Source organism: Lolium perenne, chromosome 5, assembly GCF_019359855.2.
Source record: "Lolium perenne isolate Kyuss_39 chromosome 5, Kyuss_2.0, whole genome shotgun sequence".
Lineage (NCBI taxonomy): Eukaryota > Viridiplantae > Streptophyta > Magnoliopsida > Poales > Poaceae > Lolium > Lolium perenne.
The window spans coordinates 20285435-20357523 of NC_067248.2; the positions used below are offsets into that span (position 1 = coordinate 20285435).

General features: G+C 42.4%; 5 protein-coding genes, 1 long non-coding RNA gene and 1 pseudogene across 8 annotated transcripts; 4 read left to right on the forward strand and 3 right to left on the reverse strand.

The window, feature by feature from the left end:
- The first annotated feature begins 7228 nt into the window (after positions 1 to 7228).
- Positions 7229 to 23466, forward strand: LOC127303186 (uncharacterized). The gene is made up of 2 exons (XM_071820693.1): positions 7229 to 7513; positions 23209 to 23466. Exons 1-2 carry the CDS (start codon positions 7229 to 7231, stop codon positions 23464 to 23466), a joined length of 543 nt encoding a protein of 180 aa, XP_071676794.1.
- Positions 23467 to 24252: 786 nt separating this feature from the next.
- LOC127298831 (uncharacterized) lies at positions 24253 to 27975 on the reverse strand. The gene is made up of 2 exons (XM_071820566.1): positions 25042 to 27975; positions 24253 to 24947 (listed from the first exon to the last, which is right to left on the reverse strand). The coding sequence occupies exons 1-2, from the start codon at positions 27953 to 27955 to the stop codon at positions 24523 to 24525; spliced, it is 3339 nt and encodes a 1112-aa protein (XP_071676667.1). The 5' UTR covers positions 27956 to 27975; the 3' UTR covers positions 24253 to 24522.
- A 1793-nt stretch (positions 27976 to 29768) lies between these two features.
- Positions 29769 to 30647, reverse strand: LOC127298830 (uncharacterized). Its single transcript, XM_051328690.2, has one exon. It carries the CDS (start codon positions 30483 to 30485, stop codon positions 29925 to 29927), a length of 561 nt encoding a protein of 186 aa, XP_051184650.1. The 5' UTR covers positions 30486 to 30647; the 3' UTR covers positions 29769 to 29924.
- Positions 30648 to 30952: 305 nt separating this feature from the next.
- On the forward strand, positions 30953 to 31926 carry LOC127298829 (uncharacterized). The gene has a single exon (XM_051328689.2). It carries the CDS (start codon positions 31129 to 31131, stop codon positions 31705 to 31707), a length of 579 nt encoding a protein of 192 aa, XP_051184649.1. The 5' UTR covers positions 30953 to 31128; the 3' UTR covers positions 31708 to 31926.
- A 1280-nt stretch (positions 31927 to 33206) lies between these two features.
- On the forward strand, positions 33207 to 37527 carry LOC127298823 (uncharacterized; annotated as a pseudogene).
- A 1580-nt stretch (positions 37528 to 39107) lies between these two features.
- Positions 39108 to 46874, reverse strand: LOC127298825 (ethylene-responsive transcription factor-like protein At4g13040). 3 transcript variants are annotated; one of them, XM_051328685.2, is made up of 7 exons: positions 46631 to 46874; positions 44639 to 44695; positions 41926 to 42032; positions 41620 to 41698; positions 40118 to 40298; positions 39639 to 39760; positions 39108 to 39547 (listed from the first exon to the last, which is right to left on the reverse strand). In XM_051328685.2, the coding sequence occupies exons 2-7, from the start codon at positions 44679 to 44681 to the stop codon at positions 39423 to 39425; spliced, it is 657 nt and encodes a 218-aa protein (XP_051184645.1). In that variant the 5' UTR covers positions 44682 to 44695; positions 46631 to 46874; the 3' UTR covers positions 39108 to 39422. The 3 variants fall into 3 exon arrangements, with proteins under 3 accessions (XP_051184645.1, XP_071675852.1, XP_051184644.1); XM_071819751.1 differs by lacking the exon at positions 46631 to 46874 and adding an exon at positions 46216 to 46406; XM_051328684.2 differs by lacking the exon at positions 46631 to 46874 and adding an exon at positions 46220 to 46405.
- A 2052-nt stretch (positions 46875 to 48926) lies between these two features.
- LOC127298828 (uncharacterized) lies at positions 48927 to 49504 on the forward strand. Its single transcript, XR_007850153.1, has 2 exons — positions 48927 to 49000; positions 49155 to 49504. It is a non-coding gene; the product is annotated as an uncharacterized lncRNA (long non-coding RNA).
- The last annotated feature ends 22585 nt before the right edge of the window (positions 49505 to 72089 follow it).

Sequence of the window (72089 nt, forward strand, 5' to 3'; positions counted from 1 at the left end):
GGGCCGCGCCGGCCTATGGTCTGGGGCCCGATGCCCCCTCTGGTCCTTCCCGGGTGTTCTGGATGCTTCCGGTGAAAATAGGAACTTGGGCGTTGATTTCGTCCAATTCCGAGAATATTTCGTTACTAGGATTTCTGAAACCAAAAACAGCGGAAAACAGGAACTGGCACTTCGGCATCTTGTTAATAGGTTAGTTCCAGAAAATGCACGAATATGACATAAAGTGTGCATAAAACATGTAGATAACGTCAATAATGTGGCATGGAACATAAGAAATTATCGATACGTTGGAGACGTATCAGCATCCCCAAGCTTAGTTCTGCTCGTCCCGAGCAGGTAAAACGATAACAAAGATAATTTCTGGAGTGACATGCCATCATAACCTTGATCATACTATTTGTAAAGCATATGTAGTGAATGCAGCGATCAAAACAATATATATGACATGAGTAAACAAGTGAATCATAAAGCAAAGACTTTTCATGAATAGTACTTAAAGACAAGCATCAATTAAGTTTTGCATAAGAGTTAACTCATAAAGCAATAATTCAAAGTAAAAGCATTGAAGCAACACAAAGGAAGATTAAGTTTCAGCGGTTGCTTTCAACTTATAACATGTATATCTCATGGATAGTTGTCAATGCAAAGCAATATAACAAATGCAATAAGCAAGTATGTAAGAATCAATGCACAGTTCACACAAGTGTTTGCTTCTTGAGGTGGAGAGAAATAGGTGAACTGACTCAACATTAAAAGTAAAAGAATGGTCCTTCAAAGAGGAAAGCATCGATTGCTATATTTGTGCTAGAGCTTTGATTTTGAAAACATGAAACAATTTTGTCAACGGTAGTAATAAAGCATATGTATCATGTAAATTATATCTTACAAGTTGCAAGCCTCATGCATAGTATACTAATAGTGCCCGCACCTTGTCCTAATTAGCTTGGACTACCGGATCATCACAATGCACATGTTTTAACCAAGTGTCACAAAGGGGTACCTCTATGCCGCCTGTACAAAGGTCTAAGGAGAAAGCTCGCATTGGATTTCTCGCTATTGATTATTCTTCAACTTAGACATCCATACCGGGACAACATAGACAACAGATAATGGACTCCTCTTTTATGCATAAGCATGTAACAACGATTAATAATTTTCTCATATGAGATTGAGGATATATGTCCAAAACTGAAACTTCCACCATGGATCATGGCTTTAGTTAGCGGCCCAATGTTCTTCTCTAACAATATGCATGCTTAACCATAAGGTGGTAGATCTCTCTTACTTCAGACAAGACGAACATGCATAGCAACTCACATGAAATTCAACAAAGAGTAGTTGATGGCGTCCCAAGTAAACATGGTTATCGCACAACAAGCAACTTAATAAGAGATAAAGTGCATAATTACATATTCAATACCACAATAGTTTTTAAGCTATTTGTCCCATGAGCTATATATTGCAAAGGTGAATGATGGAATTTTAAAGGTAGCACTCAAGCAATTTACTTTGGAATGGCGGAAAATACCATGTAGTAGGTAGGTATGGTGGACACAAATGGCATAGTGGTTGGCTCAAGTATTTTGGATGCATGAGAAGTATTCCCTCTCGATACAAGGTTTAGGCTAGCAAGGCTTATTTGAAACAAACACAAGGATGAACCGGTGCAGCAAAACTCACATAAAAGACATATTGAAAACATTATAAGACTCTACACCGTCTTCCTTGTTGTTCAAACTCAATACTAGAAATTATCTAGACCTTAGAGAAATCAAATATGCAAACCAAATTATAGCATGCTCTATGTATTTCTTCATTAATGGGTGCAAAGCATATGATGCAAGAGCTTAAACATGAGCACAACAATTGCCAAGTATCACATTACCCAAGACATTTATAGCAATTACTACATGTATCATTTTCCAATTCCAACCATATAACAATTTAACGAAGAAGAAACTTCGCCATGAATACTAAAAGCTAAGAACACATGTGTTCATATGCAACAGCGGAGCGTGTCTCTCTCCCACACAAGCATGATGTAATCCAATTTATTCAAACAAAAACAAAAACAAAAGCACACAGACGCTCCAAGCAAAGCACATAAGATGTGACCGAATAAAAATATAGTTTCAAGAGAAGGAACCTGATAATTTGTCGATGAAGAAGGGGATGCCTTGGGCATCCCCAAGCTTAGATGCTTGAGTCTTCTTGAAATATGCAGGGATGAACCACCGGGGCATCCCCAAGCTTAGAGCTTTCACTCTTCTTGATCATAGTATATCATCCTCCTCTCTTGACCCTTGAAAACTTCCTTCACACCAAACTTCTCATAAACTTCATTAGAGGGGTTAGTACATAATCAAAAACTCACATGTTCAGAGGTGACACAATCATTCTTAACACTTCTGGACATTGCTCAAAGCTACTGGAATTTAATGGAACAAAGGAATCCATCCCACATAGCAAAAGAGGCAATGCGAAATAAAAGGCAGAATCTGTCAAAACAGAACAGTCCGTAAAGACGAATTTCTAATAAATACTTCCGTTGCTCAGATCAGAAAACTCAAAACTAATGAAAGTTGCGTACATATCTGAGGAACACGCACGTAAATTGGCATATTTTTCTGATTTATCTACAGAGAAAACAGCCCAGATTCGTGACAGATAGAAATCTGTTTCTGCGCAGAAATCCAAATCTAGTATCAACCTTCGATTAGAGGCTTCACTTGGCACAACAAAACACAAAACTAAGATAAGGAGAGGTTGCTACAGTAGTAAACAACTTCCAAGACACAAATATAAAACAAAAACTGTAGCAAAATTAACACATGGGTTATCTCCCAAGAAGTTCTTTCTTTATAGCCATTAAGATGGGCTCAGCAGTTTTAATGATCCACTTGCAGGAAATAGTATTCGAAGCAAAAGAGTGCTTCAAGAGGCAAATTCAAAACAAATTTAAGTCTAACATGCTTCCTATGAAGAGGAATCTTGTATACGAATGAATTCATGAAGAACAAAGTGACAAGCATAAGAGGATAAAACACGAGTAACTTCAAGATTCTCAACATAAAGAGGGGAAACTTAATATTATTAAGATGCATATAACCATATTTCCCTCTCTCATAATAACTTTCAGTAGCATCATTGATGAAATCCACAATATACCCATCACTTAAAACATTCTTATCATGGTTCATATGCATAGAAGTATCATTAATTTTGGCATGAGAAGAGTTATTCTCATTAATAGTAATTGGAGCAAGATTATTATCAAGAATTTGAACATGGTAAACAAGTTGCATATGAAAAGAATTGTTTTTGGTAATCCAATCATGACTATGACAAGTTTCATAAGGATAATTATAACCTATATCATAGCATTCTTTATAATAATCATCAAAGATCAGAGGCACAGTGTTATCATAAGAAATAGAATAGTTATCTTTCACAGTCGGTTTATCTATGACCATACCATCATTGTTATTAGAAGGAGATGTATCAAACACATAATGATCAGTAGCAAAAGGATTTTCAAACACCTCTTCCCCAAGCTTACAGCTTTTTATATTATTATGGGAGGAAGCATGGATAGCACTGACACTATGGCAATTATTATCATCATTTCCAGAATTAGTTTCCCAGAGATTTGCAATATCAAAAGTAGTGTGCTCATTCAAATCATGATCGCTAATGTATGTAAAGGGCATAGGAAGATCATCATATTTAGATTCATTATCACAATAATCATTAGGAGCAACATACTTACGGTTACTTAGTGTTATCTCATTCACGCGGGGATACGCCGTTACCTCTTTCTTCTTATTCTCCTTCTTCTTCTTCTTCTTCTTCGTTCCCTTCTTCTTCTTCTTCTTCTTCTCTTCCTTCTCCTCGTTCCCTTCTTTAGGAGGAAGAGGCTTGAAGGGTAGCTTGTCCGCATAACCTGATTTACTTTCAGAAACAATAGAAGAAACTTGGGAGGATCCCTCCTTTTCATTAATTAGTTGAAAACACACAGCGGTCCTATCATATTTTGGCAAGGTGTCATCTTCTAAAATATTTTGTATGTAAGTATTTGTATAGCTATTATCAATGCAATAAGAAAAACACCCATGCAGGACATCATCAATATCAAGATCACTCATATGTAACAAAGAGATTTTTCTCGACAATTCTTCACACCCCAAAAATAAAGTAAGTTCATCATGCTGATTAGGAGTAATTTCATCATCACAATACAAATTTGCAGCACTCATTGGGTTCAAATTATCATTGGAGGAGCATTGAAAATTAAAATGACCCACTTCATGGCAAACTTCACAAATAAAAGGATAGAGGGCACAAACTTTTTTACCAAGATCATCTAGAGCCCTAAACCACTTTCTAGTTTTTTCATTAATATGATGGATGCAATATTCATCTTTGACTTGATTAATTCCACAAGGTCTATGCATTCCACAAAAATTAACATGCTTATAGGAAATAGCACTCTTAGGAGTTTGAGCATGCTTATGGCAATAATTAACAACAATTTCATTCTTCATGCAAGCCTCTTTAAAAGGTTCATGATACTTATCAAAATTATTTTTAGGCAATTCAAAATGAGAAGCAAAGGCTTTATAAAGATTTGCAGCAACTTGAGAGTCAAGACCATAAGTAGCACTCATATTTCAAAATTTATCGGTATCCATAAAAGCTTCAATGCATTCATAATCATAATTTATACCTGACTCTTTACCTTTGTCGTTCTCCCATCCTTCAGCGTTGTCCTCAATCCGATCAAGAAGGTCCCACTTAGCTTCAACCTCCTTGCTTGTGAAAGATCCCTCCGAACACGCGTCCAGATAGTCCTTGTGTTGTCCTGAAAGCCTCGCATAAAAATTGTTAACGATAACATTACGGGGGAGCTCATGAATGGGACATTTGAGCATTAGTGACTTCAATCTCCCCCACGCTTGAGAAATACTCTCTCCATCACGAGGATAAAAGTTATAAATATAATTCCTATCAATATGCACTTCATGAGGAGGATAAAATTTAGAATAAAAGAGAGATGCAATTTCCTCTCAACCAAGAGAATGACTATTCTCCAACAATTTATACCAATGCGCCGCTTTACTGCACAAATAAAGCAGAGAATAGCTTCTTCCTCACTTCATCCATAGAGATACCTGCACACTTGAATAACCCGCATAATTCGTGCAAAAACAGTAAATGATCTCTAGGATGGACAGTTCCATCCCCTTTATAGTGGTTGTCCATAACATGTTCGATAATTTTCATAGGTATTTTATACGGAATACTTTCAGCAGGTGGATTTAAAATATCAGAAGCATCATTAGAGTTATCGCATATGGGAGATAAAGCATTATCAGAGCAAAATATTTCTTCCAAAGCTGAGGAGCAAAAAAGATTATTTTTATATAAACTAGCTTCCCCAAGCTTAGACTTATCCATAGTATTAGCAGTAATTGCATTCATACTAATAACATCACTACTAGCATGCAAATAAGGTTCCATAGGTTTTTTAATTTTCGCATTAAACAATTCTAAATCAGGAAATAGATTAAAAAGCTCACCAATTTTTTTGTTGTTTTCCATTATGCCTAACTAGTGAAAATAAAAACAAGAAACAAAAAGATGCAATTGCAGAATCTAAAGGAAATAGCTTCGAGTACTTACGACGGCGGAAAATAGCTTAGTAGCCGGGATCCGGAGTGTGAGTACCTTTTACCCTTTCCTCCCCGGCAACGGCGCCAGAAAAGTGCTTGATGTCTACGTTCCCCCTCCTTTCCTGTAGATAGTGTTGGGCCTCCAAGAGCAGAGGTTTGTAGAACAGCAGCAAGTTTTCCCTTAAGTGGATCACCCAAGGTTTATCGAACTCAGGGAGGAAGAGGTCAAAGATATCCCTCTCATGCAACCCTGCAACCATAAAGCAAAAAGTCTCTTGTGTCCCCAACACACCTAATAGGTGCACTAGTTCGGCGAAGAGATAGTGAAATACAGGTGGTATGAATATATATGAGCAGTAGCAACGGTGCCAGAAAATAGCTTGCTGGCGTGTAGTTGATGGTGGTAGTATTGCAGCAGTAGTAACGCAGTAAAACGGTAAACAAGCAGCGATAGCAGTATTTAGGAACAAGGCCTAGGGATTACACTTTCACTAGTGGACACTCTCAACATTGATCACATAACAGAACAGATAAATGCATACTCTACACTTTTGTTGGATGATGAACACATTGCGTAGGATTACACGAACCCTCAATGCCGGAGTTAACAAGCTCCACAATAATGCTCATATTTTAGTAACCTTTAGTGTAAGATAGATCAACAGACTAAACCAAGTACTAACATAGCATGCACACTGTCACCTTCATGCATATGTAGGAGGAATAGATCACATCAATATATCATAGCAATAGTTAACTTCGCAATCTACAAGAGATCATGATCATAGCATAAACCAAGTACTAACACGGTGCACACACTGTCACCTTTACACACGTGCAGGAAGAATAGAACTACTTTAATAACATTGCTAGAGTAGCACATAGATAAATTGTGATACAAAACTCATATGAATCTCAATCATGTAAAGCAGCTCATGAGATTATTGTATTGAGGTACATGGGAGAGAGATGAACCACATAGCTACAGCGGAGCCCTCAGCCTCGGGGGTGGATTACTCCCTCCTCATCATGGAGGCAGCGATGGCGGTGAAGATGGCGGTGAAGACGGCGGTGGAGATGGCTCCGGGGGCAATTCCCCGTCCCGGCAGGATGCCGAAACAGAGTTCCGTCCCCCGAATTGGAGTTTCACGATGGCGGCGGCGCCCCTGGAGTCTTTCTGGAGTTTCGTCAATTGTATCAGGGTTTTCGATCCAGGGGCATTATATAGGCGAAGAGGCGGCGTCAGAGGGTCGAAGGGGCGATGACACCATAGGGCGGCGCGGCCAGGGCCTGGGCCGCGCCGGCCTATGGTCTGGGGGCCCAGTGCCCCCCCTCTGGTCCTTCCCGGGTGTTCTGGATGCTTCCGGTGAAAATAGGAACTTGGGCGTTGATTTCGTCCGATTCCGAGAATATTTCGTTACTAGGATTTCTGAAACCAAAAACAGCAGAAAACAGGAACTGGCACTTCGGCATCTTGTTAATAGGTTAGTTCCAGAAAATGCACGAATATGACATAAAGTGTGCATAAAACATGTAGATAACATCAATAATGTGGCATGGAACATAAGAAATTATCGATACGTTGGAGACGTATCAGTCCAGTGCTCCGGCACCGGGGGGGCTCGCCCCTGGACCTGCTGTGCGGGAACCTGGGAGGCTACTACGTCTCGCCGGAGCTATGTGTCTCGGCACTCTGCGGCGCCGACCCCTCCGCCTGCCGCAACGCGCGCAGCAAGCTGGATCTCGCCGCTCTCGCCACCAGGCTGGCGGCGGCCAACGCCACGGCGACCAAGGCCAGCATCGAGTCGGCGCTCGGCCATGGCGCCGGAAGGGATGCCGAGGTGTAATATCCCAGGTAATGGGGTTACAAAAATAGAGGAAACAGATGTGTGCATTGCATTCATGCATAGAAAATCTGGGGAATTTTCGCGCTTTAAAGTAAAACAGTCACAGTAACTGAAGTTTCACTTGACCTTGGTCGAATTGAAGTAGCTCATCAAGTCAAGCGCTATAAACCTCAATGTGACTTTGTTAAAACCTTGTTTTGGGTAGAGAGGATTTGATCTAAGGGGTTAGATCAAATGGAATTGATATTCAACACAACAACACTTTACTCAATGATCAATTGCTTGATCATACAAAAGATCACAACATGGTAATCCTTGCCATAACATATGAACATCCATTTAATTGGAAATCAAGTAACAATAATTGGAGAAACCATTCTTGACTTATCTTTTCCATGTCTTAAACTAATCCATGATCCTACCATGAACCTCATGGTATTCATTTTATTTCATTCTTGGAAACATGACATGGAGATCAACTCTAGAAATATGTATTCTTCTCTATTCCCCATTATTAAGCATCAAACCTAGAGAGGTGAGAGTTCTATTATAATTATTAGAAAAGCAATGACAAACCTTAAGCTAAACCTTGGTTATGCATCCAAGTATTCAAATCATCATCTTTAAGAGGAATCCTAGGATAGGTTCCAAGACATTTCCTAGAGAGAGAACCCATTTATTTTAACCATAGATATTGGTGACCACATAATTATCTTTGGAGAATAACCTTAGGTTAGTAGTGAAGTCCTTCCCAAGTGAGAGAGCCCATTCATATCAATTCTAGCTTTACCTATTAATGAATAAAGGACAATCTCTGAACTAAAGTATTGGGTTGTAAACCATTTCATCTTGGAGTGGTGAGATAGCCAAATACCAAGTGGAATAAGACTATATCCATGAATTAGTGAAATAAGGAGTGGATTAATCCAACTAAGTTAGACAATTGAATCTTTAGCTCAGCAACCTAAATAAATATTAGGAGTACACCATAAACCCTAAGAACTTGAGGTAGAGATATTAAGAACAAGTGGATCATGCCTAATCAATGACCATGCTATGAAGAAATAGGAGAATAATTCAAATGCTAACACTTATATGGTTAATAGATATTATTCCCCACATGAAATCATAGGGAGGTAACTAGCAAGCAAACCTAGGCTTGTATCCCAACCCTAACTTGTGAACCATTTGGTGATAATAATTAGAATCCTACCATATCTACATTTCATAAATTAATGAACCTAAGAAAACCTTAGAGTTAAACACTATACTTTATTTGGTGAGAAACCATACATCCATATGACCAAAGTTAACTATAAAAATAACTATAACTAGTATAGTTACTTTAATGATAAATTAGGGATAATAATATAAGTTAATTGGTAGAAGATAAAACCAATTCTCAAATCCTCAGTAATTAGAGAAGCACATAAGAAATAAATGTTAAGTAAGCCACCACCTTATCCTGGTTAGGGGAGATTAAACCCTAGCCAATGCACTATGGTGTCATTCTATATCTACCACCTATAATTATGTCTTAACCCTAGCTGATACATCATTTGGGTGATCACAAATATAAACCTAGTGCACATTTGAGTTCCAACCCACATGCCATTAGGTGAACCTCATGAAAACCCTAGAATTGATCACAAGCTAAATCTTATTCTTCAAATATTGAACCAAGATTCACATGATGCTAAGTACTATAATTCAAACCATATGTGTGATCAACCACTTATTCTTATAATTAGAACCAAACCATAATGAGAATAGTATCTACTCTATGTATTTCAAGGTGTTAGTACTAAACCTGAAAAGGGAGTTACAATAGAACTTACAAGACTTTTAATATTAATGAAGCATCTTATCAACCCTAACAAAATACTCTTAGAGCCAAGAGAGGGATAAATTGAATTATCATCATTAAGAACCTTACTTAAAAAGGTTAACCATATTCAAATGCAAGTGTACAAACAATTTGGTTAAACACATAATAAAGATCCACCCATAATTCTACCATGAAAAATAAGGCAGGTTAGAATTAATCCTATAGGAAAAAGGGAATTAAAGTGAGAATCTAAAATCATATGTAATTAAAAATTGCAACAAAGCTCACATATGTGAAATGATTATTCAAAAACAATACTGTAATACAATGGCCCTGGTATTAGACCTCATGAAAGTCAAATTGTCAAACACCTGCAAAATGAAATGAAATCAAATTAGATTCAAACCAGAAAATTATATAAAAAAACAGAAAAAGAAAAAACAGAAATAAAAAGAAAAGGAGAGAAAGGAACCTTACATGGCCATGAAGCAGCGCAGCAGCCCAACCACCGCAGGCCGAGCAGCCCAGCAGAAGCCCACCAGCATGGCCCAGTCCATCACCAGAACCAGCCCAACCCCAGTTCTCGTACCTCTTCGCGAGGATAAACACGATGAAGACGTCCTCGTCTTCGTCTTCGTCCTGGACGCCCAGGAGCTCGCCACCGCGACGCCCAGGGCCACGTCCCGCGTCGCCGCCGTATTTGTTGACCGCCAGCACTCGCCGGGGAGCTATAAAACGCGTCGATAATCTCCTTTTCCCCTCTTTTCGTCTAATTCCTCACCAATGCCGAAACCCTAGCCACAGACCTCCGCTCGCCGCCGGCGATAGAGGCATCCCCGTGCCTCGCCATGACCACCAGCAGCACCGCCATCCTCGACATGTTCATAGTGCAAAAGGAATCGTGCGGGGAAGCATCGTGTACCGCGAATCGGCCTCATCTCTGTCGCCGGGTATCGCCGGGAATGGCGGAACTGAGCTCACCTCAGCCCCTAATCAACACCGTCGACCCTCAGAAAAGCATCAGGGTAAGATTTCCCGTCGATTGATACTATTATCGTGTCCCAATTCATTCCGTAGCGTTGCATCGACGTTAGCCGTCGTCCGCCGCCGTTGTTTGAGCTCGCCGGAGCTACTCCGACGACCATTAGGGCGTGGCGCCGCCACCTTTAGGTCCAGTAGGGGGCCGCGCACCCAACCAGACCATCCACGCGCTCGCGGGAGTAGCCCAGCGCCGGCGAGCCTAGCTACTGCCATCGGCCACCATGCTCCTGGCCACGTTGGCGAATTTTGACCCAGTCCACGCCTAGGTGGCGTCAGACGTGGACATAGGCCCACTCGTCAGTGACTCTGGGTAGCACTAGGCCCAGTACAGTTAGCAGTTCCTTCCGTTTTATTTCAAATTCAATAATATCTGCAACTTCAAGTAAATTTTGAAAATTCATTACAATTCAGAAAAATACAAATTAGATATCAAAATGTTCCTAAAAAGAAAATCTATCCAATAAAAATATAATATAGAATTTTTATTTTTAATAAAAATTTAATTATTTTAAACTCATTAATTAAGTCTTTTCTTTTATACTTGATTGAATTAAAATTCAATAAATAAGGAAAACTTTAAAAATTAAATAGAAACAAGTAAAGAAATAAAGAAAACTTTAAAACTAATTTCTTTATTTATTATTTTGTTAAATCCTTATTAGAGGGATTTAAACCCTATTAATAATTTTCTTATTTAATAATTCATTAAAAATAATAAAATGTCAAATCCAATATTATTTTTTTTCAAAGTTATTAATAATTTCAACTTGATAATAAAGTTCTTAATCTAAGAACTAAATAGTAATTATGAAACCTAGTTCCATTTTAAATAACCTTATGGTTTCATAATTCCATGTGAACACTAAAACCCTAATTCTATTATGAAACCCTAGTTCCACCATTTTATGTGTAAACCCTAAATGGTTTCCAAAATCTAAACACTAGATATAACATGAGATCATGTACTTCCTCTTGAATTCATAGAACCATAATTAGCAAATTAATACTTGCTATGTTCACATAAAATCTAGGAGTCCTATTATCAATAATTTAATGTATGCATACGTACTCAACCTAGTTGATCAAGTAGGATCAACCAAATCTAAACCCTAGCTTCCATTACCAAAACCCTCATCTTTAATTATCCATGCCTAGCATCACACCATTGTGATGAACCCAAATAGCAACCATGCTTATTATCTTGCATTAACTAACCACACTTCACTAAACCCTACTAGTGTGAAATACTTAGGAACCATTCCATCTAAGAACCAACCATTCTTTACTCAGGGAATTAAATAGAAAACCTAAACAATCTCAACCTAATTGATATACTTCTTATTATTTAAGAAGTATGTTCTTCAAAAGTTATTCTTTTGAAGTAAACCGAGAACCATCATCAACCCTGCTTATAAGAACCTATCAACCCTAGCTAGCTATCACCAACAAGATGAAACCACCATGATAACAACCATGTATAATTAATTACTTAAGTTGCTTATGCTTAAATAAAACCAATCAAGCCTAGATGCTGATGAATCCAACCATGTTGTGATCCATCTACTACTTACTCCAGAAACCAATTAGAACCATAGAAAACCATAGAACCCCACAAACCTAATTATCATATTTGTTCTTTATCAAAGTACATGTTCTTCAAAAGTTATTCTTTTAAAGTATATGATAATCAATCATTAACCATACCATATAGTACTAAAACTGACCACTGTTATTTACTTGATAACATTATGCCAATTGTCATTCTTTGTGTGCTCAATTGATTATTATGCTTTATTATCTACCTGTTTATGATACCATGTAACCACACCTGAATAAGAACCTTGTATGAGAATCACTCTAAAAGTGCAACACACCCTAAACCAGTCATTACCACTCACTAATCCTAAATCATCGGGGTTAGGTCACGCCTAGAGCGATTGCATCTCATTCTTATGCATTATTGCATCCTTGCCAATCTTTTAAACATCATCCTTACCGAACGATGATGCTATTTCAGAATTTTGAGTTATTGCGTATCGAAGACCTTGTCTGCATAATCTTGCAGTCAAGAAAGCCAAGTTCATCGCTTGCTCATGTCATTTGAGTATCTTTATCAAATTACTTGCAAAGTACTATGATTATCACTATTTCATAAAAACCAAAACCAATATTTTCATAACTATGAATATGACTTTGTGGTGGGCAATGGAACCATGGATTGTGTTGATATGGTGGAGGTTCCATTGCAAGGGTTTATATCCATCTAGGATTAAACAACAAATGTCGCCAGTGATTCTTGTGCCGTAATACCCGTGTTAACCATAAGATCTGGAATGGGACGGACTAGTCAATCGTATTTCCACCTCTTGTACATCAACGGATGCGCTTACCGTAGCAGTTGTATCTGGCGGAACAACCGGAGGGTGGGGATCCCACTCTAATTCCCCACGGTAAAGCATTGCTTGCCGTAGCAGTTGTGTCTTGCGGAACAACCGGAGGGTGGGGATCCCACTCTAATTCCCCACGGTAATGCGGTCTATGATGGGTTGCAGCTACCGGCGTAGGAGTGTATGGTAGAGCCCAGCACTGTCGTCATGGTCGGGGTCCACCCTGAAATCTACGGGAATAATGGGACCGGTGTGGACCCAGGGTCGGGGCATGCAACAAAGGGTGGGTGTGCGAGGTAGCGGAGGAATATGATTGACTATGACCTTACTCCTGACCTCACACCAAAGGAAGTGTGGACGAGCCTGCAACTCGGTTGGCAACAAGGATAAGATCTCTTATGGGTAAAGCAACACACCTCTGCAGAGTGTAATGAACCGTGACCTGTCACTCCCTGTTCCGGGATATGGAACTGCGAACGCAGCCGGAAAGGAGCTCCATGAAGTTCTAGTAAACCGGTGAAGGCTGACGGACATAGTTCTTCTGAATAAAAGCAACCTTTTGAAGAAATGATTATGAAAACCTGCATTGGTATTAGACTTTCTGGTCTAATGTCGTAGCTAGTGCATTAAACACCTCTTTCCTATAATGAACTTGTTGAGTACGCTCGTACTCATCCCACTCTTAAATCCCCTGCTTAGATATGGAGGCATCAAAGGAGGATCTACAGTGCAACTCAAAGGACGAGGAGTCAGCAACTACTTCAAGATCCAGGACCCTGTCAGAGGAGTCGGATACCACATCCAACAAGGAGAAAACCTAGTTTAGCCATAGAAGGGAACTAGCTTCCTAAACCTAGCTCCTACTTAGCTAGAATCTATTCATAGCCTCTATAGCTAGTGAAATACTCTACAAATAGAGTTCGTGATAAGACTAGACTACGAGTCGTTCTTCTGGAGTTTATTTACAGTTTTACCTCATTGTAAAGTAGGAGGCTGTGATGATCTTATGTAACAGAGTCGATGTTGTAATTCTATAGACATACCTTGGACCCGCATATGTTTCTGTTGTACCACTCTGAGCGATATAATACTAGTGGAACGGTGTTTCATTGGTGTTATATCAGACTTGCATACTACACCATGCAGTGGTATGCCGGGTCACCACAGTTGGTATCAGAGCAAATGCTTTGACCTTAGGTTTAAAACCCTTTAAAGGAGACCTATAGGATTGGTAGTGTCTATAGGAAGTTGTATTAGTTAAACCAAATCTTCTTATGACTTGAGATGGATATTCACTAGTGAATAATCCTGACACACTTGAGTCAACATTTCTTACCTAACTTACCAAGATAAAGTGAAGTTAGTTAGAGAATTCCACACATGTAGCACATCATTAAGTACTTAAAACAATAGATGAGTAGATCACAGTTGGTATACAATACATGGTAGTCCAAAGAGAGGATACAACCATAAGGAAGATATCCTATTGGAAGATGTGTACCAACACATGTTATAGTTAAATAAGAATTACTCAGACATGCACTAGGAGTAATATCAAGTGGTGAAGATAATTAAGATATCCTAATAGAAGATGTAGACCAAGTTAAGTAATAGGGTAAGTAAAATTTATCTAAACTTGTGAAACAACTGATAGTAAGGGATGAATATAAGTTATACGAGGTAGTATAAACCATGATGAGTCAATCATAGGAAGTAAGGAAGAGTGATAGGAATAAAAACTTGTCTACTTACATGGTAGAGTTGCTAGTCATATATGATTCACTTGAGAATCATTATGTGATGAAGTAGAACCTCTAAAGTATTTAGGAGGAGTACAATAAGAAGCCAAGTGCTAAACAAGTAGTGCAAGAATTGTATTCCAAAACCATGGAAAGTGTGCCAAGCACATCAGAACCATAGCCTTATGGTACAATAACTTGGAATTATAGGAGCTATATTCCAATAGTTATGTGTCTAGAATAATGATGTTAGAAACAGACATATCATGTGTAGTAGTCCTCAACAAAATGGAAGTTAAGTAGTACTTCCAGATAAAATTAGGTTAACCTTAACCATCCCCAAACCACTTTGTGTCAAGTTTATCTCATTGCAATTGTGCAATTAAGGTAAATGTTGAGACAAATAGTAGAATCCCATATATTCGTGCTAAATATCACGATATAATCCTATATTATGTGGTGTTATATACTACACATCTCAGCCTGATATTTAGAGATGTCTTACTCAACTATCATATTCAGGCTTATGATGGTGTGTATTATAAGCACAAAGCTGAATCTTCTTGAATTTTATTGGATTTTCATTGTTTGACTAGATCCATACATGAAGTTTGACTTTGATATGCAAATGCATGTTGCAATATCAAGTCCTTACTTGATGTTAAAGATCTAGAGGGTAATGGTATTCGTGTGAGGAAGTGACGAATTCTATAGATTCTGAAGACAAGATGAAGGTTCATCAGGAAAAGGAAGTAAAGTTGTGGGAAGAAACCACAATATTCAGAAGGAAGTACCAATCAAAACTCATGCTTTACCTCAACAGAGGAGTACTTTAGTACGGAAGAAGCATGAAGGTGAGAAATATGATGATTATGGTGAAGCTCAAGCAGATCCATAGTTAATATAGAAGGGGGAATGCATGGGAAATCACTTGGGATACTATAATCATAGTATCAGCTAATGGTTTTCTTGCAAAATAAACCCTGAATGAAGGAAGATGATATATGAAACCATAGCAAATATAAGCAGACCATAGTTGATATCAGAAGACCACAGTTGTGGTATAAGATCAACACTGCGAGATAAAGTAGAAGGTGTCTCGTCCAGTTGATCAGAACCTATAATAGAACCCATTTTTAGATAACAAATAGCTACAATTGATATCAAGTAGTCCACCATTGGATTATTTGTACCAAGAAGTTGTAAATAAATAAAATTTTGCCAGCCAAATAACAATAACTTATAATCATTTAGTGAAGGATTCACATTGGATGTCCACAATTGAGTGGATACACCACAAGGATTCTTCACAAGACCTTAGAAGAATATAAACCATAAACTACACCAAGACCCATATTCTAACCATCAATTCAATGGTTGGAATAAAATGAGTTGAAGACCATAAGAAAACTCTTAGGGGTAGAGTAAAAATTGAGTTGGATATACAATTACTCAATACTTTAAGCTAGATCGAAGCAGAAGGTCTGAACTGAGAGGAAGTTCGATCTTATTTTCATAAGATTAATGAACCCTACTTTCAGAAAGATGTCAGATAGAAGTCGAGGTTTATACCTCGAGGAAGTAAGAAGTGGACTATAACTTGAGAAAGTGAGTAATATTTACTCAGAAGTATGGAAGCTCAAGTAAGTTAAGCATAAAGAAGTTGGACGAAGAAAATACCATATACCAAATACAGCTCAAGAAGGCCAAAGACCGAAGGAAATTGAACATACGAATACCAAGGACTAAAAGAATGATTCCTTTCATGGAACCTAAATAACCCAAAATAGTTATAGGTATCAACTATAAACCATGATTGGATGGACTAAATGAGTCTAATCCATTCTTAAGGAAATAAACCATCATGATCATTTCCATGTTAAATACCTTACTTAGTACCATTATTGCAGTTTTGGTAGTAAGGGAAAACAAAGACCTATGTACCAATTAGGAGTATGTTATCAAACTAGTCTTCAGTTGAGACTAGTAGCATCAGAATAAGTCCCAATCATTGAATCTTCAATGGGAAAGGAAACAAGCTTATAGAGTTGGAAGAGATCAATGAATCAAAGTAAGAACCATGGTTCGGAGACAAACCCTAATGGATTCCAGGAAGAATCTGGACAAGGGATATATTCAATTATATCCAGTGAGATCACTGTGGAGTTCTAGAAAAGTTTAAGTCTGCATAAGTCAGAACCACACTTCGGAAACGTGAGAGAGTTCAAACTTCGAGGACGAAGTTTAGTTTAAGGGGTAGAGACTGTAATATCCCAGGTAATGGGGTTACAAAAATAGAGGAAACAGATGTGTGTATTTCATTCATGCATAGAAAATCTGGGGAATTTTCGCGCTTTAAAGTAAAACAGTCACAGTAACTGAAGTTTCACTTGACCTTGGTCGAATTGAAGTAGCTCATCAAGTCAAGCGCTATAAACCTCAATGTGACTTTGTTAAAACCTTGTTTTGGGTAGAGAGGATTTGATCTAAGGGGTTAGATCAAATGGAATTGATATTCAACACAACAACACTTTACTCAATGATCAATTGCTTGATCATACAAAAGATCACAACATGGTAATCCTTGCCATAACATATGAACATCCATTTAATTGGAAATCAAGTAACAATAATTGGAGAAACCATTCTTGACTTATCTTTTCCATGTCTTAAACTAATCCATGATCCTACCATGAACCTCATGGTATTCATTTTATTTCATTCTTGGAAACATGACATGGAGATCAACTCTAGAAATATGTATTCTTCTCTATTCCCCATTATTAAGCATCAAACCTAGAGAGGTGAGAGTTCTATTATAATTATTAGAAAAGCAATGACAAACCTTAAGCTAAACCTTGGTTATGCATCCAAGTATTCAAATCATCATCTTTAAGAGGAATCCTAGGATAGGTTCCAAGACATTTCCTAGAGAGAGAACCCATTTATTTTAACCATAGATATTGGTGACCACATAATTATCTTTGGAGAATAACCTTAGGTTAGTAGTGAAGTCCTTCCCAAGTGAGAAAGCCCATTCATATCAATTCTAGCTTTACCTATTAATGAATAAAGGACAATCTCTGAACTAAAGTATTGGGTTGTAAACCATTTCATCTTGGAGTGGTGAGATAGCCAAATACCAAGTGGAATAAGACTATATCCATGAATTAGTGAAATAAGGAGTGGATTAATCCAACTAAGTTAGACAATTGAATCTTTAGCTCAGCAACCTAAATAAATATTAGGAGTACACCATAAACCCTAAGAACTTGAGGTAGAGATATTAAGAACAAGTGGATCATGCCTAATCAATGACCATGCTATGAAGAAATAGGAGAATAATTCAAATGCTAACACTTATATGATTAATAGATATTATTCCCCACATGAAATCATAGGGAGGTAACTAGCAAGCAAACCTAGGCTTGTATCCCAACCCTAACTTGTGAACCATTTGGTGATAATAATTAGAATCCTACCATATCTACATTTCATAAATTAATGAACCTAAGAAAACCTTAGAGTTAAACACTATACTTTATTTGGTGAGAAACCATACATCCATATGACCAAAGTTAACTATAAAAATAACTATAACTAGTATAGTTACTTTAATGATAAATTAGGGATAATAATATAAGTTAATTGGTAGAAGATAAAACCAATTCTCAAATCCTCAGTAATTAGAGAAGCACATAATAAATAAATGTTAAGTAAGCCACCACCTTATCCTGGTTAGGGGAGATTAAACCCTAGCCAATGCACTATGGTGTCATTCTATATCTACCACCTATAATTATGTCTTAACCCTAGCTGATACATCATTTGGGTGATCACAAATATAAACCTAGTGCACATTTGAGTTCCAACCCACATGCCATTAGGTGAACCTCATGAAAACCCTAGAATTGATCACAAGCTAAATCTTATTCTTCAAATATTGAACCAAGATTCACATGATGCTAAGTACTATAATTCAAACCATATGTGTGATCAACCACTTATTCTTATAATTAGAACCAAACCATAATGAGAATAGTATCTACTCTATGTATTTCAAGGTGTTAGTACTAAACCTGAAAAGGGAGTTACAATAGAACTTACAAGACTTTTAATATTAATGAAGCATCTTATCAACCCTAACAAAATACTCTTAGAGCCAAGAGAGGGATAAATTGAATTATCATCATTAAGAACCTTACTTAAAAAGGTTAACCATATTCAAATGCAAGTGTACAAACAATATGGTTAAACACATAATAAAGATCCACCCATAATTCTACCATGAAAAATAAGGCAGGTTAGAATTAATCCTATAGGAAAAAGGGAATTAAAGTGAGAATCTAAAATCATATGTAATCAAAAATTGCAACAAAGCTCACATATGTGAAATGATTATTCAAAAACAATACTGTAATACAATGGCCCTGGTATTAGACCTCATGAAAGTCAAATTGTCAAACACCTGCAAAATGAAATGAAATCAAATTAGATTCAAACCAGAAAATTATATTAAAAAAAACAGAAAAAGAAAAAATAGAAATAAAAAGAAAAGGAGAGAAAGGAACCTTACCTGGCCATGAAGCAGCGCAGCAGCCCAACCACCGCAGGCCGAGCAGCCCAGCAGAAGCCCACCAGCATGGCCCAGTCCATCACCAGAACCAGCCCAACCCCAGTTCTCGTACCTCTTCGCGAGGATAAACACGATGAAGACGTCCTCGTCTTCGTCTTCGTCCTGGACGCCCAGGAGCTCGCCACCGCGACGCCCAGGGCCACGTCCCGCGTCGCCGCCGTATTTGTTGACCGCCAGCACTCGCCGGGGAGCTATAAAATGCGTCGATAATCTCCTTTTCCCCTCTTTTCGTCTAATTCCTCACCAATGCCCGAAACCCTAGCCGCAGACCTCCGCTCGCCGCTGGTGATAGAGGCATCCCCGTGCCTCGCCATGACCACCAGCAGCACCGCCGTCCTCGACATGTACATAGTGCAAAAGGAATCGTGCGGGGAAGCATCGTGTACCGCGAATCGGCCTCATCTCTGTCGCCGGGTATTGCCGGCAATGGCGGAACTGAGCTCACCTCAGCCCCTAATCAACACCGTCGACCCTCAGAAAAGCATCAGGGTAAGATTTCCCGTCGATTGATACTATTATCGCGTCCCAATTCATTCCGTAGCGTTGCATCGACGTTAGTCGTCGTCCGCCGCCGTTGTTTGAGCTCGCCGGAGCTACTCCGGCGACCATTAGGGCGCGGCGCCGCCACCTTTAGGTCCAGTAGGGGGCCGCGCACCCAACCAGACCATCCACGCGCTCGCGGGAGTAGCCCAGCGCCGGCGAGCCTAGCTACTGCCACCGGCCACCATGCTCCTGGCCACGTTGGCGAATTTTGACCCAGTCCACGCCTAGGTGGCGCCAGACGTGGACATAGGCCCACTCGTCAGTGACTCTGGGTAGCTCTAGGCCCGGTCTGATTAGCGATTCCTTAGTTTTATTTCAAATTCAATAATATCTGCAACTTCAAGTAAATTTAGAAAATTCATTACAATTCAGAAAAATACAAATTAGATATCAAAATGTTCCTAAAAAGAAAATCTATCCAATAAAAATATAATATAGAATTTTTATTTTTAATAAAAAATTAATTATTTTAAACTCATTAATTAAGTCTTTTCTTTTATACTTGATTGAATTAAAATTCAATAAATAAGGAAAACTTTAAAAATTAAACAGAAACAAGTAAAGAAATAAAGAAAACTTTAAAACTAATTTCTTTATTTATTATTTTGTTAAATCCTTATTAGAGGGATTTAAACCCTATTAATAATTCTCTTATTTAATAATTCATTAAAAATAATAAAATGTCAAATCCAATATTATTTTTATTTCAAAGTTATTAATAATTTCAACTTGATAATAAAGTTCTTAATCTAAGAACTAAATAGTAATTATGAAACCTAGTTCCATTTTAAATAACCTTATGGTTTCATAATTCCATGTGAACACTAAAACCCTAATTCTATTATGAAACCCTAGTTCCACCATTTTATGTGTAAACCCTAAATGGTTTCCAAAATCTAAACACTAGATATAACATGAGATCATGTACTTCCTCTTGAATTCATAGAACCATAATTAGCAAATTAATACTTGCTATGTTCACATAAAATCTAGGAGTCCTATTATCAATAATTTAATGTATGCATACCTACTCAACCTAGTTGATCAAGTAGGATCAACCAAATCTAAACCCTAGCTTCCATTACCAAAACCCTCATCTTTAATTATCCATGCCTAGCATCACACCATTGTGATGAACCCAAATAGCAACCATGCTTATTATCTTGCATTAACTAACCACACTTCACTAAACCCTACTAGTGTGAAATACTTAGGAACCATTCCATCTAAGAACCAACCATTCTTTACTCAGGGAATTAAATAGCAAACCTAAACAATCTCAACCTAATTGATATACTTCTTATTATTTAAGAAGTATGTTCTTCAAAAGTTATTCTTTTGAAGTAAACCGAGAACCATCATCAACCCTGCTTATAAGAACCTATCAACCCTAGCTAGCTATCACCAACAAGATGAAACCACCATGATAACAACCATGTATAATTAATTACTTAAGTTGCTTATGCTTAAATAAAACCAATCAAGCCTAGATGCTGATGAATCCAACCATGTTGTGATCCATCTACTACTTACTCCAGAAACCAATTAGAACCATAGAAAACCATAGAACCCCACAAACCTAATTATCATATTTGTTCTTTATCAAAGTACATGTTCTTCAAAAGTTATTCTTTTAAAGTATACGATAATCAATCATTAACCATACCATATAGTACTAAAACTGACCACTGTTCTTTACTTGATAACATTATGCCAATTGTCGTTCTTTGTGTGCTCAATTGATTATTATGCTTTATTATCTACCTGTTTATGATACCATGTAACCACACCTGAATAAGAACCTTGTATGAGAATCACTCTAAAAGTGCAACACACCCTAAACCAGTCATTACCACTCACTAATCCTAAATCATCGGGGTTAGGTCACGCCTAGAGCGATTGCATCTCATTCTTATGCATTATTGCATCCTTGCCAATCTTTTAAACATCGTCCTTACCGGACGATGATGCTATTTCAGAATTTGGAGTTATTGCATATCGAAGACCTTGTCTGCATAATCTTGCAGTCAAGAAAGCCAAGTTCATCGCTTGCTCATGTCATTTGAGTATCTTTATCAAATTACTTGCAAAGTACTATGATTATCACTATTGCATAAAAACCAAAACCACTATTTTCATAACTATGAATATGACTATGTGGTGGGCAATGGAACCATGGATTGTGTTGATATGGTGGAGGTTCCATTGCAAGGGTTTATATCCATCTAGGATTAAACAACAAATGTCGCCAGTGATTCTTGTGCCGTAATACCCGTGTTAACCATAAGATCTGGAATGGGACGGACTAGTCAATCGTATTTCCACCTCTTGTACATCAACGGATGCGCTTACCGTAGCTGTATCTCAGCGGAACAACCGGAGGGTGGGGATCCCACTCTAATTCCCCACGGTAAAGCATTGCTTGCCGTAGCAGTTGTGTCTTGCGGAACAACCGGAGGGTGGGGATCCCACTCTAATTCCCCACGGTAATGCGGTCTATGATGGGTTGCAACTACCGGCGTAGGAGTGTATGGTAGAGCCCAGCACTGTCGTCGTGGTCGGGGTCCACCCTGAAATCTACGGGAATAATGGGACCGGCGTGGACCCAGGGTCGGGGCATGCAACAAAGGGTGGGTGTGCGAGGTAGCGGAGGAATATGATTGACTATGACCTTACTCCTGACCTCACACCAAAGGAAGTGTGGACGAGCCTGCAACTCGGTTGGCAACAAGGATAAGATCTCTTATGGGTAAAGCAACACACCTCTACAGAGTGTAATGAACCGTGACCTGTCACTCCCTGTTCCGGGATATGGAACTGCGAACGCGGCCGGAAAGGAGCTCCATGAAGTTCTAGTAAACCGGTGAAGGCTGACGGACATAGTTCTTCTGAATAAAAGCAACCTTTTGAAGAAATGATTATGAAAACCTGCATTGGTATTAGACTTTCTGGTCTAATGTCGTAGCTAGTGCATTAAACACCTCTTTCCTATAATGAACTTGTTGAGTACGCTCGTACTCATCCCACTCTTAAATCCCCTGCTTAGATATGGAGGCATCAAAGGAGGATCTACAGTGCAACTCAAAGGACGAGGAGTCAACAACTACTTCAAGATCCAGGACCCTGTCAGAGGAGTCGGATACCACATCCAACAAGGAGAAAACCTAGTTTAGCCATAGAAGGGAACTAGCTTCCTAAACCTAGCTCCTACTTAGCTAGAATCTATTCATAGCCTCTATAGCTAGTGAAATACTCTACAAATAGAGTTCGTGATAAGACTAGACTATGAGTCGTTCTTCTGGAGTTTATTTACAGTTTACCTCATTGTAAAGTAGGAGGCTGTGATGATCTTATGTACAGAGTCGATGTTGTAATGCTATAGACAAACCTTGGACCCGCATATGTTTCTGTTGTACCACTCTGAGCGATATAATACTAGTGGAACGGTGTTTCATTGGTGTTATATCAGACTTGCATACTACACCATGCAGTGGTATGCTGGGTCACCACACGAGGCCACCAAGGGCATGCGCTCCTGCCTGCAGCTCTACGCGGGCGCCGTGCCGGCGCTGCAGTGGGCGGCGCAGGCCGTGGCCGCCGGGCGGTACCGCGGCGCGGGGCAGGTGCTGCAGGCGGCAGTGTACATCGGGTCCGGGTGCACCGGCATGGCCGGCCAGGCGGCGCTGCCCAGGGAGAGCGACCGCTTCAGCTACATGGCCATCGTCGCGCACGCCGTCGTCGCATCCATGTACCCCGGTTACAACATGTTGTAACCCAACATGTCTGATATCAAAAATGCAAAGAAAATGGCGACCAAATAATACTCTCTCCGCTCTGAAATATAAGACGTTGAGGAAAACTTCCGACCTGGTGAAAATCTAGCAAAATGACATCGCTACCCCCATCTAATCTGAATGACCGCTTTCCCATCATCTTCCTCCAAGGAAAAGCTAGTGGACGTATTTACTGTACCTCTCCCACTACCATCGTTTACCTTTTGTAAGCGCAATCTCAACTTAACATGGTCCCGTTGAGATTGAGAGAGGGTGATAAATTGTGTATTATGTCTAGAGTAATAAACTATGTAATATGTCTAGTGTAGATATACGGCATGGTTGTCTATAAACTAACCATATGTAACCATGTATTGTACCGCTATATAATACCATACCGGCCCATTGGGATCCTTGTGTTACCCTATCAAACCCTAATACATATCGATGTTCATCGGATGGGAGTTAGGGAGCACGCGCTAACACAGGGGAGTGCACCGACACAAAAACCATGCAGATACATACTCCCTCCGTCCCGGTTCACTGGAATTACGCGTATCCCTAGATTTCCTATTTGACCAACATAATATTAATTGTATAATACAAAATTATATCATTAGAAAGTGGAACATCTAAGTTTTCTCATGATATATATTCTATAATATATATTTTGTATTATGTTGATAAAATTTACGATCTAAAAATACATGAAAGCCCTATGAACCGGGACGGAGGTAGTAGTAACAGTAAACATGAAACCAGATTGATTATATTCCTTCCTCGCGTGCCATCTGTCCTCCACATCGATCGATGGAAAACCAGCTGCGAGTGCTTGATTTCAAACACCCCGACATGGCAAAAACCTACTAATGCCGGTCCCCTCTAACAAACTAAGAGTTCATATTACAAGACACAATACAAGTTTAGTAAGCAACATAAAACTCCAAACTAGCCTAATTGAAGAAATAACATGGTCAACCTTTCATGATCATTAGAATTCTGCAACCGGAGTGGAAGTGGAAGAAGAAACAATACATGGCCCTACACATTACCATATCAATGTTGCTGCTGCACGCTTCTAGTTGCTACCAAGAAAGAAGAGTAATCCTTCTTGATGTTCTTCAGACTCGTGACCACGTCTCCCATGCTTGGCCTCTGGTCAGGAGAATCTCTGGAACACTCTAGACCCATCTTGAATGTCGACACGAGAAAGTTACCATTGTGGGCAATTGAGGATGAAGACGGTGAAGTTATTATTTTTTGGTGACGAAAGGCTTGGTTCATCCGTTCATCCTGATGTAGCTTCTCATCTAGAATATCAATGAGCTTTGCTGGAAATGCTTGCAAAATGCACCGCCTAAGGCTGGATTCACCGACGAACGTAGGATCAGTGGGCCTCTTCCCCGTGAAAACTTCAAGTAGCATGATCCCAAAGCTGAACACATCGCTATTTCGTGACGCCCTTCCCATAAATGCAAGCTCTGATCATGAAAAAACTCAAGAGAATTAACTAATCGAACTAAATACTCTAGTTTCATAAATATGTTGCTCAAGCGTGATCATGGAAAAACGTACCCGGGGCCATGTACCCAATTGTCCCGGGCATGCTAGCTGAAACCATGGAGTTTTCGTCGCCTAAAAGTAACTTTGCAATGCCGAAGTCAGCAACATGGGCCGTCATGTCCTCATCGAAAAGTACATTGCTAGGTTTCAGGTCACAGTGTAGGACAACTTGACAATGGTGATGGTGCAGATAATCCAATGCCTCTGACACGCCAAGCATAATGTCCAATCGCTCGATGAATCCTAGTGGTTCCCTATTTTCAGTGTGCAAGTGTGCCTCCAAGCTACCATTGGGCATGTACTGAAGCAGCAATGCCCTGAAGTCCAAGTTGGAACATGTATTCAATATTTGTATCAAGTTGCGATGCCGAGCCATCCGCAACACTTGGCATTCGACCTCAAAGCTCCTCACAGCCCGCTCGACTTGCATACTGAGCACCTTTATCGCAACCACCAAACCATCATCTAGCTGGCCCTTGAAAACTTTTCCAAAACTTCCCGATCCAAGTAGGTTATCCTCGCTGAAATTTTCAGTGGCACGAGCAATCTCATGGTATGATACTAACCTATGGCTGATCAGATCAGTGATGCCAGTAGAAGCAGTATCATCTGGCTGCTTCTTATTTTTCCTTTTGATCATTATGTACAGGGAAGCTGCAAATGCACCAGCTCCAATGATGACAGCTGGGAGAATAATCTTTAGCATGTGTCGACCAGAGGTCTGTTTAGATTTTTCTATACACGATGACAGTCTTAGACGAGGAGCACCACATAGCCCAGCATTCCCAACCAAAGATTGCGAGGTGATGTTTGAGAATACACCTCCATTTGGTACATGCCCTTCTAACCTATTAAAGGATAGGTTCAGATATGAAAGGTAGGTGAAATTGGCGAGGTAGTTTGGTATTGTTCCAGACAGATTGTTTGACGATAGGTCCAATGTTACCAAGTTAGTTAAGCGGTCGAAAGAGTCTGGGACTAAACCATTGAATGAGTTGTGAGAAAAATTTAGGTAAGTTAATGAGATTGTAAACTTTCCAAATGAATTTGGGAGGTTACCAAAGAATAGGTTGGTAGAAAGATCTATTATGTCCATATTTATCATATGGCTGAGATCAGAAGGCAATGTACCGGTTAGGGAGTTATGGGAAAGATTTAATTCGACAAGTTTACTATGATAAAACAAGCTTGATGGTATTGTCGAAGATAGATAGTTATTAGATAATGAAATAGACTCTAACATGGTGAGGTTGCTCATGACATCTGGTATGGAGCCAAATAATCTATTATCATCGAGATTTATATTTACAATACTCCTCAGCATACCAAATTGTTCATGGATTGTGCCAATGATGTTATTTCCAGTGAGAAAAAGGGCCTGGAGATTCTCCATCTTAGAGATGGATTCTGGTATTCCATTGGTTAGATTGTTGTTGGAAAAGCTTAAATAAATAAGACCACTAAGGTTTGATATTGTTGTTGGAATCCCACCAACCAAATGGTTGTTATTAGCTTCAAAGCTTATCAGGCTAGTCGAGAGGTTACCAAAATAGCTGGGAATACTCCCAAAGAAAGGATTGTTTGATATGCCAAGGACTTGCAGTTGTGAACAACTACATAGGCTGGCCAAGAAACTAAGATCCCCATGGAGATGATTATCCCGGATATCAAGATACATAAGAGGTCCGTTGTTTCCAAGTGTTGATGGTACTGGTCCAGTCAGCTGATTCGATTGTAAACTTATGTGAGCCATTCTCGATAAATTTCCAAGAAATTCTGGAAATGGGCCCGTTAGTTGATTGAACGAAAGGTGCAGATATGTGAGTTGCACCAGTTTTCCCAATTCCAGCGGAACCTCTTGACTTAAGTTGGAGAATGAGATGTCAAGTAAACTAAGGATGCTAAGATTGCTGAGCACAGCCGGGATAGGGCCAACAATTTTATTGCCACCAATAGAAATCAGTGTGAGTTGTGGTAGCTTAGCCAGCCATGTCGGCACCACATCCACAAGTAGATTTCTACCGAGGCTAAGTTGCTGAAGATGCTGACATGCTGCAAGGCCCAATGGAATTGGACCCTCGAATTTGTTATCGTATAGAGTTATTATTTGCAACATGGGTAGACTGAAACTTGTATTGCTAGGTATAGGACCTGTTAGATTTTGGTTTACCGCTAGACTCATGACAACCATCCTAGACATGTTGAAGATGGTAGGTGGTACTGGACCAGAGAGTTGGTTATATTCCAAGCGTAGAACCTGGAGCATGAACAAGGAGCCCATACCAGAAGGTACTGGTCCGGATAAACTGTTGTTCTGAACGTGTATGTGGCTTAGTGAAGGCATGCTGTCGAATGAAAAATTGGGTATCAGGCCGCTTATGTAGTTTGTTTCTAGAGAGAGGTACCTAAGGCTACGCATGTTTTGCAACTCATTGGGGATCTCCCCAGAGAGCTGGTTGAAATTTAGGAATAAAAATTGGAGCATGGTGAGGTTTCCGACAGTAGACGGGATTATATCTGATAGACTATTGTGGCCAAGATTAAGATACCTAAGACGGCGTAATCTTCCAAGATCAGCTGGCATGGAGCCAGTGAGGGCTGTGTTGGTGAGGTTGAGGACATGGAGAAAAGAGAGGTTACCAAGATGCGGGCTGAGCTCTCCTTGGAGGGAAATGTCTGGCAGCTGCAAAGCGGTGACACGCCCATGGTGACGGCGGCTGCATGTCACACCGATCCAGCTGCAGAACGACACATCCGCTGTCCAATTATTCTTCAGGACAGCCAAAGGATCGGATAGCTGAGATCTGAAAGCCAGCAGGGCCGCAAGGTCGGTGTCATTGCTTGGAGCATGAGATGAAACAGCCATGAGCGGGATCAGCAGCAAGCTTGTGGCCATTAGCATGACCGGAATGCATGAAGGGGCCATGTCGCTGTAGGAACTTTGTATGTTTGTTGGCTCAGGACTTCTATATTTTGGCGGGGAACCTCGGTTACTTATATATAGGGTTATCGAGGATGGGCTCGAGAGTGTTTGATCTGGCGCTTGACATTGCTATCCTCCTCTGAAGTGGGGGCAGGTTCTTTACCACAATTTCCAACTCATGATGTCCGCAATGAGCCATTAAACTTATTTACCAGTGCTCCACTCGGTTCTATTTACTACCATTCATCCTCGTGTGAAGTGGGGGGCTGTTTCTTTACCACAATTTCAAACTAATGCTGTCCCCAATTACCTATTAAACTTATTCACCAGTGCTCCACTCGATTCCATTCTAAGTATACTACCTTTCATCCTCGTCTGAAGTGGAGTTAGGTTCGTTACCACAACTTTCAACTCATGTTGTCTCCACCACTTCTCCGCTCGATTATCATTCGACGACTGGGCATTCTGCAGCCAGTCATAGTACACTTGTTTCTGCAGTCTTCAGAGATAGATAAAGTATGTAGTAGTGGTATAGTATAGAAATAGAAATATTAAACGGCACTACGACCGTACATTGTACGTCGCACGCGCGCGGTGGATCAATCGATCGTCAGCTGAGTCTTGGACGACTCCTGGTTCTGGTTGAACCCGATTACCCGAATACCGATCGTGGTCTGTTCTTAAATAACTACTTCCTGTCACCACGCGCGATCGTAAACAGCGGATCGGAAGTTAGTAGACGAGGACAACGTGAGGCTGCTCTAACACGACCGCGCGGTAGCAGCGTTCGGGCGGACGGCGACGACGACGTGGGGTTGGAATCGTACGCTACGGTTACAGCGAGCGACACAAGATTTAACCAGAACCACCGCTACTAATAGGACGTGAAGACCCGGACTGCCGCTGCCCCCTCTCTCCATCGTGGACGCGCCCAACGAGGCGAGGGACGCGACCGCCGCCGCCCCGCACCTCCCGAAATACTGCATCATCGTTCTCTTGGGTCTTGGCCCTCCGTGGAGGCGCTAGGGGCAGCAAGGGATGGATGAGCCCTAGGCCGGAGTGTTGGGATTGACGTCCTCCACAACCGCGATGGGGAGCGAGCGGCCAGCGAGCCATGCATGGCGACGACGGAGCGGCCGGCGAGCCATGGCGACGAAGGAGCGGCCGGCGAGCCCGCAGCGCAGATGCCAGCGGAGTCGACCGAGACGAGCAAGCTGCCGGCGCCGGAGCGGCCGGCGAGCCAGGGCGACAACGAAGCGGCCGACGAACGAGCCTTCCTCCTTCGCTGCCGACGAGCACTGGCTGGGGAGCGCGGCGGCGAGCTCCGACTGGATTTGTGCCGCTCCGGCGTGGTCCAGCGGCAGCAGAGGAGGCCAGGTTGGAGCGGGCAGCACACGAGGCCGCGTTCCTGGCGAGGGGTTGGTGGAGGAAATGAGGTGAGGGGTTGGTTGAGTGGCCGATGGTCACCAGATAAGGGAAACATGTTCTGAGTCTCTGTCTAACGGCGTTAGTCACGTGTCGAGTAGTCAGGGGTGCTCACGTACCCCTGATCACCGGGCTTCATCCGATATGGATTATATACAACTAATTCAATGTAGTTACAAAATTGGTAAATTAAATTGTATTTTTTAGTGATCACTAGTAGAAAAAGGAGCTCCGTTCGGAGTTTTAGTCCTGCTCGTGTTTGGACCTGGGGCTAATGTGAGTTCCAACGGGTAGGAGGCCGCTCGGACATGGCCATGTCTAGTCCCGTCAAACCAGGATGCCAATATTTGGCAACTTGCGATAGTTGCAGAGTGGTGAGGAGAAGAAAGAATTACCGTCACACGATACACCATTGATTTGATCATCAAGGGATTACACACGGACTCACCATTGATTTAATCGAGACCACCACGTCAAGCCCCACGTACTCGTGCCAGCCGCTAGCGGCCACGTCACCATTTCGCTTGCGCGCGCTCCGGCAGCTAGCCTAGCCTAGGGTGTCAACCTTGTTGAGCAGCGCGGTGGCCATGGTGGAGAGCTGGTCGAACTCCCGGTTGGCCTCGGCCATCCTGCCCCTGGCCTCCGTCGCTCCTCCCAGCGCCGCCTCGCACCCGATCCCGGCCTGCCCGGTGAGCGCCAGCAGCGGCCGCGCCCTGTCCCACTTTCTCGCCGCCGCGTACCCGCGCAGGAACCGCAGCGCCGGGACCGACGTCGCCCCGTACAGGATCCCGCACGCCTCCATCCCGTCCCGCGCCGCCGGGTCCCGCTCCGCGCGCGCCATCGCGTCGGCGGCGTCGCGCGCCGACGCCCCGCGCGCCGCGGCCAGGTCGGCGGCCACGAGGAGGTGCGCGTGCCGGTCCGCCGTGGACGCGCCCGGGCCGCCGCCGGACCGCAGCGCCGTGGCGCAGAAGGCGTAGTCGACGAAGTCCCGGATCGCGTCGCAGGAGTCCGCCACCGTGTCGACCGGCACGGCTGCGGCAGGGGAGGGGGCGGCTTGCACGCCGGCCAGCAGCGCGAGCACGAGGACGGCGGCGGCGAGGAGCGTCATGGTTTCTTTCTCGGTGACGGTTGTTCGCCCGACTCTACTGGGAAGTGTGATGGGTGGAGCTCGTATTTGTTTGGTGAGCTACCAATGCGAGGCTTGTGTGGTTTTTCTCATCGGATTTGCGTTTTCTCTTTCGTTGTGGGTGGTTGGGCCGGCGGCGGCTGCGTTTCGGCTTAGCGACGTCCTGGCGGGGCAGGGCAGACAGAGCACGGTGCGTTCCGGACGGGCATTGATGGATACACGACGGATGGCTCACATTATTCCGGCGCTCCCCATTACTGCGCTGCCCTGCGTAGGTGCCATTCAATTGCACCTACGATACGAGTACGTATGGACACATGATCAGTACCTGTACCACCAAATCTCAACAATGTGGTTACTCTCACATTTCCAACTAGCTAGTAAACCGGATCCTTTCGAGTGAACTCAAGTTATTACTCTACTCGGTGAAGTTATGGCAGCATCTTCTGGTAGAACGAGAAAGTTGAGAGAACGTGAGCCTCGCTCTCGTCTTCAAGATCGGTTCAACCATAAGCATGCAACCGGCGTGGTCACACATCGCCTTTTCTTACTTCGCCTCGCCTTGAGCATAAAACCAATCAACAAAGGGCCAGCACCGATCGAGCTACTGACAGTACCCCCCATCATGGCCATGGCTGCCACCTCATCCGCTCTGCTAGGCGCTCTCCTCCTTCTCCCCCTCTTCTCGGTGGTCGTCCACTGCTCCGTTGCGGGGGTCGCGCCGGCAGCGCCGCTGGACCAGCTGTGCGGGAGCCTGGGCAGCTTCTACGTCACGCCGGAGCTCTGCACCGCGGCGCTCTGCGGCGTCGACGCCGCCGCCTGCCGCTCCGCGCGCGGCACGCCGGAGCTCGCCGCGCTCGCCACCAGGCTGGCGGCGGCCAACGCCACGGCGGCCAAGGCCAGCCTCGAGTCCGCGCTCGCCCTCGCCGCGGAGCCGGCGTCGGCGGCGGACGCCGAGGCCACCAAGGGCATGCGGTCGTGCCTGCAGCTGTACGCGGGCGCCGTGCCGGCGCTGCGCTGGGCGTCGCGGGCCGTGGCGGCCGGGCGGTACCGCGGCGCGCGGGAGGTGCTGGACGCCGCGCAGTACGTCGCGTCCGGGTGCGCCGGCATGGCAGGCGAGGCGGCGCTGCCCAGGGAGAACGACAGGTTCAGCTCCATGGCCATCGTCGCGCACGCCGTCGTCGCATCCATGTCCACCGCCTGAAGCCGCTCCGTCGATCCACCGATCAGCCGCTGCTGATGCTCCTCCGGTAATGATCAAAGGAAAGACCATGTCTGCCTGCAACAGCTCTGTAATGGTGTCATGTGGGTTAGTGTCTTAGTGAGCTGTAATTTCGCTAAGCTAAACTCTCTCGTGCTGTTTATTCACCTGCTGTCGCGGTAATTAACTCAAGTATTGAGCTTGTGAGAATTTTATCTTTAAGTACAACTGAGCACAAGCATTGGAAATTTATAATCTTTTTGCAGGGAAGGAAATTTACAGTACAGTACATGCTTCTGAACATAGGGTTCAGCACAATTTCTAACATGCACAACCAACGGACAGGTTGCCATTGAATTGAGATCATCATACGAGTTCATGCCACACGACATCCCCAACATCCACAATTCTAGGAAAATTAAGATGTTTCCTTTTCAATCCAAATTATACAAGAATGAACCAATAATTAATAAAAAAATACGGAGTATTATGCTATAGAACATATATAAAAGTATTTTTTAGGAAGAACATATATAAAAGTAAATGACTGCAAGGCAGACGGATGCCACCAACAAATGTTACGCCCACGCAACAGCGTAGCTCTGACAACTGCTGCCACGTTTCAAACATTGCTCCCTCCGATTCATATTAATTGACTCCAATATAAATGTATCTTGAATTGAAATGTGTCTATATACATCTACATTAGAATCAATTAATATGAACCAGATGGAGTAGCAAGTTTCAATTCACCGGTTAGACGATTTTTCGCCTCCCCTCTCTCACATACAAACGTTTAGGTTGGCGACGGTTTACCCCTCCTCGGTCAACGAGGCCATGGGTCCCTAATCCACCCTTGAGGCAACGGGAGGGGACCCCCATACTTCAACTCTGATATTTAGCTGGGTTGACTTTGTGTTTAACTAGGACATTATAACGATGGGAGCATCTTGCCGAAATAAATTGGCATGTTCTTCCAAATCTCGTGGTGGTCTCATTTCCAACATTGAGAAGAAGGCATGATGGTCGTCTTGCTAGGTTTCGTCAAATTTAAGTTTGGTAGTTGGTGCCCCCGGTAGTCGGCCTTTGTGGGATTTTTTTGGTGTTTCGAAGAAGGTTGTGTGGATGATGACATGTGGTGACATTCTCCTCATCGACCGCATTGGATGAAGATGGCGTCCTCAAAATTTGGCGGACACATTGAAGATCCCCGACTAACGTGGCACATTTGTCTCAATCTTGTTCGTATGGCGAATCAGTTCATCGACGACAAGCAAGTGTGGTGTGCGACGATATTCCTGCAGATCTGGACATGGTGGTTGGTCCCTTTGTTCTTCGATGGCGCTACAATGTTGGCGGCGAATGACGGTGGCGAGGGCTAGGCGCAAGGATCTCTGAGGGTCAAACTGTATTTTTCTTTAGTATGAGGTCATTTACGGAAATAACTTTGGGACAGACAATACATCCGCAAAAAGAAAAAGAATTGTCTTTTGTGGTTTCCCTGAACCGTCGTCGCCTTCCACCGTGCGCCGCCCTCCGGCCTCCCTTCCCAAAACCCTACACCACGCGCGGCGCGGAGGAGGAGCCCAGCCAGAACCTTGCGTCCGCCACCATGGCCTCCTCTGCCTCCGACATCGCCCTCAAGGCCGCCTTCGACGGCAACCTCCGCCTCCTCAAGAGTAAGCTCCCCCCTACCCCACCCCTCCCTCTCTCTCGTTCCGAACTGTAGCCGTAGTTACGCCGATTTGGAGTCTCATCTGTGCAATTTTGGTCTAAAGTTCGCATCTTCCGCTCGTCTGAATGATTTTACTGTGACTTTCTTCGTTCTTCTTTTTAGAAATGGCGAAGAAGGTAGACCTGCGGGGAGCCAAGGACGCGAAAGGGGATACCGTGCTTCATTTCGCTGCGCGCAAGGGCTGCCTGCAGATCTACCGCTTCCTCGTGGAGGAATCTGGGCTCGATGTCAACACATTGTCGAAAACAGGTGCGCATTGTGCATCCGTGGCTGGAAAAGTTTGCGTTTTTTTTAGTACCAAGATGTTCTGTTCCCCCTGTAGGTGCCACGCCGATGGACTACGCCGCGTTTGCGGGGAATGTCCAAGTTATGAGGTACCTTATCGACCATGGCGCCGACCCAGCCATCGCCGATCAGAGGGGCACGACGCCGCTGCATAGTGCAGCAGAGGAAGGTGCGCTTTCTCACTACTATTTTGTTTCCCTGAAATTGAAGGAAAAGACATTGCTTCAATACAGATACTGTGTATATATTACTCTAAACAGGCTCTGCTGGTTCTCTGATATATCTACATTTGCTCTATCTTTGTTGTGCCTCCAGGGCACTGCGAAGCTGTCAGGCTCTTGCTGTCCAAAGGAGTTCCCGTGGATCCTGTTGATCATCAGGGTGCGCCATTACACCTGGCGATTGCAAAGGACCGTCCTGAGGTTGTGAAGCTTTTGCTGGAGCATGGTGCTGATGTAAGTTTTGTCTATTCCATTGAGAAGGCTATAATGTGATAAACTGTGTATGCTTGATGATGTAATGGTTTATTCCTGGAGGGGCACCTGGATACTTTGTAGGCTATATATTATTTTGTGATCGCAATAACTCTTTTCAAAACTGTGATTTGTTTCCCTTTTCAGCCAAACAAAGTGGTCAATCAAATCCTTTCACCACTTGTGATGTCTGTCTTTGGGAAGTCCTTGAGATGCATGAAGATACTAATTGAGGTCTAGTAATTTGCCGACTTGATCTATTTTGTTATGTTTTTTTATGTTTGGCTGTGTCCTGATTTTGTTTTTTACGGCAACGAGCAGGTGACCTGAGTTTGTAGAGTAACTTGTTTTTTCTGGTTGAGTATGTCATGATTACTTGTACAAGCTCTGCGTCTAAAAGCTATTTTACTGTTATTATCCATAGGCTGGTGCTGATCTGAATGCTCGTGGCAAGTCTGGACCAACTCCTTTACGCAAGCAGTTGATGATGGCTTCACCGACTTCATCAAGTTGCTCCTAGAGGCTGGAGCCGACCCTAACATTCCTAGCGAGGTAAGTATACCTCTGTCTTCATCTCTCTGTGTACTTAGCTTTCTCAAAAGCCTTATACTTCGGAACGGAGGTAATATCTTTTATGATTCGAGATTTGAAATCTTGGCCCTTTTCTCCTGATATAGAAGTGCACTGTAAAGATTGTTCATGTTCAACTGAATATTGTACGGTAGTTTTGTATTTGAGTGCATCTGTTTGGGCTTGCTTCAGAATTTAGACTGCACTGACTTAGGAAGACATCCCAGTATTGCAGCTCTACTGCTAAGTAGTACAACAGATCTTACATATCTCATCTCAGAATCATGATACTAGAAGGTCATCAGACTTAAACATTATTTTAGTGTTCCTCTGACTCTGAGTACTATGGTTTGAGAGGCAGTGCAGTGTCTGGTTTTTCTTTTCGAAAAGGAGGATATCCCCTTGCCCCTGCATTGATTGATGCACGCAGACAGATGGATTTGAAATTGTCCCCCTTTAAGAGGGAGTATTGTGTGTAGCTTTCCTGTTCATTTAACAGTGGTTAAAATTGTAGTGACAGGGGGGTGAATTCAGGAATGTCTCATTTCCTCACAAAGCTTTTTCTTTGTCTTACCTCCATTTATTACCTTCTGTGCTTTCAAATTTGCAGTCTTGGCCCTTTTCTCCTTGCATCTAATAGAGAGTGGAATATAACTCGGTCTCCTAAGATAACAGTGTGCTGTATGGATTCTTCATGTTCAACTGAATAATGTATAGTAGGTTTGTATTCAAGTGCATCTGTTTCGGTTTGCTTCAGAGTTCAGACTGCACTGACTTAGGAAGACACCGCAAGATTGCAGCTCTGGTGCTAAGTGGTAGAATAGGTCTTACATATCTCATGTCAGCATCATGATAATAGTTGGTCACTGTAACTCCATATTATTTTCTAGTACTCCTCTGAGTCCATGCACTATGGTTCAAGAGGGAGTACAATGTCTAGCTTTCTTGTAAATTACGTTCTGTTCATTTAACAGTGTCTAAATCTGTTACTGCCAGTTCAATGAATTCATTAATATCTCATTTTCTTGCAAAGTTATTTTTTGTCGAAAAGATAATCTGATGGCATTGGTAGCTTTGTCATTTCCATGTTGGATTACATGGTATCTTACATTGTTTTTTGTGAAATAGCATGGTGCAATTCCAGTCGAGATAGCAGCAGTTCATGGTCGACGTGACCTTGTTGAAGTTCTATTTTCTAAGACCAAACCAGTTCCATCTCTGCCAGATTGGAGTGTTGATGGGATAATTAGAACCGTGAATTCTCCGGACATTCCTCTTCAGGCATGTACACAACTTTTTATCACTTCATTCCAGGTTATACACATGAAGCTTAATGCGTGATTGCTTTGTATTCTCTACTTAGACCACGATAATTTGCTGTGCTCTTGTACGTAGCTTATGCTGTGTCATGGACTCTGTTTACATGCATAGATCAAGCTGTCCTTCAATTATTTCCACTTTGTTGTCCTTAGAAGAAATAGCCAAGTCTTAGACATGATAACATTTTGTGAAACTGTAGCCTCCCTGTTATATCTGCAAGCCTGTACATTCTTCATAAATTCTTAGTACATGCACCCTTTATGTATTGGAATGGGAGATGTTATTACTTTGAACAGTTACTGTGCTGTTGATGCTGTCATTCAGCACGCCTGTAACTGAACATGCTATTGTGTTCAGGCCGCAGTTTCTGTGGAAGAAAAAATTGCTTATTGGAAGTCACGAGGAAAAGAAGCATTTGCAAAGGAGGACTACTTTACAGCAATGTCCTTTTATGGCAAGGTAAGTGCATGAGCCTATCTAGTACTCTACTTGCTAGGAACAATAGAAAAGACTGCACAACAAATAGTTCTGATGGTTTATGATCTCACACAAATAAACTAATGAAAAGGCAACCAGATGTTTGACAGAACCTGTCAGCCTGTTAATTGTTCCATTCATTACTGTTGCACCAACCTGTTGAGCTAAACTGACTGCATACTTGTTCATTGTAAACGCAGGTACTTGATGTAAACCCATCTGATGCCACCATGTATGCCAACCAGAGCCTCTGCTGGCTGCGTATGAGACATGGGGAACTAGCTCTGGAAGATGCCCGCAAGTGCAGAACGATGCGTCCCTGTTGGTCCAAGGCCTGGTATCGTGAAGGCGCAGCCCTCAGCTTCATGAAGGTACAACTGCGTGTACTGATTCTGCCCTTGCAATCTGACTCATTCTTTCCATTTGTATATACCTCCCTGCGTGTATTGATATTTTCTCAATGCACAGGATTATGAAGGTGCCGCCGATGCATTCCAGGTGGCGTTACAGCTGGATCCCAAAAGTCAAGAGATTAGGGAAGCGCTGAGGTAGCGACAACATTGCTTTTCTTGGGTTATTGCAACCGATTGAATCCATCATATGAAATCCCTTCTAGCTTGCCGGCCAGTGGGCGGTGGAGATATAGTTTTGACACTGTTTGATCATTGCGCATTGCTTGCAGGAATGCCGAGAAGGCTGCGGAGGAGCCGCAGAGTCTCTGATTCAACAGAAAGCTCTCTGCCTTGTTTCCTCGCACATCTACTACTAAGTCGCTAGGACTGCTTGTATGTTGGAATGTGTTCCGCTGGCAAGGTAGCGAGTTTCAAACTGTGCTCGATCAGGTCTTCATTTTGGCAGGTTAGGGCAATGAGACCCCGTGTTAGGTTCCAGGTAGTGTGTTGTGTTGTACATATAAACGGATGTTTGCTATGTTAGCGTCGCCGGAACATTTTCTACATTTTACATCTGGGAACGATTGGTAGCTATGTTGCAGAGGAAGAGACGTGTTTCCGTTTCAGCGAGATGTACCTCGCTGCAGGACTTGGTATATTTACATATGTTACCTCGATGTGGGCTCACTGACATATGGGCCCCACTTATGGGTTGTCTGCATATAATGTCAGAGGATCTCTGGCGGTATCTTTCGCCAAGTTAACAAACCATCTTGAAACAGGTTGTGGACCTAGAAAGTTATTCGCAGACCTTTTATTTTCAGCTGACTGCTGTTGGCAGTTCCGGCTAAGACCCCTTAGGCTGGTGCCAACGCGGGCGGTAGGAGGGGCGGTAGTGCCGGCGTCGGGGCGAGAGGGAGGCGAGAGGGGGGGCGAGACGAGAGCGCGGGGCGGTGGCGCGGGCGCCCGGCGGTAGCGCCCGCTACTGCCCGGCTGCCGCCCGCACTGGGGGCGAGAGGGGGGCGAGAGGGAGGCGGCAGCGTTGGCACCAGCGGGGCGATAGGCGGGGCGAGAGGGAGGGGGTAACGGCTAGCTGAGGTGGCGCGATCTGATTCGTCCACCTCAGCTAGCCGTTGGGGTAGCCGCTCAAAAAATTCGAAAAAAATGCCAAAAACCCCAAAAATTCATCCCCACCCCCTATAAATACCCCCCATATGGTTTCACTCATTCCACACCTCACTTCATCTCCTCCACTCTCCATTTCCACTCCTCTCAACGCCATGTCTTCGTCTAGCAGCAGTTCGAGCGACGGAATGGAGGGTGATATGATCGGTGCATTCCAGGCGGAGTATGAGGAGGCGATGCTCAACGAGGAGGCGGAGCCAAGACGGCCGCGACGTCGCCGAGAGTTCATCAGGCGTGATCGTCTGGGTGCCCACGATCGGCTCGAGAACTACTTCGCCGACGACTGCAATTATCCTCCGATCTTCTTTCGGTGAAGGTATCGGATGAGGCGATCCCTTTTTCTGCACAACATGATCATCGACGATGAGCGTGATGCAAATTTGGAGAACATCTATGAGACAGTTGATTCCAATGTCGGCCCTGCGATACACAACCATGCACCACCAAGCCTAGCAGCCAGAATTCAGATGGACAACGAAACGAGGGACTCACCGATGTATACACAGCTCCAGCATGATTTGATTGAGCATGTGTGGGCTAATGCCTAGATTATGTAATTTTTTCAAATTTTTATGTAATTTTTTCATATTTTTATGTAATTTTTTTTATCATGTAATCGGTAACAATTTTAGTTCAATAAAATAATTTTCTTGCATTATTTTGAATGTTGTAAACTGAAAAACAAATGCTGATGTCGAGGAGAGAGAAAAGCTGATGTGGAGGAGAGAGAAGTGAGAGCTGGCACTATAGCCCGTGCACTGGCACCGTGGGGTAAGAGTGAGGAAAAAAGCTGACGTGGCAGGCTATAGTGGGGTGATGCATTGGCCTTAAAAAGCTCAGCGATCTTTGAAGAGTAGAAATATTGGCTGCACAGCTATTAAACATATTGGCTGGGGCTGCATTTTACCTTGTTGCTATCATTGTTGTCACCTCCAAAGCTGAAATTCCACCTATACGTAATACAAATTGATCGCAAATGGAAATACTCTTTAGGGATCATTCATAAAGTAAACCAGTTACATGTCGGGTAAATTGAGGTAAAACTATCGACAAGATATACACATTTATGGAACTGGAAAACATGATTGCTCAGCGGAATTTGCTTCTATAATTGAACATCTCTGGTTTTATTTGAGATGACATGATTATCTAACCTTTTAACTTTATCAGACTGCAAGGCCTTATGCACATGGCTTTAATTATTCACAGGGAAGAATATCTAAATGTAAACGAATCTGTCGGACCCTCCCATTTGGGTGTGATGATCTGGCAGGTGGCCATCTAAGAAGCCGATGTCTCAACATCTCCATCATCAGAGTGCGAAGACCCACCACCATTGACCATCTCAGTATCTCCTATGAATAAGTCCGCCTTGTTACGCCTTACCGACCCAACCTTTCTTTGTTCTAGTAGAGACAAAGAAGCGAACACAAATTATGCTATGCTATTCATCATTGCTGCCAGGAAAGAAATGACTACGAAAATACTTCATCTTACTTTTGTTGGTTATGGTGTTGCGCGTTATCGCCAAGAAGTCCTCCCATGTGTATGTGTCCAGTTCTTTTTTCTCTTCCTCCGAAAGTTCAAAATTTGGCTCCCTTCCACACATAAAAGCTGCCCTGCACGTAGGTTATATATACTTGACTTGTTAAATGATGTTGAATCAAAGCAAGAACATCAGTATGGCAACAAACTAGGCTTATCTGGCCTCAGCATGCCATCACATCCATATCACTTGATCAAAATTAAGAACCAAAAGTGCAAAAGTACCGGAGGAGCCTGCTATATATCAAGTTTCATACCAAGGATTGTAAGTCGTAAACCAGGCGCACAAACCAAAATATTTCCCAAACTTTGGTAGCATGATTAATCATTGACTTTTTTCTTGTCAAAAGCATCAAGTATTGAAAAAATATGCATGCACTCTTCCACGACGAAAATTCATTAAAAAACTCAGTTTCCTAAGACGAACTTACCTATCATATAGCCGGGCTGCTTCATCCTGTGTTCCAACAGTGCCCAAGTGAATTTGTTTCTTATCAACTTTTATAGCAGCTTGCCATTTCATGTTTTTGAAATAGACCCCTCTCATTATGCATGGCTCTTGGTCCACATACTGCTTTCTTCTATGTCGCTTTCTGCGCTTAATCTCCTTGCCTAAAATTACAAGGAAAAAAACCAAAAATATAATATAGTGACTTGCTGTAGAGCAATTGTGATGTTCATCGCACACACTGTGATTCTTTAGCAAGATGAAGATAAGGTAGTGACACCAATACGGAATGGAAGAAAACAAGAGGTTCTGTACTTTAAAAAAATTGACGGGTGAATCTTTAGAGAAAAACTTCACAAATCACCTAGTCCAGTAATTGAGTATCTATAATGTTTAATTAGTGTGAGAAAAGAAAGTTAAACACGAATGTGCTATCTACTGGAGCTGACAAATCTAATTTAGACTCTAAATTGTCCTTTTGAAAAGGAGACTGCAACTCAATCAAAGGACATTACTACACGGCTGCCGCCACGTGGTTGCATTAGGATGTGGCGTTTCTTCCCCTCTCTTATCTATGACAACAGCAATTCCCTTTGTGCTCAAAGATAAAATATAACTTTTGTCTCTCGAACCGCAAATTCGATTGATGTTCTGTTTTCATTGTTGGCTTACTCACAACGAGATCTTCAATACTAAATCTCATGTTGACATAATTTTGACAACTTTTTTTCGTTGGCAGTTGCCAAATTGTTATCACTTAGTTTCTAGGTTACACCTACTTAGTTGCCAAGTTGTAATAACATAGTTCAATGCAAAGGAGCATAATACTACTTTGTATTAAATGATATCATCTCTTAGATACCGTAAACACTAGAGTACTCAATCGCTAGCTCTGTATAACATTGCAAATTTGCAATGACTAAAACATGTGCATAAAATTATCTGACAACTATGCTTTTTTATGTTGGGAACTCTTCGATGTTTATTTGGCAACCACTGTATATATAAATGAAAAGTGGTGCAGCGAAAATAAATCGTCCAAACTTAAAACATTGGTTCTAGTTTTGAAGCCGTCGATACGAACACAACGGTGAAAACGGATAGCTAATCAGGTTAATGGTTCAGAAGATAAATCATTTAAATATTCAGATTTAGTAATTAATCGATGATGATAGCAATGAGGCGGCAGATTCTACATGCATGCATGTGCTCTCCCTATAAGGTGGAATTCCAATTGGAGACCCCGCTGCACCATAAGACTAACTGGGGCAAGTGTCCCTGCCCCTGTTGGATTAGCCGATCGAAAAAATATTAATACTGTGAAAATGTAGCACATGGATACTGATAAAAAAAATTGTTAACCAAATCCTATTTTGCTCGAAAATTTACATGTAATTCTAAAATACATCATCTGCCATATAAAATGATACAATAACATGCACTTCACACGGATAAAGGAAATACAAAGAATACTGCGTAAGAGACCTGGATAGTATTGGTTTTTCTCATCCTTCAAAGAGTCAGAACCATTTGAGGATTCTGGGAGTACATCAGAAATCCAGGTCTGTAACAAATAAGCTTTCTTTTATTAGCAAAACCGTCTTTGCAACTGCAAACAACAAGCTCTAAACTTAATTGGAAATACAAAACGGGTCCTCAGAAGAATCACTAACAAAGGCCATCAGGATTTGTACAGATACAAAAGGTAGGAGAAATACAGGAGCTATTACTAAACATGGTGCTATAGCCTGTCTATCAAATTTACAAGGAACAGACAATTGCTAAACTTACCAAGGGCAGTGGGTGCACACTGAACGGGTTCACATTTGGGTGTGCAACCTCCGAATGTTTTTCATTCTCAACAGGCTTAGGAAGATCAACTGGCAATGAATCTTTGCCTGAAACAAAAGTTAAGCTGATGTAACTGTCCAAACGATAACAGCATACAGAGTTCATAGATCTATGAAGAATTAAAGATGCTTTCTATGTAAATGATCCCAAACAGTGCAAATGATCATATCCAACTTAGGTTCTAAATATGGGAAGGCACATGTGAAATAAATAGTAATGTTCCAAAAACATCTCATCTTCCAACAGTATTTGAACAGCACTTCGGTAACTTTTCAAACCAAGAATTAACCTAAGAGCCTGGTAGCTTCCATCAGTAACTTAAATAGCGCAGGATTACAAGGGGTTATTTCCATGTATATTTTCATCAGTGTTTTTGCACAAATCTGGTTCTGACCCACTGAACGTTTTCTGTCTATTGCTGATATACACATGATGTGTACTCGTCTCCTCTTGCCAAATTTCTTCCAGTAGTCTGTTGCCTCACAAAGTGAGTACCAGAACACTTGATACCTCCATTATATATAAAAAAGATGTCCTTTGCGAAGCAAAAAAAAAATACTAGTACTTATGCTTTATCTCAACATGAGTCAATTTTAACTTGCACTGTTGGTTTATGCAAACTGGCAGTCAAAACATTAGAAATGGATCCACATTCAACCATGTAAATTGGAGAGAGTGACCACTGCACCAGGTTTAATAGCTCATGTCTGTTGTGAAAGGCTAGACCTACTATAACAGGAAGGTGGCAATTGTGTGTTGCCATACAGGACGCCACGTTCGATGCATATTTCTGTTTGGGATGTGTGAGCTGGCCTATTTCTCCAAAGCATATGGTGGGTTTTTGTCCCAGGCGGGTCTAATGTGACCTGGGAGGCATACGCAGGCAGCCAACTGGATGGCGGGACGATCAGCCACTTCCCGCCCTTCTGAGAAGGCACCATCTGGCTCCACTACGGACAAAAAAGCCAACTCGGACTTGCAAAAAAAATTAACAAAATAACCAGCTTGGATACTAACCAAATTTAGATAAATGGGCCAGACAGGATACACCAAATATTCACAGCCAATGTAGCATCCTCAATGGTATCTTACCAACGAGGAGATAAGGATTGGTTCTCGTCGTGCACAACCGGGATGGAGAGATATTTTGGCTGGGACAATTGTGCAGCGCCACGTGGACCAACCGGTGGAGGAGAGTCGAGACAGACGCCCTGCCCTTGCGCGCCACTTGCCTAGCCTCGGAAGACTCCGCGGGGGTAGGGGGTGGGGGGGAGGACTGCGTTTATCACTTTAGATTACTAGATCACTCTCGGGGAGTCAGGGTGAGCCCCATCTGACAGAATGGAACCTGGAACGTCAGATTCAATTTGTGCAAATTTACTAGGTTGTGTTTTCACTTATAAGAAGTTCAAGCTGCCACTTTGACACAAACAGAAGAGTTGCAGTGCAATTAACCAGACAAAATTGATATTTGAACCCAAAAAGAACACTTCTCAATCTAGTTTTATTCACACCATATGTAAACTTGGAACAGAAAATACTGTGTGCCATGTCGCCTCCAATTAGCGTCCTATCTCCCATGAGGTCGGTACCAGAAGTACCTGCCAAAATTGATCGTAACCACAACTCTTGTACAGGCAGCACTTAATTTGTAACGAACTCCCCGCCCATGAAAACTCTCAATTTAAGTGGGACGGGTGTGCCACCTAGCCCGCTGGGTGTCCCGCCAACACAACTCATGTTGCGCCGGCGGGAATGCCCGCTTGTGCCTGCTTGACTAGATGAGGACGGCAGCATGTAAAATATCAGGCATCCTTGCCGCCCCCTCTGCTACTGTCGTGAACTCACTGCTGCCGCTTCTTTTTCAACTGTATGCCACTTGTATGCGGGCGTGACGTCCTCGCACAGCATGTCATGGGAGTCGCCGCTGTTCATGTAGACATACACAGACAAGGTCGCCATCTTCAACCCAGCCGTGCCGCCGGTTAGCACATGATGCTTGAACAGGCAGTACTCGAACTGAACCACGTGCATTCTTCAGACAATGACCACGAACCTGAGACAGTGCTATTGGCAGAGCATGGCCAGCGCGTCAATGCAGCTATATGATCTCCCATGGGACCCACAGGTCTCACTACATGGTATCTCGCTTATCCCGTTTAATCCCGGTGGGCAAGATCAGGTGGGAAACCGTCATCCTGTGTCCATCCCATTTGATTCTCCAAACATGTCCTCCGTAATTGTTTATAGAACTACCCAATGCTACTAACATGTGGACTACAGAGCGACCTACTACAGGTATGTGAGGAGATACAGAATTCTTTTGATGAAAGTTTGACAATAGTACTTACATACGAGAGAGAGAGAGAGAGAGAGGGGGGGGGGAGAGAGAGAGAGAGAGAGAGAGAGAGAGAGAGAGAGAGAGAGCAGATTATATCTTGTCATAAAAGCTATAGGATGCATACTATTACATGTTTTTATTTCTTTTATCTGTAACTGTATGGCTTATAGGATATGTGGAAGATGTGGTTTTGCAGCTTCATATCCATAAGACTGAAAACATTTACACATTTTCACAAAATAAAATTATCTAAACAATTATTTACAACATATGAGCAAGATGTTTCCCGTTATGACAGCGACTTTGCCTTACCCGAACAAAGACCCAATAGCCGACGTCTCCTCAAGCTAACCATACTTGAAGTGCCACCTGTAATAGCGTGACCAATATGAGAATATAATAGACAGATTAAAGTCATAATACAAAATTGGTAAATAAAACAGTATTGGGTTAAAAAGAATGAGACATTGAGAAAGCAATGCGTGCAGCGCAAGTAATCAAGGGCTTCTAAAGTTCGATTATGCCATCCATTACTAATGTGCTTCACCGTATTACCAACAATGCCAGCACTTTGTAACGCTGTTTCAATGATCATAACTATTTCTTGATCATAGGTAATAATATCACCCATGTTGTTCAAAGAACCAGCCCGGTGACAATTGAATATTTGTACTATTCATCCATCGAAGTCATGTTACAAGAATCGTTTCAAAATAGTACGCATATTTCTGACAAGAACAAGCAACAGCAAATCCTATCATATTACCTTCATCTTTATAATCATTCACGTGGTACTTCTAAGGAAAATGGACATAAGAGGGCAGTTCATAACATGGTGTATGTTGCTACCCTAAAACCACAATTTTAATAATTTCAGCCTGCTTAAATCATGTGCCCAGGGGCCATGAGCTAGAATAAACAAAACGGATCCTATAGAAGTAAATCATCATACTATAATGCCATTGCACATAAACTCATAATCTTCATCCCCTGAGCACAGGAACCTTCATCCCCTCAGCACATAAACGCCACTCCTTAAGGCATCCAATCTAGTGCAAGGCCCACAACTTCCACTGGGGCCTTGTGAAACGATTAAAAGCACAACAAAAATGCAAACACGAGAGAAGAAAAAAAAAAGAAACGAAATTGCTACTGGTAGACCAGGTCTCCCCCATGCTTCCATCACGTGGAGGCTCCTTCTGAGAGCAGAGGGGGAGTGGTAGCACTAGGATTGCCCCTAAAAGTAGAAACAGAAATAAGGTGGTGTACTTGTCACTGCTGGCAGTCAGTTGCCAGAAATGAGCAAGCACACACTCGACTCCAGAGCATACAGAATCCTGCTACACATCTGATATCCACCTACGAGTAGCTCAAGAGCTACAGAACCGACAGTTACTCATCAAAACAGTATTTTTTCGGTCACAATTATCACTGTATCCACCAAAGCAATTGTACCAATCTCCACACCACTATTCCCGATTGCAGCCACCAGACCCAAGGGAGAAACCACCGTAAATCAATCGGAATTCAGAAATACAGCAGGCGGCGAGGAGGCTCGACGGACCACAGAGCAGAAACCGATCAGAGGAATCCAACAAACCAAACCCCCTCGAGAACGCAAGAATTTTCCACGGGTCAACCCCCGGTAGAGGCGTCGCCAACCACCGCCACCTTCCAATCCAAACGCGCAGGAAGAGACGAGATTGAACTGTGGTAGAGCAAGGGAGGAGGAAGTATCGCCACAACCGAGAGCGGGCGAGGAATTCGTGGGAGAAAGAAACGCCGGCCGGTCCTATAAACATGGCAGATAGCTAGACAACCGCGAGGGGATACTGGCGGTCGGCCGGCGGCGGGCGGAAGCGATAGAGATGGGCAAGGACGAGACGTACGTACCCGGCGGCTTCGGCCGGCGGGCGGCGGCGGCGGCGGCGGCAGGGGGGAGAAGCGTGCCCGAGGCGAAGGCCAGCCGCCACGAGGAGAGAGAAGGGTAGGGGGAGGAAAAGAAGTTGGTAGGGGAGAGAAGTTGGCGAGGGATACAAAGAGGGTGGCTCACATCACATCTACTCTACCACCTTTGGTTTGGTTCTCTCTCTCTCTCTCTATCTCCCCACGCACGCCGCCCGCGATAACTCTCCTTATCTCGCTCCGTCTCCTCCCTCCCGTTAATTGCTGGTGGACTCTCTTCTATTTTTTGTGAAGAGGAAAAATTGGACCTTTGGCGGAGAGCCAGAGAGCTGCCAAATTGGCAGACGTCTGAACAAGTCTGCATGCCAGTCCACCACCCCAATCTGAACTTGACCGTACCTCGCGACGGATGGAGATCGAAGCCGCTCCGCCTCCGCGCTGCCTGCTTGTCCCGCCGCCGCTGGCCACCCCCTGCTCCCGCTCCGCGTTGCCCGCCGCCGCCGCTTGCTCTCCGCCCGCCTACAACTCCACCGCGCCGCCACAGCTTGGCGCGCCGCCGCCGGCGCCGCCACCTCCTAGCGTGCAAGCTGCCTCACCAGCTACCGATTTGGTCGCGTGTATGGCGGGCGGAAGAACAAGGGGCGGGGGATAGGTTGGGTCGGCCGGGTGTAGGGATGGCAATGGGTACCCATGACCCGCGTACCCGCCGGGTAAAAACCCAATAGGAGTACGGGTATGGGACAAAATATTACCCATGGGTTTGTAAATGGGAAAATATCATACCCATCGGGTAAGGCGGGTACGGGTATGGGATCGTAGAACCCATACCCATGTACCCATGTACCCATCTATATTTGACAAGTAGGCCGTTGTAATATTCTAAAGTACTTAATCCCCCCCTAATCACACCTTTACATAGCTAGGTTGAATCTCAAACTTTCTGGTCTCACAATTGCTGGTAGGTTAGTCAGGATTAGTCCCCTATTTAGGATTGTTTCACCTCATGTCATATTTTTTGATCAATTTGATGTGTTATAAGCACGGGTATTTTTACCCGCGGGTACTTATTGCAGCCGGTGATGGGTATGGGAAAAACTTGCACCCGTTGGCGGGTATGGGTACGGGTGATGGGTAAGATTGAACGTGACGGGGACGGGTATGGGATGGCTCTACCCGTACCCATACCCTGCGGGTGCCATCTCTAGCCGGGTGGAGGTGGTGGTGACAATAGGTTACCTTTTTTTTTTCGGTGATGTATTTTTTCTGTTGAGATGTTTCGGTGATGGTTGGTGGAACGGCAGTTGGTCCATTCCTTCTTCGCAATCCAACAGGGGCACTACATGGGCCCTCGTTGTGGCCCGTCGTTCCTTGCCTGCATATATGTTTGGCCCACCGTCGCACGAGAAGCTAGCTGCAGCCTTCCTTGCCAGCATGTGCGGCTCGACAAAAAAAAAGAAATCTTGGTTAGCATGTGCACGTTGCCTGCTTTGCTAGCTAGCTTCTTTTATTTTTCAGAGCAACCATGTATTTCATTAATAGAAAATCAAGTTACATGGATCAACACGTCCTACCTCTCCCAGAGACCCAACTGCAACGGTTCACGAAGGCAACATAGAAACAACAAGATCGAGAAGCCACAGAAATTGTTGTCCCTGTGCGCTGGTTCTTTGGGATCTTACCACGGCAACTTCCCGTCTGTCTACTACAACAAGCTCTTCTACGGTAAGCTTTGCTTTGCTTCGCTGATGGAGGGGCGAGGACGGCGAGGCGCCTTCGGCTCGCGCTAGTGTTTGTAGTCGTCGCTATGTGGTCTAATGACCTATCTGTAGGTTTTATTACTTTTGGACATCTTTATAATATTGTTGATGATTATTAATAGGTTGGTCTAATTTTCGCAAAAAAGAAACCACAAGATCTGGCCGGCCATGCACAATTTACTCCCAAGCTTTTACGATGTTGCATATGCTTGTTGATTTTGTAACAGACATGTATTATTGGCATTATAGAGAAAGCACACAACAGATGTTGCGATATTTACCGGAGCATCTGCCACAAGTTTATATTTTTTGCAGATTTTCATAAGTTATTATTACAAAGTGTAACAAACTCATACCTGTTGAGAAAGCAGGCGCCGGATGGTGCAAAGGTTTGCTATAAATTGTGTGTCTGCTCAGTTTTTTCGACACTGATTTGTTTTGTAATGGATACTCATACTTCCTTTAAATGATAAAAAGAATAACTTCCTCTTAACTTTGTCCGTTGAAATACATGCACACTTGAACAACTCGCATAATTCATATATAAAGAGTAAATGATCACCCGGATGAACAGTTCCATCTCCTAAATAGCAGTTATTCATAACACGTTCAACGATTTTCATAGGTATTTTAGAAAGATCCACTTGAGCATGCGGTGGTTCCTCTACTATCGTAACTGTGGTAGTAGTAATCCCAAATAGGGAATCAAATGGAGACATCTCCATAATGAAATAAAGCAGTAAACAGAAATAAAAATAGCACTTATAGTAAAAGTTTCCTTTACCAATTTCAGTCTTCAATAGTGTTTAACCTCCCCCCCCCCCCCCCCCCCCTCCGGCAATGATGCCAGAAAATAGTCTTGATGACCCACAAATGTAGGGGGTGTATTGATGACCTCTCTCTCATTGTATTGATATTTTCACAATGTGCAGGACCATGAGGGTGCCGCTAATGCATTCCGGGAGGCGCTGCAGCTGGACCCTAAGAGTGAAGAGATTAGGGAAGCGCTGAGGTAAGGATGACATTTATTAATCTTGAGTTATTACCATGACAGATCGAATCCATCATCTGCAGAGCAAAATGGACATATCTAAACCCCTTGTTAGCTCGATCCGCGGTTGGAGGTGCAGTTTTGACGCCTTTTGGTCTCCGTGGCATGATTGCAGGAAGGCCGAGAAGTCTGCGGAGGAGTAATATAAGCAACCATCGATACTGGCCCACTCAGAGAAAAGGAACAATGGAAAACTCTGCCTTGTTTCCTCTCACATCTCTCTCAGATATCCCTTTAACGGCTACTAAGTACTACTAATTGTTAGGACTGCTCATGTGTTAGGATTTCTTGCGCTCACAGGTTAAACCAGTTTCAAACTGTATGCTCGATCATGGGTCTCCATTTTGACACAGGTTACGGCGGCATCTTAGCTATGTAAGGGATGTGTTGCAGATGTAGGTGGATATTATGCTATCCTGACTCCTGAGAATCGCTAAACATTTCACTGCATTTTGCGTGTGACAACAGTACTGTTGGCTCATATGGAAAATGCATCCCTGGTGCTAATTTTTCGGAGGAAGACCTGTGTTTCTGTTCCAGCGATATTTATCTTTTACCAGTGTTCATTACCAGGTTTAGTCCATTTTGAGAATTAGGACAGTGGAGGTAGGTGACTGAACATCTGAATCCCACTCTCTTTCCGTCTACCGTGGGGAGCAAAAAAAACTAGAACCCTTTAGTTCCGGTGTGTAATACCAACCAGGACTAAAGGCTTTCGCACCATTGGCAGCCTGCCGCAACACCTTTAGTTCCGGTTGGTGTCCCATTACGAACCGGGATTAAAACTTTTCGGCATCCTAGCCATTCGAATCAGGACTAATGCTCACATTAGTCCGAGCTCGTAACGTGACCGGGACTAAATCTCTAGACAGCTTCGAACGGAAGCCTGATTTTCTACTAGTGTGTACAAAACATACTTCATCCAATTTATATTAATTGACTAAACGTCCAAATAGAGATGTATCTAGGAAATAAACGCGTCTATATACATCCATATCTAGACAAAGTGGAGTAAATTAATTTGGATCAGAGGGAATTTCGCATGTAAAGTATAACTACATCGACCACGTTAGATACGCTTCCTCTTAGCGATCTATGAGGGTACGTACATCTAAATATCTCTCGTTACTTATAGTTTGGATCTTGCCTACTGTAGAATAGATCTACTTTTATTCGTTCTTCGCATATTTTTTTTTTATTTTCTATGGAACGAATCTCATCACTACATAGCCATCGTTGGGTCATGGACATATTTGGGTGGGGAGGGGGGGGGACATCGTGGCGAGCACAATGCTGACATAAGGCATATACGATATGACGAGGCATTGTGGCAATGCACTAAGGACGGACCCTTCTCCATCATCCCACCTTAAAGCCCTTCTTCATTGCCAACACAATTTTGCATGTACCAAACCTATCTCGAAATCCAAGGCCCCTATGCGTTGCAGATTCTTCATGTGGCTGATGTAGGCGGTGCTTAACCGCTGATAATCTAGCACGGAGAGGCTAGCTGCACAACCCTGCTTGCTTCCTATGTCATGCTACTGAAAAGGACTGCATGCACCTCTTTTTGCATCGTCGCTTCTCTCATCAGGTGTGTTGTCGGTTCGTGCCGATTTTCCCGTCCCAGGTGTCACCTTCTAGGGCACTAAACATTGGTGGCTTACGGCCAGGTTGATGGCACCAGGAAACTTGCGCCGTGAATTCGGCACAGTGACCATCCTTCTGCATTGGAGGATCTAGAAAGAAAGGAACGTGTCGGGCCCAGGTTGAGGTCTCGCTCCCTATAGGTGCTCTGATGCCTTGAGAATGGTCATCGGGCACGTGACTGCCGTAATGCTTGGCGTCCTCTTAGCTTCTTGGAAGGCCATATCGCGTCGTCGCCCCGCCAGGAGAATGCTCCTTGTCGGGCCCAGGTTGAGATCTCGCTCCCATCCGTTGTGCCACGTCGTCGATCCTGGGCGTCAGTTGTTGATGCCCATGTTAGTTCTTTGACCTCAGTGGATATGCGATCTGCTTTGGAGGTGCAAGCTGAGTTGATTCAAGAGGCCGTCCGTCCTCTTCACGAGGCTGTTGACTCCTTGCATAGCTGGATGCTTGCGATTGGGGGCTTTTTGAAGCGGACGGAAGCTGTGTTGGATAAGATCTCCCAAATGCATGTCGATCCTTTGGTTCTACATGTTGTTGGCAAAGTGGGTGCGACCGGAGCGAGCCTTCATGGTTGTTTCTCTCCTCGTGCTAGGGTGAGCTCGGTGAACACGGCTCCTGTCATGAAGATCATGCCTGAGCTCCTGGAGTTGTGTGGTGGTGTGCTTACGCCTCCCTCTGTCGAGGAAGTGAGACCCGGCTCACACGAGTCCTCGGATGTGGCTTCTTCGACGTATCTTGGCTTTGAGAAATGTGATGTTGTTGACATTGCAGTCTCTCTCTCTCTCGCCTGACTCCGACAGGCAGATGGTTCCTATTGATGATGGGGTACCTAAGTCTGGGCTGTCGTCTGCGGTGCCCGGAGCTATCATCGCTAGGGAAGTTTGCGATTTTCTCACCACCTTAGCTATTGCCTACCCTTGATCTGCAGTTGGCTGACGGGTCCCCCAATGTCGTAGCCTGTCCTTGACGGCTCGATGTTGGAGTGTCTTGTGTGAGTGTTTGTTAGTGTTGTGGTGTTGAAGTGTTGGAGTGTCTTGTTTGTGGGCGTGTGAGGGTGTGTTCTTTGTGTGGGTTTGACCCTATCGTTTTAGGTTCTCGTCCGGTTTTCTCCTAAAAACTGAGCATCCTTTTCTTAATTAATGGATGAGGCAAAGCTTTTGCCCTGGTTTAAAAAAAGGAATGTCTACATCTTTCAGAGGGGGAGCAACACTGTCGATCGTGTATTCCAGCTGATCAATGGAAGACATCAGATCTTTGCGGACGGCCAGATGTTTCACCGAGTTCTGCCTGAAACAAGGTTTTTTCGTAGTGTGTACCTAAGGCTGCACATTTTTGCTGTCTTGAATCTTTTGTAGTTCGGCTACCTCAGTCGACAATAGCCAAGCTATCACATTCCATCTGTTCCAAAATATAATGCATATGAATTTAGTTGGCGAAGGAAACTTGCCATGCTCTTCAAGGACGACAACTGCGATACGAGATCTTCTAGGAGCGTGACCGGCTATGAAGGAACTCATTGATACATCTTGGCGGGAACTTGGACCGCTCGATGATTTGGGATCTGCTACTGCTGGCCTACAGGCTATGATGCGCCTAAGCTGCATGCCTGAGGTGATGGGATTCGTAGCATAGAAAACAAAAAATTTCCTACCGCGATAACGCAATCCAAGCCAAGATGCAATCTAGAAGATGGGAGCAACGAGGGGATGAACGAGACTAACCCTTGAAGATTTCCAAAGCCTACAAGAGGAGGCTCTCGTTGATGCGGTAGACGATCACTTGCCGCTTTCAAAAGCGCGTAGAGATCTTGACGGTGCCACAATTGGGTAGCACCTCCGTACTCGGTCACACGTTCGGTGTTGATGAAGACGACGTCCTTCTCCCCGTTCCAGCGGGCAGCGGAAGTAGTAGATCCTCCTCGGAATCCCGGCAGCACGACGGTGTGGTGGCGGTGGTGGTGGAGAACTCCGGCAGGGCTTCGCCTATGCGTTGCGGGAGTATTATGTGGAGGAGGAGAGGCTAGGGTTTGGGGAGAGGGGGTGGCTAGGGCGCCGGCCAAGGGCAGCCCTAGGTGGTGCGGCCAAGAGTGGCTGCCCCCTCCCTCTCCTCCTCATTATATAGGTGGAAATCCCCAAAGATTAGGTCAAAAGTCTCCGAATAAGACCCCAACATAAAACCTTCCATATGACCAAACCTAGGGGGAGTGGGACTCCCCCCCCTTTCCTTTGGTGGGGTGGCCGGCCACCATGGGGAGGAGTCCACTTGGGACTCCTCCTCCCTTAGGCTGGCCGGCCAAGGTGGGTGGAGTCCCTCTGGGACTCCACCTTCCATGCTGATTTCTTCCGGACTCTTCTAGAACCTTGTAGAACCTTCCATAAAAAAATACCGGATCATTTTCAAACCTAGAAAATGACTTCCTATATATGAATCTTATTCTTCGGACCATTCCGGACCTCCTCGTGATGTCCTGGATCCCATCCGAGACTCTGAACAAAACTTTGAACTCCATTCCATATTTCCATATCTACTTAAACGACATCAAACCTTAAGTGTGTCACCCTACGGTTCGCGAACTATGTAGACATGGTTGAGACTTCTCTCCGACCAATAACCAATAGCGGGATCTGGAGATCCATAATGGCTCCCACATATTCAACGATGACTTTAGTGATCGACTGAACCATTCACATACGATACCGATTCCCTTTGTCACGCGATATTTTACTTGTCCGAGGTTTGATCATCGGTATCTCTATACCTCGTTCAACCTCGTCTCCTGACAAGTACTCTTTACTCGTACCATGATATATCATCTGATGACCCACAAGTATAGGGGGTGTATCGTAGTATTTTCGATAAGTAAGAATGTCGATCCCAACGAGGAGCAGAAGGTGTTGACAAGCAGTTTCGATGAAGGATTCACTGTAAATGCTCACAGACAAGTATTCAGGGGGTTTTGATGTAGCAGATGAATAAAGTACGAGTAAGTAAAGTGCGAGAGTAATAATTGCAGCGAGTGGCCCAATCCTTTTTAGCACAAAGGACAAGCCGGTTTGTTTACTTATAATGACCAAACGTTCTTGAGGACACACGGGATTTTAGTCTAGTGCTTTCGCTACATATGGCTAATTAATCTTCATTGTTTTGATAAGTGTTGTGTGGGTGAACCTATGCTAATGTACCGCCCTTCCTAGGACTAATACATACTTGTGATTATACCCCTTGCAAGCATCCGCAACTACAAGAAAGTAATTAAGATAAATCTAACCACAGCCTTAAACTCTGAGATCCTGCTATCCCTCCTGCATCGATATACCAACGGGGGTTCAGGTTTCTGTCACTCCGGCAACCCCGCAATTGGCAAACGAATACAAGATGCACTCCCCTAGGCCCATAAAGGTGAAGTGTCATGTAGTCGACGTTCACATGACACCACTAGAAAAATAACGCCACAACTTAAATATCATAACATTGAATATTACTCAACCATAATTCACTACTAACATTTAGACTTCACCCATGTCCTCAAGAACTAAAAAAACTACTCACGAGACATCATATGGAACACGATCAGAGGTGATATGATGATGAATAACAATCTGAACATAAACCTTGGTTCAATGGTTTCACTCAATAGCATCAATAACAAGTAGAAATCAACACCGGGAGAGTTTCCCCTATCAAACAATCAAGATCCAACCCGAATTGTTATTGCGGTGACGATGTGCAGCGGTGGAGACGGCGGTGATGATGATGTAGATGATGACGATGGTGATGGAGATGATGTCCAGCTCGATGACGGTGACGATGGCGTCGATTTCCCCCTCCGGGAGGGAATTTCCCCGGCGGATCTCAGCCTGCCGGAGAGCTCTTTTCTCTCTAGTGGTCTCCGCCCCGCAGAGGCGGCTGTGACTCTTCGCGACTATCCCCCTGGAGCTTAGGTTTTCGGGACGAAGAAATACGCGAAGGAGAGGAGGCCAGAGGGGGCTGTGGGCCCCTCCTCACAGGGCGGCGCGGCCAGGCCTTGGCCCGCGCCGGCCTGTGGGGTGGGCCCATGGCGGCCCTCCTCAGCTCCCCCTTCTGGCTCCCTTCGTCTTCTGGAAAAATAGGAATTTTCATATAATTTCCGTCAATTGTTGATCTTTCGAAATATTGCATTCTGACGGTGCTTTTTCCAGCAGAAACCTGACTCCGGTGCGCGATCCTCCAATAATCATGAAACATGCAAAATAGATGAAATAACATAAGTATCATCTCCAAATATGAAATATATCAATGAATAACAGCAAATTATGATATAAAATAGTGATGCAAATTGGACGTATCAACTCCCCCCAAGCTTAGACTTCGCTTGTCCCCAAGCGAAACTGAACTCAGTAAACAGGACCACATGTTTATGGAGTGAAGAGTCGATAAATAAAATACGGACAAGAAGCATCATATTCATTCACACAAGACATTCTAGTAAACAACTTCCTCATATAATTCAACTTGAAACAAGTAGAAGGTAATCACAAATAAAGGTGCATAAGAAATCATAATTGGTGATGGCAAACTTCGTTCTTGGTCAAAGAACAGTCAACAGGTTATACTTATCTATCGAGCAGCGCTCTCATGTTAAAGTTTATATGGCACAACTTGCATACTCAATCATAATAATCTCCTCATAATCATTGATAACTTTCAAAGCTATATTCATTCGGATAAAACTTGTACTAAACAAGGAAGAGTAAGAGACATGATGAAGTAAATCACAATATAGATGGTTTGATCACAACAACTCAAATGCTTGCTTAAGATGGAGGGAAATAGGTTTACTGACTCAACATAAAGTAAAAGACAGGCCCTTCGCAGAGGGAAGCAGGGATTAAATCATGTGCTAGAGCTTTTTCAGTTTTGAAATCATATAAAGAGAATAAAAGTAACATTTTGAGAGGTGTTTATTGTTGTCAACGACTGGTAGCGGGTACTCTAACCCCCTTGCCAGACAAACTCTCGAAGAGCAGCTCCCACAAAGTTTTATTTTTGGTTGACACTCCTTCCAACCTTTGCTTTCACAAACCATGGCTAACCGAATCCTCGGGTGCCTGCCAACAATCTCATACCATGAAGGAGTGCATTTTTATTTTAGTTTTATTTAGATGACACTCCTCCCCACCTTTGCTTTCTCAAGCCATGGCTAACCGAATCCTCGGGTGCCGTCCAACAATCACATACCATGGAGGAGTGTCTATTTTTGTAACATTATGATGGTTAATTAACTTGGGACTGGGAATCCCATTGCCAGCTCTTTTTGCAAAATTATTGGATAAGCGGATGAAGCCACTAGTCCATTGGTGAAAGTTGCCCAACAAGATTGAAAGATAAAACACCACATACTTCCTCATGAGCTATAAAACATTGACAAAAATAAGAGATAGTAAATTTTGAATTGTTTAAAGGTAGCACACGAAGTATTTACTTGGAATGGCAGGAAATACCATATAGTAGGTAGTTATGGTGGACACAAATGGCATAGGTTCGGGTTAAGGTTTGGATGCACGAGAAGCATTCCCTCTCAAGTCTGAGGTTTTTGGCTAGCAAGGTTAATTAGCAAGCACAAGAGTTGAGGGAAACAAACAAATATACATGTGATAGAAACAATCATGCATCTTCCTTGTAAGCACAAACAATTTTAACTTCAGAATAATAAGCTAAGGAGCTAACAAGAAAGAAAGACAATGAAACAACTACATGTATTTCTCTTTTCTACTTAAACCTCAAAGTGTTATTGCTATTGACCAATGCTAAGTTTGCCAAAACCAAATAGATTTATTCAATGCTCCCAAAGTGACACCAATACTAATAACAAGATCAATCATATAATAGGAATTGCAAACTAAAATAAGATGTGCAATATGTAAATGATAAGACTTCTCATTAATATTCCATAACGATAACTCACACCAAGGGATACATAGACAACCAACTAAAGGAGAGATACCTCCACACTGCAACCCATCTTATATGATAACTTCCCTACTCATGATATGACACTACTTGATAGTAAAAAGTAAAAGATAGTGATGATGTGATACCGCGGCACTCCCCCAAGCTTGGAACAAACCAAGGGGATGCCAATACCGATGATGAATTACTCCTTCGGCGATGGTGGTGATGAGTTCTTCCCGCGATTCTTACAGATCTCCTTCAGCTTCAGCTTCTCAGTTTGGCAGTTCTGCACTAAGACTTGAAGAGATTCATTGTTATCTGAAGTTAGCGGTGGCGGCCTTGTGATGGGAATCGAGTAATATTCCAGCATTCTACGGAGTCGGTAATTCTCCTCCTGAAGTATCTCCACTTCTCTTCTTAGAGCACGGTATTGATCACAAAACTCATCGGTAGCCCGTAGAGCTTCCTCCAACACAGGGAAAGAGTCGAGGCTAAGAGCAGGTGGTAAGGGTCCCTGCAAGTTATGAGAGAAAGAACGTCGAGTGTCAACAGATCCCACCAAGATTTGCTTACTCCCAACGGCTTGTTGCTCTTGTTTTGTCGACACCCTCTTCACTTCTTCCTCCGAAAGCCCCTTGCCCTTGTTGTTGGAGGCCATGGTGCTCCTAGATTGAAAATAGATCCTAGCAGAAACAGCTCGAAACAAAACACGTCGAGAAACCGATATACGAACCTCCAGGGGTCCGGGGGATTATATAGCAGGAATTTTCACGACAAAAGGAAAGTACCAGGTCGAACCAGAGTCGGAGAGAGGCGACGAGGTGGCCACCTCATAGGGCGGCGCGGCCAGGCTGGGGCCCGCGCCGGCCTATGGGGGCACGCCCTCGTGCATCTCCTCCACTTCGTTTCGATCTCGTAATTTTTCATATTTTCCAAAAACAGCAAAAACATTGTTCGGAAAGTAAATCGCGAACTTTTTATTACCAGTACTGTTACCTATTCAAAGTCGAGTTCTGGCGGACTGTCAATTTGACCTTTGATGAAAGCCTCCGGTGTTTCCACTCGAATAACATCAAAATCTTCATTATAAGAATCACCTGAGATATAATGCTTGAGTCTTTGTCCATTCACCACTTGTGTGGCATTGCCTTGGAGAGAGCTAATTTTAATTGCTCCTGAACGATACACCTCCTCAACAACATATGGTCCTTCCCATTTCGAGAGTAATTTCCCTGCAAAGAATCTGAGACGAGACTGATACAATAGGACTTTATCCCCAATATTAAATTCTCTTTTGATAATCCTTCTATCATGCCATTTCTTAACTTTCTCTTTAAAGAGTTTAGCATTTTCATAAGCTTCACTTCTCCATTCATCTAGATAACTCAATTGTAGCAATCTCTTCTTACCGGCTAGTTTAGGATCTTTATTTAGTTCTCTTACTGCCCAATAAGCTTTGTGCTCTAGTTCTAAAGGTAAATGACAAGCTTTTCCATAAACCATTTTATAAAGTGACATACCCATGGGATTTTTATAAGCAGTTCTATAAGCCCATAGTGCTTCCTTCAATTTACTAGTCCAATTCTTTCTAGTTTTATTAACAATCTTTTGCAAGATAGCTTTAATCTCTCTATTTGATAATTCTACTTGCCCACTAGTTTGAGGATGATAAGCGGAAGCAATTCTATGATTAATACCATATTTAGCAAGAGTTTTCCTAAAACCACCATGAATAAAATGAGAACCTCCATCAGTCATAATATATATCTAGGAACTCCAAATCGAGGAAAAATAATATCTAAAAGCATTCTTAAAGAGGTCTCACCATCAGCACTTTTTGTAGGTATGGCTTCCACCCATTTAGTAACATAATCAACAGCAACAAGTATATGAGTGTTACCTTCTGAAGAGGGAAAGGGTCCCATGAAGTCAAATCCCCAACAATCAAACGGTTCAATAACAAGAGTATAATTCATAGGCATTTCATTGCGTCTGGAGATATTACCAACCCTTTGATGTTCATCACAAGAAAAAATAAACTTCCTTGCATCTTTGAAGAGAGTTGGCCGATAAAAACCTGATTGTAGAACCTTTTGCGCGGTTCTATCTCCGGCGTGATGTCCTCCATAAGCACTACCATGACATTTACTCAATATCTCTTGTTGTTCATATTCGGGAACACATCTTCGCAGAATACCATCCACTCCTTCTTTATATAAGTGTGGGTCATCCCAGAAATAATGCCTCAAGTCATAAAAGAATTTCCTCCTTTGCTGGGCTGAAAAGGTTGGAGGCAAGTACTTGGAAACAATAAAGTTAGCATAATCAGCGTACCAAGGACTGTCTCGCGAGCTCACCTTTATTATAGCCAATTGTTCATTTGGAAAACTATCATTAACAGGAACAGGATCATAAGCAATATTTTCCAATCTAGACAAATTATCAGCAACAGGATTATCAGCACCTTTCCTATCTACAATATGTAAATCAAATTCTTGCAACAGAAGTACCCATCTAATAAGCCTTGGCTTAGCATCTTTCTTTTGCATAAGGTATCTAATTGCAACATGATCATTATGAATTGTAACTTTTGAATCAACAATATAAGATCTAAACTTATCACAAGCAAAGACTACAGCTAACAATTCTTTTTCAGTAGTAGCATAATTTCTTTGAGAAGCATCAAGGGTTTTACTAGCATAATGAATAACATTCAATTTTTTATTTACTCACTATCCAAGAACAGCGCCTACAGCAAAATCACTAGCATCACACATAATTTCAAATGGTAAGTTCCAATCAGGAGGTTCAACTATAGGAGCAGTTGTTAGGGCTTTCTTTAGAGTTTCAAAAGCTTCCTTACAATCATCATCAAAAACAAAAGGTACATCTTTTTGAAGAAGATTAGTAAGAGGTTTTGAAATTTTGGAGAAGTCTTTAATAAACCTCCTATAAAACCCAGCATGACCAAGAACACTACGAATACCTTTAACATCCCTAGGATAGGGCATCTTCTCAATTGCTTCAACTTTAGCTCTATCAACTTCAATACCTCTCTCAGAAATTTTATGTCCCAATACAATTCCTTCATTAACCATAAAGTGGCATTTCTCCCAATTAAGAACAAGGTTAGTTTCTTCACATCTCTGCAAAACTTTATCAAGGTTTCGCAAGCAATTATCAAAAGAATTCCCATAGATGGAAAAATCGTCCATGAATACCTCCACAATATTCTCGCAAAAGCCATGAAAAATAGCAGACATGCATCTTTGAAAAGTAGCAGGGGCATTACATAAACCAAAAGGCATGCATCTATAAGCATAAGTTCCATAGGGACAAGTGAAAGTGGTTTTCTCTTGATCCTTAGTTTTAACAGCAATTTGTGAAAACCCAGAATAACCATCAAGAAAGCAAAAAATGAGTATTTTTGGATAACCTTTCTAACATTTGATCAATAAAAGGCAAAGGGTAATGATCTTTCTTAGTAACCTTATTAACTTTCGATAATCAATGCACATTCTATACCCTACAACTACTCTTTGAGGTATGAGCTCATCATTATCATTAGGCACAACAGTCATTCCTCCTTTCTTAGGAACACAATGCACAGGACTAACCCATCTACTATCAGCAATAGGATATATATAATACCAGCTTCAAGAAGTCTTAATACCTCATTTCTTACCACATCCTTCATCTTAGGAATTAGACGACGTTGATGTTCAACAACAGGCTTTGCATCATCTTCCATATTAATGGCATGTTGGCAAATAGAGGGAGAAATCCCCTTCAAGTCATCAAGAGTGTAGCCAATAGCTCCTCGGTGTTTCTTCAATATTTCCAATAACCTTTCTTCTTCAAACTCTGAAAGCTTAGAACTAATAATAACAGGATATATTTTCTTATCATCAATATGAGCATATTTAAGATTATCAGGCAATGGTTTTAAATCAAAGACAGGATCTTCAATATGAGCATATTCTTATCATCAATATGAGCATATTCAATTTTATCTTTATACGGTTCATGATACTTATCAAAATTCTTCTTAGGCAATTCATAATGAGAGGCAAAAGCTTTATAAAGATTTGCAACAACTTGAGAATCAAGACCATAAGTAGCACTAATATTACGAAATTTATCAGTATCCATAAAAGCTTCAATGCATTTATAATCATAATTTATACCTGATTCTCTACCTTTGTCGTTATCCCATCCTTCAGTATTCTCCTGGATCCAATTAAGAAGGTCCCTTTTAAACTCTTCTTTGTTGCGTGTAAATGATCCAGAACAAGAAGTATCCAGCAAGGTCTTGTCTTGAAAAGAAAGTCTTGCATATAAATTATCAATAATAATATTACCAGGAAGCTCATGAATGGGGCATTTGAGCATTAAAGACTTCAATCTCCCCCACGCTTGGGCAATACTCTCTCCATCATGAGGCCAAAAATTATATATGCGGTTCCGATCCTTGTGAATTTCACTTGGAGGATAGAACTTAGAATAAAACCGGGGCACAATATCATTCCATTCAAGAGAATCCCCATTATCCAGTAATTTATACCAATGCGCCGCTTTACCAGACAGCGATATAGAGAATAGTTTCTTCCTCACTTCATCCATAACAATACCTGCACACTTGAATAAACCGCATAATTCATGTAAGAACAGTAAATGATCTCCAGGGTGGACAGTTCCATTCCCTGTATAACGGTTATCCACTACACGTTCAATAATTTTCATAGGTATTTTGTATGGTATTTCTTCCTCACCTGGCGCCTCATCCACTACCTTTGCAGTAGTAGTAGATTTTCCAAATAAAATATTCAAGAGAAGATCTCTCCATAATGAATTATGGCAGCAGGCAGAAATAAAATCAGCACAAACAGTAAAAGTTTCCCTTACCAATTCCACTTACCAATAGCGCTTCACTCCCCGGCAACGGCGTCAGAAAATAGTCTTGATGACCCACAAGTATAGGGGGTGTATCGTAGTATTTTCGATAAGTAAGAATGTCGATCCCAACGAGGAGCAGAAGGTGTTGACAAGCAGTTTCGATGAAGGATTCACTGTAAATGCTCACAGACAAGTATTCAGGGGGTTTTGATGTAGCAGATGAATAAAGTACGAGTAAGTAAAGTGCGAGAGTAATAATTGCAGCGAGTGGCCCAATCCTTTTTAGCACAAAGGACAAGCCGGTTTGTTTACTTATAATGACCAAACGTTCTTGAGGACACACGGGATTTTAGTCTAGTGCTTTCGCTACATATGGCTAATTAATCTTCATTGTTTTGATAAGTGTTGTGTGGGTGAACCTATGCTAATGTACCGCCCTTCCTAGGACTAATACATACTTGTGATTATACCCCTTGCAAGCATCCGCAACTACAAGAAAGTAATTAAGATAAATCTAACCATAGCCTTAAACTCTGAGATCCTGCTATCCCTCCTGCACCGATATACCAACGGGGGTTCAGGTTTCTGTCACTCCGGCAACCCCGCAATTGACAAACGAATACAAGATGCACTCCCCTAGGCCCATAAAGGTGAAGTGTCATGTAGTCGACGTTCACATGACACCACTAGAAGAATAACACCACAACTTAAATATCATAACATTGAATATTACTCAACCATAATTCACTACTAACATTTAGACTTCACCCATGTCCTCAAGAACTAAACGAACTACTCACGAGACATCATATGGAACACGATCAGAGGTGATATGATGATGAATAACAATCTGAACATAAACCTTGGTTCAATGGTTTCACTCAATAGCATCAATAACAAGTAGAAATCAACACCGGGAGAGTTTCCCCTATCAAACAATCAAGATCCAACCCGAATTGTTATGGCGGTGACGATGTGCAGCGATGGAGACGGCGGTGATGATGATGTAGATGATGACGATGGTGATGGAGATGATGTCCAGCTCGATGACGGTGACGATGGCGTCGATTTCCCCCTCCGGTAGGGAATTTCCCCGACGGATCTCAGCCTGCCGGAGAGCTCTTTTTTTCTCTGGTGTTCTCCGCCCCGCAGAGGCGGCTGTGACTCTTCGCGACTATCCCCCTGGAGCTTAGGTTTTCGGGATGAAGAAATACGCGAAGTAGAGGAGGCCAGAGGGGCTGTGGGCCCCCTCCTCACAGGGCGGCGCGGCCAGGCCTTGGCCCGCGCCGGCCTGTGGGGTGGGCCCATGGCGGCCCTCCTCAGCTCCCCCTTCTGGCTCCCTTCGTCTTCTGGAAAAATAGGAATTTTCATATAATTTCCGTCAATTGTTGATCTTCCGAAATATTGCATTCTGACGGTGCTTTTTCCAGCAGAAACCTGACTCCGGTGCGCGATCCTCCAATAATCATGAAACATGCAAAATAGATGAAATAACATAAGTATCATCTCCAAATATGAAATATATCAATGAATAACAGCAAATTATGATATAAAATAGTGATGCAAATTGGACGTATCATCATCTCTTATGAACTATTCATATGCTTGCAAGCTAATTAGACGACATTCCACCGAGAGGGCCCAGAGTATATCTATCTGTCATCGGGATGGACAAATCCCACTGTTGATCCATATGCCTCAACTCATATTTTCTGGATACTTAATCCCATCTTTATAACCACCCATTTACGCAGTGGCGTCTGATGTAATCAAAGTACCCTTCCGGTATAGGTGATTTACATGATCTCATGGTCGAAAGGACTAGGTAACTATGTATCGAAAGCTTATAGCAAATAACTTAATGACATGATCTTATGCTATGCTTAATTGGGTGTGTCCATTACATCATTCACATAATGACATAACCTTGTTATTAATAACATCCAATGTTCATGATCATGAAACTATCATCATCTATTAATCAACAAGCTAGTTATACAAGAGGCTTACTAGGGACTCCTTGTTGTTCACATAACACACATGTATCGATGTTTCGGTTAATACAATTATAGCATGGTATGTAAACATTATCATAAACACAAAGATATATAATAACCATTTATTATTGCCTCTTGGGCATATCTCCAACAGTCTCCCACTTGCACTAGAGTCAATAATCTAGTTTAAATATGTAAAGATATAACACCTTGGCCTTCCGGTGCTTTATCATGTTTTGCTCACGGGAGAAGTTTTAGTCAACGGATCTGACATGCTCAGAAACGTATGTATTTTGCAATTCATTTGCGTCTCAACGCATCACTCATTTTCCAAATGAGTCAGCATTATTCTTATATGTTCAGTCCTCTGGTGGAACCTTAATTCCAGATGCGAAATATGTCACTAATATTGTCATACACAATATAGCTTCAAAGTTCTGACACTATCGGAACTACACCAAGTTCTCCAAGAACTCTTCGACTTAAACATCCTCTGTCATTGTCAAAACAATGACATACTATGCCTTCATTTGTAGAATCCGTCACAATATTTAGAACTCTTCTAAATCTAGCATTGTGCTACCTTTTAAACAACACTTAGTCTAATTGAGATTTGAATTTCATTTTTATATGTGACCAAACAAATATCGGTGCAATACCTTACAACGATTTGTTTGTCATTACCCCATATAAAACTATATATGTATCCTTGGTTCTTCTAAAGCACACAGGGATATTCTTACTGTTTGTCCAATGATCATCACATGAATCATTTTGGTATATGCTCCTAACTCTTTAGAGTATAGGACATCTGATTTTGTACATATTATTCGTGATCTAAAATCACTCATGTGTTTTTACTCATTGAGTGTCAATTACACTCAAGTCTTGTTAAACCTTCGCATAAAAAGAACACCTTATTAATATTTCTATATTGAACTACTTCAATATCCATTCTATGTACTTTGACTTAAACTTATTATGTGTTTCAATCTGTCTTCATAGATCTTAACACTAAATATGTTTCAATCCTTATCCTTTCATAAAGTTAATTCTCAATGAAACCTTTTTAATCAAGTATATAATTACATCATTTATAACCAACTATATGTCATCTACATAAGTATTATAAATATGTCTCAGCGCTCCCACTTAATTTCTTGCAAATGCAAGTCTCTTCATCGTCTCTGATGAAATCAAAAACTCTTTTGACTGTTTCTGTCAACACCCGGTTTTTTTAAGTCCGAATGCCTATTATGTCATACATCGCAATCCCAGGAATATTGTTGTTGCGAGGCATAATAGTAAAGTATCACGTCATCATTCATTACAAACCATAATGTCTTACAACTTGGAATCACATCATCCATATTACACGAATAGTTGATCTATTGATCAATGGACGCACACAAGTTCATAGCGGAAGCGTAAGATACAAGGACTCTCTAGTCCACAGGCCAACGCTTGACGTCGGAAGACTCCTAGTTGTCGTAGGCGTCCTGCTGGTCATCTCCTTGTTCCTCTTCATACTATGGCCATTTGAATAGCCAGGGACAAAGCCGTGAGTACTTCAAGTACTCGCAAACTAATACTAATGTAAGTGCTAGAAAAAATCTAGTCATGTTTACTAAGCTCTAGTTTATTTGCATAAGGCCAGTTTTAGTTCATAAGTATTTGAGAAAAGCTTATTCCAGTGCTAACTAATTCAAGTGGGAACATTAGTGTCATTCCCACCATTCAAGTGGTGATTTCAATTCAATTCACCACAAGTCATTTCACCATCTTCTTTCAACATCATTTTCAAAGATATGACATCGGAAACTGTATGGTCTTTCCAACCGTCCGTAACCGTGGACGCGGCTATTCGAATAGGTTTACACTCTGCAGAGGTTGCACACTTGTGCCAGAACATTTGATTTCATCCGTCGGGATTACCCCGAATCATCGTAACACAGTACGCGGATCATCAACCATAACCTTTCACTTACAAATCCTAGTATGAGCACCTCTCCCCATGAGCTTGGCCTCCCAGTGAAGACCAACTGTCAACCTGGGAACTGCACAGGGCTTGGCCGTACAATTCACCTCAATTCACATTTTTCTCAACAACGGAGGCAGCCTCAAGCATAACCCCTATCATGTGTGTTCAGAGGGAACCCATACTAAGATGCATAAACTTCCAGTTAAGCCCTACCCATAATCAGGTATTGTGGGGGTACTCAATATTGGAAAGGTATCGCATTCAAACCAATATCATGTTTGTCAAAAATCACCATCTTCTCTTTGTCATATTCACCTTCAAAAATCATTCAATGGAATGCTTCATCATTCCAAGTTTTCAAATTCATTTCAAGTCACATTGTTCCCATCTAGAGTAGTCAAGTTTTATTCATTAGCACTAGCTCCAAAACATGAGGGGTGCTATCTTGCTTTGCTTGAGTAAGACTAACTTTACTACTCTAGTAAACTTCCTTACTTTGACCAAAGTTAACTATAAAAGCAACTTCTTGAGAAAACAAGTAAAAACTTGTAATGTATAAACTTGGGATAGGCTTATGTAAGAAAAGATAAGATTCATGGTGCCTTGCCCCAAGAGGGGCTTTGCACTTTGCAAGAATATTAGCTTGCCTTGGTAGTTCTCAAAGTTCTCCTCCTCCTCCTGGTAGCAACCTTCTTCTTCCGTGTACTCTCCGGTGCTAGCGTCTAAATTTGAATACGAGTATAATTACTCACTATTTCAATGGCTATTCCATACATCACATATAATCACACAAACTATTCTATACACACAATTAATCTAATTTGGGTGCATTGGTTGTGTGGCTTGAGGTGAATTTACTTCTTTTTATTTAATATGTAAATGATAGTTTCCATAGGGTTCTTGAGAAATAATTTCCTCTCATTGAAATCTTCTTAAGATTTAATTTCTCAAACAATCATATATGAACTTATATTGACCTAAGTCAAACATTCATCATTATTATTTGAGAAAATGATTTAAATGAGGTAGACCACCTCATACCATTTAATAATGCTACATATGATTTAAATCTCCAAGTAATTCATATAAGTGAGTTTGGCCAGGGGTCCAAACATCACATGAATTCATTTGAGACAAGGTTTAAATGAAGTATAATACTTCATATGATTTACTTAATAGTTTTGGACAATATCAACTACATAAACTAGCCATATTGTCCATTAATTAAACTAAGGCATGATCATGCAAAGTGACCACACCATTTTATTGCATAAACAATTAGTGTAAGTCAAATGTGAGCTATTAGAGTTGGAATTAACTTAATATCTATTTTGGTTGATTTTTAATAATTATTTGAATAGGGAAAAGTCCCTGACTTCTTCTTTTTATCAGATTAATTCTACAGCAAATCTTGACATGGGACCAGTGGCATTATTTAGATCTTTTTACTAGCTTTCCAACCATATAAAATTCATTGAATTTGGTTAAGCCAATTTGAATCTATGGATTTTCAAAGTTTGGGCAGTATTGAAATTATTTGGAATTGTTTAAATGAAGTTTGAATTAATAGGGCCGGCGGGAAATGAAACTGGGCCAGATTCGAATTAAAACGGCCCAGTCCAGCCCAGCCACGGTCCACAGACGCGCGGCGTGCTGACAGGGTGGGGTCCGCGCGTCAGCGACGCTACCGAAGCGGTATGTTTTAAACAGAGGCGTTGGATTAGAATCTAATCCAACGGCGCTCGTTCATCGTCGTCGCCGGCGAGAGGAGCTCACTGGCGCGGCGGCACTAGGGGGTCGGAGCGCTCACCGTGGCTCCAGCTAGGGTGGGCAGTGTGCTCGGGGACGATGTCGACGACGGCGAAGCTCCTGGTACCGTCGGCTTGTCCTGGGGCGGCTCCAATCGACGGCGAGCTTCGGCGGCGGTCACGGGCAATGGTGTAGCAATTGAGCGGCGGCGGTGGCTAATCGAGGCAGTGGAGTGGCTCTGGTGGTCGAGTGAGAAGAGGGGAAGGCGATGGTGTGCTTGGATTGCTCAGAGGAGTGCTCTATTTATAGGGACGCGAGGGTGCTGCGGGGCAGTGAAGAAGTCGACCATGGCGCGGCGGTTCTGGCGAGCTAGCGAGCTAGGCAAGGGCGCAGCGCTGTTCTGCGGTTCCTGGCGAAGCGTTTGGCGGCGACAGCGCGGTCGGGCGGTGGCTGGATTGGTCGCGTTGCTTCCTGATACGTCTCCGACGTATCGATAATTTCTTATGTTCCATGCCACATTATTGATGTTATCTACATGTTTTATGCACACTTTATGTCATATTCATGCATTTTCTGGAACTAACCTATTAACAAGATGCCGAAGTGCCAGTTGCTGTTTTCTGCTGTTTTTGGTTTCAGAAATCCTAGTAAGGAAATATTCTCGGAATTGGACGAAATCAACGCCCAGGGGCCTATTTTTCCACGAAGCTTCCAGAAGTCCGAAGACGAAACGAAGAGGGGCCACGGGGTGGCCAAACCCTAGGGCGGCGCGGCCCCACCCCTGGCCGCACCGGCCTATGGTCTGGGCCCCCCGTGCCGCCTCTTGACCTACCCTTCCGCCTACTTAAAGCCTCCGTGACGAAACCCCCAGTACCGAGAGCCACGATACGGAAAACCTTCCAGAGACGCCGCCAACGCCGATCCCATCTCGGGGGATCCAGGAGATCGCCTCCGGCACCCTGCCGGAGAGGGGAATCATCTCCCGGAGGACTCTACGCCGCCATGGTCGCCTCCGGTGTGATGTGTGAGTAGTCTACCCCTGGACTATGGGTCCATAGCAGTAGCTAGATGGTTGTCTTCTCCCCATTGTGCTATCATTGTCGGATCTTGTGAGCTGCCTAACATGATCAAGATCATCTATCTGTAATTCTATATGTTGCGTTTGTTGGGATCCGATGAATAGAGAATACTTGTTATGTTGATTATCAAAGTTATATCTATGTGTTGTTTATGATCTTGCATGCTTTCCGTTATTAGTAGATGCTCTGGCCAAGTTGATGCTAGTAACTCCAAGAGGGAGTATTTATGCTCGATAGTGGGTTCATGTCTCCGTGAATCTGGAGGGGTGACAAGAACCTCTAAGGTTATGGATGTGCTGTTGCCACTAGGGATAAAACATTGGTGCTATGTTCAAGGATGTAGTCACTAGTTACATTACGCGCAATACTTAATGCAATTGTCTGTTGTTAGCAACTTAATACTGGAGGGGGTTCGGATGATAACCTGAAGGTGGACTTTTTAGGCATAGATGCAGTTGGATGGCGGTCTATGTACTTTGTCGTAATGCCCAATTAAATCTCACTATACTCATCATGATATGTATGTGCATGGTCATGCTCTCTTTATTTGTCAATTGCCCAACTGTAATTTGTTCACCCAACATGCTGTTTATCTTATGGGAGAGACACCTCTAGTGAACTGTGGACCCCGGTCCAATTCTCTTTACTGAAATACAATCTACTGCAATACTTGTTCTACTGTTTTCTGCAAACAATCATCTTCCACACAATACGGTTAATCCTTTGTTACAGCAAGCCGGTGGGATTGACAACCTCACTGTTTCGTTGGGGCAAAGTACTTTGGTTGTGTTGTGCAGGTTCCACGTTGGCGCCGGAATCCCTGGTGTTGCGCCGCACTACATCCCGCCGCCATCAACCTTCAACGTGCTTCTTGACTCCTACTGGTTCGATAAACCTTGGTTTCTTACTGAGGGAAACTTGCTGCTGTACGCATCACACCTTCCACTTGGGGTTCCCAACGAGCGTGTGCTTTACGCGTCATCAAGCTAAATTTCTGGCGCCGTTGCCGGGGACCTGAAGAAAAGTTACACCACAAAGATTTCTATCTCCCACGTCAACTGCACGCCAGCAGTAAATTTCTGGCGCCGTTGCCGGGGAGATCAAGACACGCTGCAAGGGGAGTCTCCACTTCTCAATCTCTTTACTTTGTTTTTGTCTTGCTTAGTTTTATTTACTACTTTGTTTGCTGCACTAAATCAAAATACAAAAAAATTAGTTGCTAGTTTTACTTTATTTGCTATCTTGTTTGCTATATCAAAAACACAAAAAAATTAGTTTACTTGCATTTACTTTATCTAGTTTGCTTTATTTACTGTTGCTAAAATGGCCAACGCTGAAAATACTAAGTTGTGTGACTTCACAACCACAAATAATAATGATTTCTTATGCACACCTATTGCTCCACCTGCTACTACAGCAGAATTCTTTGAAATTAAACCTGCTTTACTGAATCTTGTTATGCGAGAGCAATTTTCTGGTGTTAGTTCTGATGATGCTGCTGCCCATCTTAATAATTTTGTTGAACTATGTGAAATGCAAAAATATAAAGATGTAGATGGTGATATTATTAAACTAAAATTGTTCCCTTTGTCATTAAGAGGAAGAGCTAAAGATTGGTTGCTATCTCTGCCTAAGAATAGTATTGATTCATGGACTAAATGCAAGGATGCTTTTATTGGAAGATATTATCCCCCTGCTAAAATTATATCTTTGAGGAGTAGCATAATGAATTTTAAACAATTAGATACTAAACATGTTGCTCAAGCTTGGGAAAGAATGAAATCTCTGGTTAAAAATTGCCCAACCCATGGACTGACTACTTGGATGATCATCCAAACCTTCTATGCAGGACTAAATTTTTCTTCACGGAATTTATTGGATTCAGCTGCTGGAGGTACCTTTATGTCCATCACTCTTGGTGAAGCAACAAAGCTTCTTGATAATATGATGATCAATTACTCTGAATGGCACACGGAAAGAGCTCCACAAGGTAAGAAGGTAAATTCTGTCGAAGAAACCTCTTCCTTGAGTGATAAGATTGATGCTATTATGTCTATGCTTGTGAATGATAGGACTAATATTGATCCTAATAATGTTCCATTAGCTTCATTGGTTGCACAAGAAGAACATGTTGATGTAAACTTCATTAAAAATAATAATTTCAACAACAATGCTTACCGGAACAATTCTAGTAACAACTATAGGCCATATCCTTATAATAATAGCAACAGCTATGCTAATTCTTATGGGAATTCTTACAATAATAATAGGAACACACCCCCTGGACTTGAAGCCATGCTTAAAGAATTTATTAGTACACAAACTGCTTTTAACAAATCTGTTGAAGAAAAGCTTGGGAAAATTGATATACTTGCTTCTAAAGTCGATAGTCTTGCTGCTGATGTTGATCTTTTGAAATCAAAAGTTTTGCCTAATGAGAATCATCATAATAAAATTGTTACTACAGCAAATGCCATTCAAGTTAGAATTAATGAGAATATAAGATTAATGGCTGAACTGCGTGCTAGGTGGGGTAGAGAAGAAAATGAAAAACTAGCTAAAGAGAAGAATGTAGCTAAAGTTTGGACTATTACCACCACTAGTAATGCTAATGCTACACATGTTGCTGCACCTCCTACTAATACTAATAAAAGAATTGGTGTTAGCAATGTTTCCACTTCTAATGCAAAGCGCGAAAAACTGCACAAACTGCTAAAAAGCTGCTAAAAGCTATTTGAAACTGCTGTGATAAAGTGCTGAAATTTTTTCCAACATTGGGGATGATGATCCCATTGCTTTAGATTATAATGGTTTGAATTTTGATGATTGCCACATCTCTGAAGTTATAAAGTTCTTGCAAAAACTTGCTAAAAGTCCTAATGCTAGTGCTATAAATTTGGCCTTTACACATCATATTACAAATGCTCTCATAAAAGCTAGAGAAGAGAAACTAGAGCGCAAAGCCTCTATTCCCAAAAAGCTAGAGGATGGTTGGGAGCCCATCATTAAGATGAAGGTTAAAGATTTTGATTGTAATGCTTTATGTGATCTTGGTGCAAGTATTTCTGTTATGCCTAAGAAAATTTATAATATGCTTAACTTGCCACCGCTGAAAAATTGTTATTTGGATGTTAATCTTGCTGATCATTCTACAAAGAAACCTTTGGGTAAAGTTGATAATGTTTGCATTACCGTTAACAATAACCTTGTCCCCGTTGATTTTGTTGTCTTGGATATTGAATGCAATGCATCTTGTCCCATTATATTGGGAAGACCTTTTCTTCGAACTGTTGGTGCTATTATTGATATGAAGGAAGGTAATATAAAATATCAATTTCCTCTCAAGAAAGGTATGGAACACTTCCCTAGAAAGAGAATGAAGGTACCTTTTGATTCTATTATGAGAACAAATTATGATGTTGACACTTCGTCTCTTGATAATACTTGATACACACTTTCTGCGCCTAGCTGAAAGGCGTTAAAGAAAAGCGCTTATGGGAGACAACCCATATTTTTACCTACAGTACTTTGTTTTTATTTTGTGTCTTGGAAGTTGTTTACTACTGTAGCAACCTCTCCTTATCTTAGTTTTGTGTTTTGTTGTACCAAGTAAAGCCGTTGATAGAAAAGTAAGTACTAGATTTGGATTACTGCACAGTTCCAGATTTCTTTGCTGTCACGAATCTGGGTCCACCTCCCTGTAGGTAGCTCATAAAATTAAGCCAATTTACGTGCATGATCCTCAGATATGTATGCAACTTTCATTC

Excerpts from the sequence above, each read along its gene's own strand:
- LOC127303186 (XM_071820693.1), top strand. The coding sequence starts at position 7,229 with ATGGAACATAAGAAATTATCGATACGTTGGAGACGTATCAGTCCAGTG. Across the intron at positions 7,514-23,208 it reads GCGCCGGAAGGGATGCCGAG|GCCACCAAGGGCATGCGCTC; the intron begins GTGTAATATCCC and ends TCACCACACGAG.
- LOC127298831 (XM_071820566.1), bottom strand. The coding sequence starts at position 27,955 with ATGGCCCCTTCATGCATTCCGGTCATGCTAATGGCCACAAGCTTGCTG. Across the intron at positions 24,948-25,041 it reads AATTGGGTACATGGCCCCGG|AGCTTGCATTTATGGGAAGG; the intron begins GTACGTTTTTCC and ends TTTCATGATCAG.
- LOC127298830 (XM_051328690.2), bottom strand. The coding sequence starts at position 30,485 with ATGACGCTCCTCGCCGCCGCCGTCCTCGTGCTCGCGCTGCTGGCCGGC.
- LOC127298829 (XM_051328689.2), top strand. The coding sequence starts at position 31,129 with ATGGCCATGGCTGCCACCTCATCCGCTCTGCTAGGCGCTCTCCTCCTT.
- LOC127298825 (XM_051328685.2), bottom strand. The coding sequence starts at position 44,681 with ATGGTTAGCTTGAGGAGACGTCGGCTATTGGGTCTTTGTTCGG. Across the intron at positions 42,033-44,638 it reads GCTATTGGGTCTTTGTTCGG|GCAAAGATTCATTGCCAGTT; the intron begins GTAAGGCAAAGT and ends CTTTTGTTTCAG. Across the intron at positions 39,761-40,117 it reads GCAGCCCGGCTATATGATAG|GGCAGCTTTTATGTGTGGAA; the intron begins GTAAGTTCGTCT and ends ACCTACGTGCAG.